The 72,089-nt window shown below is 44.2% G+C and overlaps 1 protein-coding gene and 2 long non-coding RNA genes across 4 annotated transcripts; all 3 read right to left on the bottom strand.

The window, feature by feature from the left end:
• Positions 1-35,160: 35,160 nt before the first annotated feature.
• On the bottom strand, positions 35,161-36,936 carry LOC127326249 (uncharacterized). The gene is made up of 3 exons (XR_007867741.2): positions 36,849-36,936; positions 36,239-36,566; positions 35,161-35,880 (listed from the first exon to the last, which is right to left on the bottom strand). It is a non-coding gene; the product is annotated as an uncharacterized lncRNA (long non-coding RNA).
• A 2,334-nt stretch (positions 36,937-39,270) lies between these two features.
• Positions 39,271-41,854, bottom strand: LOC127326245 (uncharacterized). 2 transcript variants are annotated; one of them, XR_007867738.2, is made up of 4 exons: positions 41,351-41,854; positions 41,200-41,249; positions 40,843-40,920; positions 39,271-40,735 (listed from the first exon to the last, which is right to left on the bottom strand). It is a non-coding gene; the product is annotated as an uncharacterized lncRNA (long non-coding RNA). The 2 variants fall into 2 exon arrangements; XR_007867737.2 differs by having other exon boundaries at positions 39,271-40,920.
• A 2,835-nt stretch (positions 41,855-44,689) lies between these two features.
• LOC127326281 (uncharacterized) lies at positions 44,690-49,337 on the bottom strand. Its single transcript, XM_071824137.1, has 8 exons — positions 49,109-49,337; positions 47,674-47,718; positions 47,507-47,583; positions 47,163-47,391; positions 46,992-47,086; positions 46,737-46,869; positions 46,259-46,343; positions 44,690-44,919 (listed from the first exon to the last, which is right to left on the bottom strand). Exons 1-8 carry the CDS (start codon positions 49,335-49,337, stop codon positions 44,886-44,888), a joined length of 927 nt encoding a protein of 308 aa, XP_071680238.1. The 3' UTR covers positions 44,690-44,885.
• Between the last annotated feature and the right edge of the window lie 22,752 nt (positions 49,338-72,089).

Genomic DNA, 72,089 nt, shown 5'->3' with positions numbered 1-72,089 from the left:
TGCTGATAGTAGATGGGTTAGTCCTGTGCATTGCGTTCCCAAGAAAGGAGGAATGACTGTCGTGCCTAATGATAATGATGAGCTCATCCCTCAAAGAGTAGTTGTAGGGTATAGAATGTGCATTGATTTTTGGAAAGTTAATAAAGTTACTAAGAAAGATCATTACCCTTTACCATTTATTGATCAAATGCTAGAAAGATTGTCTAAAAATACTCATTTTTGCTTTCTTGATGGTTATTCTGGGTTTTCACAAATTGCTGTTAAAGCTAAAGATCAAGAGAAAACCACTTTCACTTGTCCCTATGGAACTTATGCTTATAGACGTATGCCTTTTGGTTTATGTAATGCTCCTGCTACTTTTCAAAGATGCATGTCTGCTATTTTTCATGGTTTTTGTGAAAGTATTGTAGAGGTATTCATGGATGATTTTTCCGTCTATGGGAATTCTTTTGATAGTTGCTTGCGAAACCTTGATAAAGTTTTGCAGAGATGTGAAGAAACTAACCTTGTTCTTAATTGGGAGAAATGCCACTTTATGGTTAATGAAGGAATTGTATTGGGACATAAAATTTCTGAGAGAGGTATTGAAGTTGATAGAGCTAAAGTTGAAGCAATTGAGAAGATGCCCTATCCGAGGGATGTTAAAGGTATTCGTAGTGTTCTTGGTCATGCTGGGTTTTATAGGAGGTTTATTAAAGATTTCTCCAAGATTTCAAAACCTCTTACTAATCTTCTTCAAAAAGATGTACCATTTGTTTTTGATGATGATTGTAAGGAAGCTTTTGAAACTCTTAAGAAAGCCTTAACAACTGCTCCTATAGTTGAACCTCCTGATTGGAACTTACCATTTGAAATTATGTGTGATGCTAGTGATTTTTTGTAGGCTTGTTCTTGGACAGCGAGTAGATAAAAAACTGAATGTTATTCATTATGCTAGTAAAACTCTTGATGCTGCTCAAAGAAATTATGCTACGACTGAAAAAGAATTATTAGCTGTAGTTTTTGCTTGTGATAAATTTAGATCTTATATTGTTGATTCAAAAGTTACTATTCATACTGATCATGCTGCAATTAGATACCTTATGACAAAGAAAGATGCTAAGCCGAGGCTTATTAGATGGGTACTTCTGTTGCAAGAATTTGATTTACATATTGTAGATAGGAAAGGTGCTGATAATCCTGTTGCTGATAATTTGTCTAGAATGGAAAATATTGCTTATGATCTTGTTCCTGTTAATGATAGTTTTCCAAATGAACAATTGGCTGTAATAAAGGTGAGCTCGCGAGACAGTCCTTGGTATGCTGATTATGCTAACTTTATTGTTTCCAAGTACTTGCCTCCAACCTTTTCAGCTCAGCAGAGAAGGAAATTCTTTTATGACCTGAGGCATTATTTTTGGGATGACCCACACTTATATAAAGAAGGAGTGGATGGTATTATGCGAAGATGTGTTCCCGAATATGAACAACAAGAGATATTGAGTAAATGTCATGGTAGTGCTTATGGAGGACATCACGCCGGAGAAAGAACCGCACAAAAGGTTTTACAATCAGGTTTTTATTGGCCAACTCTCTTCAAGGATGCAAGAAAGTTTATTTTATCTTGTGATGAATGCCAAAGGGTTGGTAATATCTCCAGACGTAATGAAATGCCTATGAATTATACTCTTGTTATTGAACCGTTTGATTGTTGGGGATTTGACTTCATGGGACCTTTTCCCTCTTCAGAAGGTAACACTCATATACTTGTTGATGTTGATTATGTTACTAAATGGGTGGAAGCTATACCTACAAAAAGTGCTGATGGTGAGACCTCTTTAAGAATGCTTTTGGATATTATTTTTCCTAGATTTGGAGTGCCTAGATATATTATGACTGATGGAGGTTCTCATTTTATTCATGGAGGTTTTAGAAAAACTCTTGCTAAGTATGGTATTAATCATAGAATTGCTTCCGCATATCATCCTCAAACTAGTGGTCTAGTAGAATTATCAAATAGAGAGATTAAATCTATTTTGGGAAAAACCGTTAATAAAACTAGAAAGAATTGGGCTAGTAAATTGAAGGATGCACTATGGGCTTATAGAACTGCTTATAAAAATCCCATGGGAATGTCACCTTATAAAATGGTTTATGGGAAAGCTTGTCATTTACCTTTAGAACTAGAGCACAAAGCTTATTGGGCTGTTAGAGAGTTAAATAAAGATCCTAAACTTGCCGGTGATAAGAGGTTGTTGCAATTGAGTTCTCTAGATGAATGGAGAAGTGAAGCTTATGAAAATGCTAAACTCTTTAAAGAGAAAGTTAAAAAATGGCATGATAGGAGGATTATCAAAAGAGAATTTAATATTGGGGATAAAGTCCTATTGTATCGGTCTCGTCTCAGATTCTTTGCAGGGAAATTACTCTCAAAATGGGAAGGACCATATGTTGTCGAGGAGGTGTATCGTTCAGGAGCAATCAAAATTAGCTCTCTCCAAGGCAATGCTACGCAAGTGGTGAATGGACAAAGACTCAAGCATTATATCTCGGGTGATTCCTATAATGTTGATGTTGATATTATTCAAGCGGAAACTCCGAAGGACAGCTCCGGAAAGGATGTTGGCAACTTGTACATGGAGGAGCTGAGGATGCACCCCAAGGAGTTGCTGCTCGTTGAAGGAGAACTGCAGGTCAAGGATGTCCAGGGTCCTAAAGGAGAAGGAAGCTTGGAAGACAGGATGGAGAAGCTAGAACAAGAGGTTTTCAAGTACAAGAAGATGGCTGAGCGTGAGGTGGATATCTTCCACAGGATTGTGTCTGAACTCATTGCCGAACATGAGAAGGAGACTGCAAAGCTTTGGAGCGACATCCTCTCACTTCACGACACCACCAACAAGCTCCAAGCACAACTCTATGACGTTCAGAATCAGAAATGTGAGTATGAAAACAGGTTTTAATACATAAGCCGTGCTGCTAGTTTCAGGATTCCCGAGACCAAGATGTCGTTTCTTGATGGAGAGCCTCTTCCTTGGAAGTCTGATGACGGGAGTTCATCACCACCATCGCCGCAGGAGTAATTCATCATCGGTATTGGCATCCCCTTGGTTTGTTCCAAGCTTGGGGGAGTGCCGCGGTATCACATTATCACTACCTTTTACTTTTATTGTCAAGTAGTGTCATATCATGAGTAGGGAAGTTATCATATAAGATGGGTTGCAGTGTGGAAGTATCTCTCCTTTAGTTGGTTATCTATGTATCCCTTGGTGTGAGTTATCGTTATGGAATATTAATGAGAAGTCTTATCATTTACATATTGCACATCTTATTTTAGTTTGCAATCTCTATTATATGATTTACCTTGTCATTAGTATTGGTATCACTTTGGGAGCATTGAATAAATCTATTTGGTTTTGGCAAACTTAGCATTGGTCAATGGCAACAACACTTTGAGGTTTAAGTAGAAAAGAGAAATACATGTAGATGTTTCATTGTCTTTCTTTCTTGTTAGCTCATAGCTTATTATTCTGAAGTTAAAATTGTTTGTGCTTACAAGGAAGATGCATGATTGTTTCTATCACATGTATATTTGTTTGTTTCCCTCGACTCTTATGCTTGCTAATTAACCTTGCTAGCCAAAGACCTGTACTGAGAGGGAATACTTCTCGTGCATCCAAACCTTAACCCAAACCTATGTCATTTGTGTCCACCATACCTACCTACTACAAGGTATTTTCTGCCATTCCAAGTAAATACTTCATGTGCTACCTTTAAACAATTCAAAACTTAGTATCTCTTATTTGTGTTAATGTTTTATAGCTCATGAGAAAGTATGTGGTGTTTTATCTTTCAATCTTGTTGGGCAACTTTCACCAATGGACTAGTGGCTTCATCCGCTTATCCAATAATTTTGCAAAAGAGCTGGCAATGGGATTCCCAGTCCCAAATTAATTAAACTAAATAGACACTCCTCCATGGTATGTGATTGATGGATGGCACCCGAAGGATTCGGTTAGCCATGGCTTGTGTAAGCAAAGGTTGGGGGGAGTGTCATCATCATAATAAAGCTAAAATAAAAAGGCACTCCTTCATGGTATGAGATTGTTGGCAGGCACCCGAGGATTCGGTTAGCCATGGTTTGTGAAAGAAAGGTTGGAAGGAGTGCCACACACAAAATGAAAATAATATGGGAGCCGCTCTTTGAAGGTTTGTCTGGCAAAGGGGGTTAGAGTACCCGCTACCAGTCGTTGACAACAACAAACACCTCTCAAAATGTTACTTTTATCATCTCTATATGATTTCAAAACTGAAAAAGCTCTATCACATGATTTAATCCCTGCTTCCCTCTGCGAAGGGCCTGTCTTTTACTTTGTGTTGAGTCAGTAAACCTATTTCCCTCCATCTCAAGCAAGCATTTGAGTAGTTGTGATCAAACCACTATATTGTGATTTACTTCATCATGTTTTTATTTTTCCTTGTTCAGTACAAGTTTTATCTTAATGAATATAGCTTTGCAAGTTATCAATGATCACGAAGAAACCATTATGATTGAGTATGCAAGTTGTGCCTTATAAACTTTAACATGAGAGCGCTGCTCAATGAGATAAATATAATCTGTTAATTGTTCTCTGACCAAGAACGAAGTTTGCCATCACCAATTATGATTTCTTATGCACCTTTATTTGTGATTACCTTATACTTGTTTCAAGTTGAGTTATATGAGGAAGTTGTTTACTATAATGTCTTGTGTGAATGAATATGATGCTTCTTGTCCGTATTTTATTTATCGACTCTTCACTCCATAAACATGTGGTCCTGTCTATCGAGCTCGGTTTCGCTTGGGGACAAGCGAAGTCTAAGCTTGGGGGGAGTTGATACGTCCAATTTGCATCACTATTTTATATCATAATTTGCTGTTATTCATTGATATATTTCATATTGGGACACAATACTTATGTTATTTCATCTATTTTGCATGTTTCATCATTATTGGAGGATCAAGCACCGGAGCGGGATTCTCGCTGGAAAAAGCACCATCGTAACGCAATATTTCGGAAGATCAACTGTGGAAGGAAATTATACCAAAAATCCTATTTTTCAAGATGACGAAGGAAGCCAGAAGGAGGAGCCAGGAGGACCCAGGGTGGGCCCACACCCTAGGGCGGCGCGGTCCATGGCCTGGCCGCGCCGCCATGTAGTGTGGGGGGCCCACGGCTCCTTTCGCCTCCTTTTCTTCGCGAAACCCTTCGTCCCGAAGACCTAAGCCACAGAGGGTTCCTCACGAAGAGTTACAGCCGCCTCTGCGGGGCGGAGAACACCAGAGAGAAAAGAGCTCTCCGGCGGGCAAGAATCCGCCGGGGAAATTCCCTCCGGGAGGGGGAAATCGACGCCATCGTCACCGTCATCGAGCTGGACATCATCTCCATCACCATCATCATCATCTCCACCATCATCACCGCCGTCTCCTCCGCAGCACCTCGTCACCGCCGTAGCAATTTGGGTTTGATCTTGATTGTTTGATAGGGAAACTCTCCCGGTATCGATCTCTACTTGTTGTTGATGCTATTGAGTGAAACCATTGAACCAAGTTTATGTTCAGATTGTTATTCATCATCATATCACCTCTGATCATGTTCCATATGATGTCTCGTGAGTAGTTCGTTTAGTTCTTGAGGACATGGGTGAAGTCTAAATGTTAGTAGTGAACTATGGATGAGTAATATTCAATGGTATGATACTTAAGTTGTGGTGTTATTCTTCTAGTGGTGTCATGTGAACGTCGACTACATGACACTTCACCATTTATGGGCCTAGGGGAATGCATCTTGTATTCGTTTGCTAATTGCGGGGTTGCCGGAGTGACGAAACCTAAACCCCGTTGGTATATCGATGCGGGGAGGGATCGCGGGATCTCGAGTTTAAGGCTGTGGTTAGATTTATTCTTAATTACTTTCTTGTAGTTGCGGATGCTTGCAAGGGGTATAATCACAAGTATGTATTAGTCCTAGGAAGGGCGGTACATTAGCATAGGTTCACCCACACAACACTTATCATAACAATGAAGATTATTTAGCCGTATGTAGCGAAAGCACTAGACTAAAATCCCGTGTGTCCTCGAGAACGTTTGGTCATTATAAGTAAACAAACCGGCTTGTCCTTTGTGCTAAAAAGGATTGGGCCACTCGCTGCAATTGTTACTCTCGCACTTTACTTACTCGTACTTTATTCAACTGTTACATCAAAACCCCCTGAATATTTGTCTGTGAGCATTTACAGTGAACCCTTCATCGAAACTGCTTGTCAACACCTTCTGCTCCTCGTTGGGATCGACATTCTTACTTATCGAAAATACTACGATACACCCCCTATACTTGTGGGTCATCATGCACACACTGTCACCTTTACACACGTGGGACAAGGAGTCTCCGGAGATCACATAAGTAAAACCCACTTGACTAGCATAATGACATCTAGATTACAAGCATCATCATATGAATCTCAATCATGTAAGGCAGCTCATGAGATTATTGTATTGAAGCACATAGGAGAGAGATTAACCACATAGCTACCGGTACAGCCCCGAGCCTCGAGGGAGAACTACTCCCTCCTCATCATGGAGGCAGCGATGGCGGTGAAGATGGCGGTGGAGACGGCGGTGGAGATGGCTCCGGGGGCAATTCCCCGTCCCGGCAGGGTGCCGGAACAGAGAGTTCTGTCCCCCGAATTGGACTTTCGCGATGGTGGCAGCTCTGGATGGTTTTCTCTGTTTTCGTCGAACTGGTCGATGTTTTTAGGTCAGGGACGAATATATAGGCAGAGAGGCGGCGCAAGGAGGCGGCTGGGGCCCCCACACCATAGGCTGGCGCGGCCAGGGGGCCACCCGCGCCGCCTTATGGTGTGGGCCCCCTGCTGCCCGCCTCCGACTCTCCTTCGGTGTTCCGGAAGCTTCCGGGAATTCTAAGACTTTCGGTGTTGATTTCGTCCGATTCCGAAAATATTTCCTTACTAGGATTTCTGAAACCAAAAACAGCAGAAAACAGCAACTGGCCTTTCGGCATCTCGTCAATAGGTTAGTTCTGGAAAACGCATAAATATGACATAAAATGTGAACAAAACATGTCGGTATCATCAATAATGTGGCATGGAACATAAGAAATTATCGATACGTCGGAGACGTATCACATACCTTTGGCCAGGGGCAGGCTCGGGGGAGGAGGAGGACGGCGGGGAAGCCGGCAGCTGGAGGCCGGCGCAGCATGGCGGCGACGAGGAGGGGGAGCAGCTCGGACGGGGGCTCGGGTGGAGGTGGAGGCCGGCGCGGGCGGCGATGAGGAGGGGGCTCCTGCTGGCGGCAGCGCGGGAGAGGGGGGAGGTGGAGGGGAGATCGGGGGAGGTGGAGGTGGCGGCGGGGAGGTTCTGCAGAGGTTCGGGAGGAGGGCAGCGAGCGGCAGGGAGGCGGTTGCCGGCGGCGGCGAGCGTGGCGGCGGGGAGGAGATGGGTGCGGCTCGGACTTGGGAGGAGCAGAGAGCGTGGGGGCTCGGGGAGAAGATGGGTGCGGCTCGGGCGGGCGCGTGTGCGTGGTCTGGCTCGACCCGGCCGTGCCCTAGCTATGCCGAGGGCCAGGCATATGCCGACGGCTACCCTCGGCATAGCCATTTTTTTATTTTTCAATTTTTTTTAAATCTTCATGTCAATTATATTATAAAATATATTAATATAGGTCCATATAAATCTGTTTTAATCTTCTACATTCCCAAGCTATGCGCATAAAAAAATTAGCATCTTAACTTAATATTTTGTAATCCGGTAGACGAAACCCTAATCCGGTAGCCCCGCAGATCTACCCCTTTGACCAACCTCTGATGACAGCTGACCCATGGACTTTTCTCTTCCTTTGTGTTGTGTTAGGTCATCGGAACATGTAGTATCAATAATTACCCTATCTTACATCAATATTCTCTCCGGTAGAAGAAACCCTAGTTCTGTTGACCACGCGGTCTACCCCTTTGACTGCATCCCATCGGGGGTCCCCCGGTGGGCATATGCCTCCATTTGAGCTTGGTTAGGTCATAGGTACATGTGGAAACAAGGATCATCCCATATGATCTCAAGTTTCTCTCTGGTTCACCTTCGAGGGAGTTCCCCCTATCCATGCAGAATCTGCCTAAGTGTAGGAACCCCCTGTCCGAGAAGCCGGACACACCTGGGGGGGTAGCCTTGGATATAAAACCATCTCAAATCACTTTTGTGCATTCCATGTGGACACACACAAGTTTTGGGGCCATTCCCTAGATCCGATGCTCGATTTCCGACGAAACCCTAGTTCTGTTGACCGCGCGGTCTACCCCTTTGAATGCATCCAATCGGGGGTCCCCCGGTGGGAACATGCCTCCATTTGAGCTTGGTTAGGTCATAGGTACATGTGGAAACAAGGATCATCCCATATGATCTCAAGTTTCTCTCCGGTTCAACTCCGAGGGAGTTCCCCCTATACATGCATAATCTGCCTAAGTGTAGGAACCCCCTGTCCGAGAAGCCGGACACACCTGGGGGGGGTAGCCTTGGATATAAAACCATCTCAAATCAGTTTTGTGCATTCCATGTGGACACACACAAGTACTGGGGCCATTCCCTAGATCCGATGCTCGATTTCTGACGAAACCCTAGTTCTGTTGACCGCGCGGTCTACCTCTTTGACTGCATCCAATCGGGGGTCCCACGGTGGGCATATGCCTCCATTTGAGCTTGGTTAGTTCATAGGTACATGTGGAAACAAGGATCATCCCATATGATCTCAAGTTTCTCTCCGGTTCAACTCCGAGGGAGTTCCCCCTATACATGCATAATCTGCCTAAGTGTAGGAACCCCCTGTCCGAGAAGCCAGACACACCTGGGGGGGTAGCCTTGGATATAAAACCATCTCAAATCACTTTTGTGCATTCCATGTGGACACACACAAGTTTTGGGGCCATTCCCTAGATCCGATGCTCGATTTCCGACGAAACCCTAGTTCTGTTGACCGCGCGGTCTACCCCTTTGACTGCATCCCATCGGGGGTCCCCCGGTGGGCATATGCCTCCATTTGAGCTTGGTTAGGTCATAGGTACATGTGGAAACAAGGATCATCCCATATGATCTCAAGTTTCTCTCCGGTTCACCTTCGAGGGAGTTCCCCCTATCCATGCAGAATCTGCCTAAGTGTAGGAACCCCCTGTCCGAGAAGCCGGACACACCTGGGGGGGTAGCCTTGGATATAAAACCATCTCAAATCACTTTTGTGCATTCCATGTGGACACACACAAGTTTTGGGGCCATTCCCTAGATCCGATGCTCGATTTCCGACGAAACCCTAGTTCTGTTGACCGCGCGGTCTACCCCTTTGACTGCATCCCATCGGGGTCCCCGGTGGGCATATGCCTCCATTTGAGCTTGGTTAGGTCATAGGTAAATGTGGAAACAAGGATCATCCCATATGATCTCAAGTTTCTCTCCGGTTCAACTCCGAGGGAGTTCCCCCCTATACATGCATAATGCTTAAGTGTAGGAACCCCTCGTCCGAGAAGCCGGACACACACAGGGGGTAGCCTTGGATATAAAACCATCTCAAATCACTTTTGTGCATTCCATGTGGACACACACAAGTTTTGGGGCCATTCCCAGATCCGATGCTCGATTTCCGACGAAACCCTAGTTACGGTTGACCGCGCGGTCTACCCCTTTGATCGCATCCCATCGGGGTCCCTGGTGGGCATATGCCTCCATTTGAGCTTGGTTAGGTCATAGGTACATGTGGAAACAAGGATCATCCCATATGATCTCAAGTTTCTCTCCGGTTCAACTCCGAGGGAGTTCCCCCCTATACATGCAGAATCTGCCTAAGTGTAGGAACCCCCTGTCCGAGAAGCCGGACACACCTGGGGGTAGCCTTGGATATAAAACCATCTCAAATCAGTTTTGTGCATTCCATGTGGACACACACAAGTTTTGGGGCCATTCCCTAGATCCAATGCTCGATTTCCGACGAAACCCTAGTTCTGTTGACCGCGCGGTCTACCCCTTTGACTGCATCCAATCGGGGTCCCCGGTGGGCACACGCCTCCATTTGAGCTTGGTTAGGTCATAGGTACATGTGGAAACAAGGATCATCCCGTATGATCTCAAGTTTCTCTCCGGTTCAACTCCGAGGGAGTTCCCCCTATACATGCAGAATCTGCCTAAGTGTAGGAACCCCCTGTCCGAGAAGCCGGACACACCTGGGGGGGTAGCCTTGGATATAAAACCATCTCAAATCAGTTTTGTGCATTCCATGTGGACACACACAAGTTCTGGGGCCATTCCCTAGATCCGATGCTCGATTTCCGACGAAACCCTAGTTCTGTTGACCGCGCGGTCTACCCCTTTGACTGCATCCAATCGGGGGTCCCCCGGTGGGCATATGCCTCCATTTGAGCTTGGTTAGGTCATAGGTACATGTGGAAACAAGGATCATCCCATATGATCTCAAGTTTCTCTCCGGTTCACCTTCGAGGGAGTTCCCCCTATCCATGCAGAATCTGCCTAAGTGTAGGAACCCCCTGTCCGAGAAGCCAGGACACACACAGGGGGGTAGCCTTGGATATAAAACCATCTCAAATCACTTTTGTGCATTCCATGTGGACACACACAAGTTTTGGGGCCATTCCCTAGATCAGATGCTCGATTTCCGACGAAACCCTAGTTCTGTTGACCGCGCGGTCTACCCCTTTGACTGCATCCAATCGGGGGTCCCCCGGTGGGCATATGCCTCCATTTGAGCTTGGTTAGGTCATAGGTAAATGTGGAAACAAGGATCATCCCATATGATCTCAAGTTTCTCTCCGGTTCAACTCCGAGGGAGTTCCCCCTATACATGCATAATCTGCTTAAGTGTAGGAACCCCCTGTCCGAGAAGCCGGACACACCTGGGGGGGTAGCCTTGGATATAAAACCATCTCAAATCACTTTTGTGCATTCCATGTGGACACACACAAGTTTTGGGGCCATTCCCCAGATCCGATGCTCGATTTCCGACGAAACCCTAGTTCTGTTGACCGCGCGGTCTACCCCTTTGACTGCATCCCATCGGGGGTCCCCTGGTGGGCATATGCCTCCATTTGAGCTTGGTTAGGTCATAGGTACATGTGGAAACAAGGATCATCCCATATGATCTCAAGTTTCTCTCCGGTTCAACTCCGAGGGAGTTCCCCCTATACATGCATAATCTGCCTAAGTGTAGGAACCCCCTGTCCGAGAAGCCGGACACACCTGGGGGTAGCCTTGGATATAAAACCATCTCAAATCAGTTTTGTGCATTCCATGTGGACACACACAAGTTTTGGGGCCATTCCCTAGATCCAATGCTCGATTTCCGACGAAACCCTAGTTCTGTTGACCGCGCGGTCTACCCCTTTGACTGCATCCAATCGGGGGTCCCCCGGTGGGCATATGCCTCCATTTGAGCTTGGTTAGGTCATAGGTACATGTGGAAACAAGGATCATCCCGTATGATCTCAAGTTTCTCTCCGGTTCAACTCCGAGGGAGTTCCCCCTATACATGCAGAATCTGCCTAAGTGTAGGAACCCCCTGTCCGAGAAGCCGGACACACCTGGGGGGGTAGCCTTGGATATAAAACCATCTCAAATCAGTTTTGTGCATTCCATGTGGACACACACAAGTTCTGGGGCCATTCCCTAGATCCGATGCTCGATTTCCGACGAAACCCTAGTTCTGTTGACCGCGCGGTCTACCCCTTTGACTGCATCCAATCGGGGGTCCCCCGGTGGGCATATGCCTCCATTTGAGCTTGGTTAGGTCATTGGTACATGTGGAAACAAGGATCATCCCATATGATCTCAAGTTTCTCTCCGGTTCAACTCCGAGGGAGTTCCCCCCTATACATGCATAATCTGCCTAAGTGTAGGAACCCCCTGTCCGAGAAGCCGGACACACACAGGGGTAGCCTTGGATATAAAACCATCTCAAATCAGTTTTGTGCATTCCATGTGGACACACACAAGTTTTGGGGCCATTCCCTAGATCCGATGCTCGATTTTCGACGAAACCCTAGTTCTGTTGACCGCGCGGTCTACCCCTTTGACTGCAGCCAATCGGGGGTCCCCCGGTGGGCATATGCATCCATTTGAGCTTGGTTAGGTCATAGGTACATGTGGAAACAAGGATCATCCCATATGATCTCAAGTTTCTCTCCGGTTCAACTCCGAGGGAGTTCCCCCCTATACATGCATAATCTGCCTAAGTGTAGGAACCCCCTGTCCGAGAAGCCGGACACACCTGGGGGGTAGCCTTGGATATAAAACCATCTCAAATCACTTTTGTGCATTCCATGTGTATACACACAAGTTTTGGGGCCATTCCCTAGATCCGATGCTCGATTTCCGACGAAACCCTAGTTCTGTTGACCGCGCGGTCTACCCCTTTGACTGCATCCCATCGGGGGTCCCCCGGTGGGCATATGCCTCCATTTGAGCTTGGTTAGGTCATAGGTACATGTGGAAACAAGGATCATCCCATATGATCTCAAGTTTCTCTCCGGTTCAACTCCGAGGGAGTTCCCCCGATACATGCAGAATCTGCCTAAGTGTAGGAACCCCCTGTCCGAGAAGCCGGACACACCTGGGGGGTAGCCTTGGATATAAAACCATCTCAAATCAGTTTTGTGCATTCCATGTGGACACACACAAGTTTTGGGGCCATTCCCTAGATCCGACGCTCGATTTCTGACGAAACCCTAGTTCTGTTGACCGCGCGTTCTACCCCTTTGACTGCATCCCATCGGGGGTCCCCCGATGGGCATATGCCTCCATTTGAGCTTGGTTTGGTCATGGTTAGATGTGGAAACAAGGATCATCCCATATGATCTCAAGTTTCTCTCCGGTTCAACTCCGAGGGAGTTCCCCCCTATACATGCAGAATCTGCCTAAGTGTAGGAACCCCCTGTCCGAGAAGCCGGACACACCTGGGGGGGTAGCCTTGGATATAAAACCATCTCAAATCACTTTTGTGCATTCCATGTGGACACACACAAGTTTTGGGGCCATTCCCTACATCCGATGCTCGATTTCCGACAAAACCCTAGTTCTGTTGACCGCGCGGTCTACCCCTTTGACTGCATCCCATCGGGGGTCCCCCGGTGGGCATATGCCTCCATTTGAGCTTGGTTAGGTCATAGGTACATGTGGAAACAAGGATCATCCCATATGATCTCAAGTTTCTCTCCGGTTCAACTCCGAGGGAGTTCCCCCTATACATGCAGAATCTGCCTAAGTGTAGGAACCCCCTGTCCGAGAAGCCGGACACACCTGGGGGGGGTAGCCTTGGATATAAAACCATCTCAAATCAGTTTTGTGCATTCCATGTGGACACACACAAATTTTGGGGCCATTCCCTACATCTGATGCTCGATTTCTGACGAAACCCTAGTTCTGTTGACCGCGCGGTCTACCCCTTTAACTGCATCCCATCGGGGGTCCCCCGGTGGGCATATGCCTCCATTTGAGCTTGGTTAGGTCATAGGTACATGTGGAAACAAGGATTATCCCATATGATCCCAAGTTTCTCTCCGGTTCAACTCCGAGGGAGTTCCCCCCTATACATGCATAATCTGCCTAAGTGTAGGAACCCCCTGTCCGAGAAGCCGGACACACCTGGAGGGGGTAGCCTTGGATATAAAACCATCTCAAATCACTTTTGTGCATTCCATGTGGACACACACAAGTTTTGGGGCCATTCCCTAGATCCGATGCTCGATTTCCGACGAAACCCTAGTTCTGTTGACCGCGCGGTCTACCCCTTTGACTGCATCCCATCGGGGTCCCCGGTGGGCATATGCCTCCATTTGAGCTTGGTTAGGTCATAGGTACATGTGGAAACAAGGATCATCCCATATGATCTCAAGTTTCTCTCCGGTTCAACTCCGAGGGAGTTCCCCCTATACATGCAGAATCTGCCTAAGTGTAGGAACCCCCTGTCCGAGAAGCCGGACACACCTGGGGGGGTAGCCTTGGATATAAAACCATCTCAAATCAGTTTTGTGCATTCCATGTGGACACACACAAATTTTGGGGCCATTCCCTACATCTGATGCTCGATTTCTGACGAAACCCTAGTTCTGTTGACCGCGCGGTCTACCCCTTTAACTGCATCCCATCGGGGGTCCCCCGGTGGGCATATGCCTCCATTTGAGCTTGGTTAGGTCATAGGTACATGTGGAAACAAGGATTATCCCATATGATCCCAAGTTTCTCTCCGGTTCACCTCCGAGGGAGTTCCCCCCTATACATCCAGAATCTGCCTAAGTGTAGGAACCCCCTTTCCGAGAAGCCGGACACACCTTGGGGGGTAGCCTTGGATATAAAACCTTCTCAAATCACTTTTGTGCATTTCATGTGGACACACACAAGTTTTGGGGCCATTCCCTACATCTGATGCTCGATTTCTGACGAAACCCTAGTTCTGTTGACCGCGCGGTCTACCCCTTTGACTGCATCCCATCGGGGGTCCCCCAGTGGGCATATGCCTCCATTTTAGCTTGGTTAGGTCATAGGTACATGTGGTAACAAGGATCATCCCATATGATCCCAAGTTTCTCTCCGGTTCACCTCCGAGGGAGTTCCCCCCTATACATCCAGAATCTGCCTAAGTGTAGGAACCCCCTGTCCGAGAAGCCGGACACACCTTGGGGGGTAGCCTTGGATATAAAACCTTCTCAAATCACTTTTGTGCACGCCATGTGGACACACACAAGTTTTCCAGCGATTCCGACGCTCCGGTGGTTTGTATCTTGGAAAACCCTAGGGCGGGGACCCCGCAGATCTACCCCTATAGCTTTCTCCGTGCGAGGGTTTACCAATGGACTTTTTTACTTGTTTTGCTTTGTTTAGGACATATGTACATGGAAACCATAGGTTGGGCATACTTTACCATAAAATAGGCTCCGTTTGAGCCGTGGCGGGAGTTTCCACATACAGATCTTGGATTTTACCAAGTGCTAGCCCATGCATGCGGAAATCGTCAACGCCGGGTACATGCAAGGTTAGCCAAACCTTACATCACAATTTTACACATATGTTATGGGCATATGCAAGTTTTCCAGGGATTCCGACGCTCCGATGGTCTGTATCTTGGAAAACCCTAGGGCGGGGACCCCGCAGATCTACCCCTATAGCTTTCTCCGTGCTAGGGTTTACCAGTGGACTTTTTTACTTGCTTTGGTTTGTTTAGGACATATGTACATGGAAACCATAAGTTGGGCATACTTTACCATAAAATAGGCTCCGTTTGAGCCGTGGCGGGAGTTTCCACATACAGATCCTGTATTTTACCAAGTGCTAGCCCATGTATGCGGAAATCGTCAACGCCGGGTACATGCAAGGTTAGCCAAACCCTAGGGCGGGGACCCCGCAGATCTACCCCTAGGGTTAGGGTTAGGGATAGGATCCGGGTGAGGTTTAGGGTTACCAAAATGTTCGCAAAATAGAAAGTTGGCCCGCAGAAGCGGGAAACCCTAGGGCGGGAATGGCCTCGGTTAGGGTTAGGGTTGGAGTTAGGGTTAGCAATGGAATTTTTCCTAAATGTTTAAGGACATATGTACATCGATAGCAGAAGTTGGGCCTAGTGGCTCCGGTTGCCGTGTGCGAAGAGCGTCACCTGTGGGACCTACATATATGCCATCTACGAATTCTTAAAAAATTGAACCTTTTTTACATAATTCATACTAGTAAATAAATAATAGAAACATAATATAAAGTAATATGAGAGATAAAAAAAGAAAAAAAGAAAAAAAACAGTATGCCGAGGGTGGCCGTCGGCATAGGGGGGCCATGCCCCTATGCCGAGGGTAGCCGTCGGCCTCTGTGTGACGCCGTGAGCGTGCCGTCACGTGGCCGCGGGAACAGGTGTCATGCCAATGCCTACGCCGAGGGCCAGGTAGACGCCGACGGCAGCCCTCGGCGTAGAGACATGTACGCCGACGGTATATCTACGCCGACGGTCGGCGTCCCGAGCTGGCCCGGCGAGGCCGTACGCCGACGGCCCCGACATTTGGCCGTCGGCGTACACTCTGGCCGTCGGCGTCTGTCACCATTCCTGTAGTGATCCAAGCCCCAAAGCAATTGATAACTGCCCTGGTTATACTGTATTTGTTTGTAGTGACTGTGACGCGTCGGCGGAGGGTTTACCCTTGTTTGTTGTTGTTGGATGGGCTTTGTCCTGTTTATATTTGTTTTTTCCAGGATTTTCTCTGAAAAACTGTATATTTTCTTGTAATGAGTACATAACGCTAAACTTTTTTCTTCATTTTTAAAAAATAAATTTGTTCTGCGGTACTAGACTGACAAGGAAAATTGAGAGCAATAATTACGTTTTACGTGTGGGTGATGTAGATTAGTAAGTACTGCCTCTGCTTTTGAGACACGATTTGGTTATCAAATCCCTTGTTTAGTGCTTAAGTACATAAATCCTGGAATTAATTCCCGGGTCGACGCCATTGAAATCTCTCTGGCTAAAACAACCGTAGTAATCAAATCCTTATTTGTTTAGCGTTTGGTTAAGACTACCTATAATAAAAGTATCATATGCATGCATTACATATATGTAACAAGTTGATGTATTCACTATAATTAATAAGAGGAATGAGAGAGATTATAATGGTATCATAGATAGATACTGTCTCGCAGCACGTATAGGCGTATATCTACAAAAATGTTAAATAGATCTTATAAACAATTTTGCATTAAAATTCTACAAGTCAATAAATAGAAGGATACTATAATATCACTACATGATACTATAATACTACTACGTACAGCCAGGAATTATCTCTCGGAATTAGCTCCTGGTTCTGTCCGTCCTTGTACTCCCTTGTCCACAAAAAGGACGTCGGATATTTGTTCAAAATTAAAATGTATCTATACAGTAGAATATATCTAGATACACCTAAAATTATATAAACTTTTGATATCTCTTTATAGATAGAGGTAGTATTTTTTTGGCATGCACTGCAAGTAAAACCCCATCTAAACAGACGAGAAAAGAACTGGGTGCACTGCATATGCATTGACGACAATGAACCAATATTAGGCATACATGGGTCAGGTGATACTGAGGTATGCGGAAACAAGTGAGTTGCCCAAATTTTGCTCAAGGCATTTTTAACTGCTCGACGCAAACGAGTGTATAGTAGTTATTGTTTGCCCCTAAGCAAAAATAAATAGGAACAAGGAGAGAAGTCTCATCTTCCCCCTATCGTCGTTGCCTACCATGCATGTGTACTGATGTGTGCGAATATAGTCCATAAAAGGGTCTTCCTCTCATTGATTCCTGTCGCACGAGGACAAGGCGGAGAATGCTCATCTTCCCCAGTTGCCGGTGGCCTGTCATGTGTGTTGCTGCTGTGTGGCAAGACAATATTACGGTATAGATTGAGAAGCACATGACAATATTGGTACCAGTGTATATCCATCCAGCTGGCAATGTGCAGAATACACGGTCCCCCCAATCCTGCTCGCACACTTCCCAGTTAACGTCATGCAGCAACAGTATCTTTGTTTCACTAATATTTAGTTCAATATGTGACTGGGAAGTGGGAGCAGACGTGGATGCGGTTGACTCAGCATACCACTGTATGGTGTACTATGCAAGTCGTTGACATAACACAAGTGAAACACCGTTCCACTCATATTACATCTCTCAAAGTGGTACAACAGAAACATATGCGAGTCCAAGGTATGTCTATAGAAGTACACACCAGAAGATCAACACAGCCTCCTACTTTAAATTGAGGTAAAATTGCAAATAAAACTTTAAAAGAATAACTCGTAGTCTAACTTATTGCTAACTCTATCTCTAGAGATACTTGGCTTGCTATAGAACTCTACCTACTTAGATGCTAAGATTAGGGAAATGATTCCCTTCTGTTACTAGTCTAGGTTTCCACTCTAGCTGATGTAAAAATTAACTCTATTGACTTCATTGATTGGGTTCTCCATCTTGTTGTAATTGACTCCTTTGTCACGGTAGTTTCTCCTTCGGTGACTTTAAATCTAAGAAGGGAGTTCAAGAGGGAATGAATAAGTACGAGCGTACTCAGCAAGTTCAATAATAGAAATAGGTGTATCCTGCACTAGCTACAGTCATAGACCAGAAAGTCGTAGGCAAATGCAAGTTTTCGTAATTATTTTTTTAAAAGGTTTATTTTATTCTGAAAAACTATGTTCGTCAGTCTTCACAGGTTGACCAGAACTTCATGGAGTTCTTTTTCTGCCGCATTCGTAGTTCCTTCCCGAAACAGGGAGTGACAAGTCACAGTTCAATACACACTGCAGAGATGTGTTACTTTACCCATAAGAGAACTTGTCCTTGTTGCCAACCGAGTCGCGTGCTCGTCCACACTTTCTTGGTGTGAGGCCAGGTGTAAGAACCAAGCCAATTACCGTCTTCTCCGCGACCCTGCATACTCACCCTTTTGTCCATCCGTACATCCCCGGTAGACATCTCCCGATCATACGGCTTTACCCATGATGTGCTATGGACAATCCATCATAGACGGTAGAGTGCACTCATCCACACGGATGGAGATTTAAAGGATTTCCCAACCGCTGAGTGTTCGCGCAACACACAGCCAGGCTCTATCAAGTCTGTTGATATGCTGAAGAAAAAAAGATATAGTTAACTTCCTCAGAGCCATTATAGATCTTATGGTTAAGACGTAATATACATCGATGGAATCACTGGATGACATTGGTTATTAATCCTATGTGAATACTTTCCCATTTGCAATGGAACCGCCGCCATCATCTCAAACCATGGTTCCATTGCCCACCACATAGTCATATTCATAATTGTAAAGTAATCTTTTTATTTTCAATGCGGGAGTGATAAGTATAGTACTTTGCATATAATTTGATAAAAATAATCAAATGACATGAGCAAGTGATGAACTTGCATTTCTTGACTGCAAGATTATGCAGACAAGGACTTCGATACGATAACTCCAAAATCTGAAATAGCATCATCGTCCGGTAAGGACAATGTTTAAAGAACTGGAAAAGATGGTATAGTGCATAATATGGAATGCAATCGCCCTAAGCGTAATCTAACCCCGATGATTTAGGATTAGTGAGTTATAATGACTTCTTATAGTGTGTTGCGCTTTTAGAGTGGTTTTCCAAGAAAGGTTCTTATTAGGGTTTCGTTATCTTACCATCATAAACAAGTGGTATAATGCATCATACAATCATACACACAAAGAATAGTAGTTGCATAATATGTAAAGAGTAATTGTCATTTTAAGTCCTATAGGGCATGGTTGGTGATTAATTATTATATATCAAGGTAGTCAGAGTCGGGATTCGGAGTCGGGTCGATTTTCGTCTGACAGAATCGAGTCGTAGTAACGAATCGTGGAATCTGGGATCCTACCATACTTACTTAGATAAGATCTTTTTATCACACAGAAAGTTGTATAATAGTATAATGGAGATAAAAATTATAATACATAAAGTTTCTAGCAATAATGTTCTAGCGATAGATCATTTGAGATTTGGTAGGTAAATAAAGGGTAGTAAAGTAAGTGAAAAGGGCTTGGGATGTTTAAGTTGTATCCTTGTATGGTTTTGCGGATGGGAAAATAATGAGTTAGTAGAATCGGAAAATTCCATAAAAAGGATCGAGATTCTACATTATTCTAAAGGATTATATGATTTGGATCGGGACTCAACATGGATTCTACGCGATTGGGATTCATAGTGGGATTTGGATCGATACGGTGATGTAAGATCGTCAAATCGTAGGATTCCGGTAGTAGGATCGGGATTCTGACTACCTTGTTATATATCTCAAAAGAATAACTTTTTAAGAACATGTTAATTAAGAAATAATGAGTATTTCAAATAAGAACTATTTTCTTCTATGGTTTGCTTGATAATTATTTCAAAAGAATAACTTTTGAAGAACATGTTTATTAATGAACAAGAACTACTACAAATAGGAGCTATGTGCTTCTAGGGTTTACTAGGATTCCTAAATTAGTTCCGTGGATAGTATCAAATGAATCTAAAACAAGATGGTTTCATAACTATTAAGTAGTTGCATGATTTAGTTAAGCCTTAGCATATAAAGTGAATTACTACATAGGGTTTGCTACTTAAGGTTTGATCCCAATGATATGGTATTAAGGAATGGTGATCAATGGTGTGAAGGGATTCGTAGCATAGAAAACAAAAAAAAATCCTACCGTAAGAACGAATAACAAACCAAGATCCAATCTAGAAGATGGTAGCAACGAGAAGATCATGAGACTAACCCTCGAAGATTTCCAAAGCCTACGAGATTAGATCGCGTTGTTGCTGTAGTCGATCACTTTCCGCTTTCGAAAGCGCGTAGAAGATCTTGATGGTGCCACAGTCGGGCAGCACCTCCGTACTCGGTCACACGTTCGTTGTTGATGAAGACGTCCTTCTCCCCGTTCCAGCGGGCAGCGGATGTAGTAGATCCTCCTCGGAATCCCGCCAGCACGACGTCGTGGTGACGGTGGTGCTGGAGATCTCCGACAGGGCTTCGCCGTAAGCGTTGTGGGAGAAGATGGAGGAGGAGAGAGAGGCTAGGGTTTGGGAGAGAGGGGGTGGCTGGGGCGCCGGTGATACGTCTCAAACGTATCCATAATTTCTTGTGTTCCATGCTACTTTTATGATGATACTCACATGTTTTATACATATTATATGTCATTATTATGCATTTTCCGGCACTAACCTATTGACGAGATGCCGAAGAGCCAGTTGCTGTTTTCTGCTGTTTTTGGTTTCAGAAATCCTACAAAGGAAATATTCTCGGAATTGGACGAAATCAACGCCCAGGGTCTTATTTTTCCACGAAGCTTCCAGAAGACCGAAAGGATTACGAAGTGGGGCGACGAGGTGCCGCCACACCAGGGCCGCGCGGCCAAGGGTGGGGCCGCACCGCCCTAGCGTGTGGGCCCCTCGTGTCGCCCCTAAACCTACCCTTCCGCCTACTTAAAGCCTTCGTCGCGAAACCCCCAGTACCGAGAGCCACGATACGAAAAACCTTCCAGAGACGCAGCCGCCGCCAATCCCATCTCGGGGGATTCAGGAGATCGCCTCCGGCACCCTGCCGGAGAGGGGAATCATCTCCCGGAGGGCTCTTCATCGCCATGATCGCCTCCGGATCGATGTGTGAGTAGTTCACCCCTGGACTATGGGTCCATAGCAGTAGCTAGATGGTTGTCTTCTCCTCATTGTGCTATCATGTTACATCTTGTGAGCTGCCTATCATGATCAAGATCATCTATTTGTAATGCTAAATGTTGTGTTTGTTGGGATCCGATGAATATTGAATACTATGTCAAGTTGATTATCAATCTATCATATATATGTTGTTTATGTTCTTGCATGCTCTCTGTTGCTAGTGTAGAGGCTCTGGCCAAGTTGATACTTGTAACTCCAAGAGGGAGTATTTATGCTCGATAGTGGGTTCATGCCTCCATTGAATCTGGGACAGTGACAGAAAGTTCTAAGGTTGTGGATGTGCTGTTGCCACTAGGGATAAAACATCAATGCTTTGTCTAAGGATATTTGTGTTGATTACATTACGCACCATACTTAATGCAATTGTCTGTTGTTTGCAACTTAATACTGGAAGGGGTTCGGATGATAACCTGAAAGTGGACTTTTTAGGCATAGATGCGTGCTGGATAGCGGTATATGTACTTTGTCGTAATGCCCTGATTAAATCTCATAGTACTCATCATGATATATGTATGTGCATTGTTATGCCTTCTTTATTTGTCAATTGCCCAACTGTAATTCGTTCACCCAACATGCTATTTATCTTATGGGAGAGACACCACTAGTGAACTGTGGACCCCGGTCCATTTTTTACATCTGAAATACAATCTACTGCAATTGTTCTTTACTGTTCTTCGCAAACAATCATCATATTCCACACTATACGGTTAATCCTTTGTTTACAGCAAGCCGGTGAGATTGACAACGTCACTGTTATGTTGGGGCAAAGTACTTTGATTGTGTTGTGCAGGTTCCATGTTGGCGCCGGAATCCCTGGTGTTGCGTCGCACTACACTCCGTCACCAACGACCTTCATGTGATCCTTGACTCCTACTGGTTCGATAAAACCTTGGTTTCTTACTGAGGGAAAACTTGCTACTGTATGCATCACACCTTCCTCTTGGGGTTCCCAACGGACGTGTGTTAACTGCACGCATCAAGCTCTTTTTCTGGCGCCGTTGCCGGGGAGATCAAGACACGCTGCAAGGGGAGTCTCCCACATCCAATCTCTTTACTTTGTTTTTGTCTTGCTTTACTTTACTTTATTTGCTGCTTTGTTTGTTCTTTATATCAAAAACACAAAAAAAATTAGTTGCTAGTTTTACTTTATTTACTGTCTTGATCTCCATATTAAAAACAAAAAAAAAATAAGTTACTTGCATTTACTTTATTTACCTTTTGTTTATTTCATCATGTTTTCTCCTAAGTTCACTCTGAAAGACATACCGGTAGGACGAGGGTCTATCATTGGAAGAGATAATATAGATGCATTTTTCACTCATGTTAGTATGGTTGAAGATTTTGAAGATAGACACTTGGTAGAACTTGCTCCTACTTATGAAATTGCTGCCGCTTCTTTAGTACACATGTTGGAAGCTAGATTTGTCAATCTCAACCCCATAATACAACATATGTTTCTTACACTCTCTGATATGGAGGAAGGAGAAAAGAAAGATTTTGTCTTAGAAACCCATCTTAAAGAATTTGGTGATGTAGCAAGAGAAGCTAGAAAAGTGTTTATTAAATATAAGATGCTTGGCCTTTATACCAATTTTGCTAATACCCTTGAAAAAATGGAAAAGGATAGATTAAAGTACACTAATGAAGTTAATTGTGAAGGGGAGATTAAGACATCAATACCTTGCAAGCTTTTAGGAATGTTCGAGGCACTAGAAAAGAATTATGGTTGGATTGTTCCTGAAAATTTGTTTGATGAGAATAGCAAGCCTAAGAGTAATGAAAAAGGGGCCTCTGAAACTTACATAGATAAGATACAATGCATAGTTGAGAAAACTCCAAACCCCTCTGCTAATGCTTCATCTCTTGATAATACTTGATTCACACTTTTTGCACCTAGCTGAAAGGCGTTAAAGAAAAGCGCTTATGGGAGACAACCCATTATTTTACTTCTGCACTTTTGTTTTATATTTGAGTCTTGGAAGTTGTTACTACTATAGCAACCTCTCCTTATCTTTATTTTATTGCATTGTTGTGCCAAGTAAAGTCTTTGATAGTAAAGTCAATACTAGATTTGGATTACTGCGCAGAAACAGATTTCTTACTGTCACGAAATTGAGCAGCCCCTTCTGTAGGAAATTTAGAAAAATCTGCCAATTTATGTGCGTGATCCTCAGATATGTACGCAACTTTCATTCAATTTGAGCATTTTCATCTGAGCAAGTTAAGTGCCCCAGAAAAATTCGTCTTTACGGACTGTTCTGTTTTGACAGATTCTGCCTTTTATTTCGCATTGCCTGTTTTGCTATGTTTGATGGATTTGTTTGCTCCATTAACTTTCAGTAGCTTTGTGCAATGTCCAGAAGTGTTAAGAATGATTATGTCACCTCTGAATATATGAATTTTCAATTATGCACTAACCCTCTAATGAGCTTGTTTCGAGTTTGGTGTGGAGGAAGTTTTCAAGGGTCAAGAGAGGAGGATGATACAATATGATCAAGAAGAGTGAAAAGTCTAAGCTTGGGGATGCCCCCGTGGTTCATCCCTGCATATTTCAAGAAGACTCAAGCATCTAAGCTTGGGGATGCCCAAGGCATCCCCTTCTTCATCGACAACTTATCAGGTCACCTCTAGTGAAACTATATTTTTATTCAGTCACATCTTATGTGCTTTACTTGGAGCGTCTGTTTGCTTTTTTTTTTGTTTGAATAAAATCGGATCCTAGCATTCTTTATGTGGGAGAGAGACACGCTCCGCTGTTTCATATGAACACATATGTTATTAGCTTTATTTTTAATGTTCATTGCGAAGGTTGAACTACTTCGTTCATTGATATATGGTTGGAAACGAAAAATGCTGCATGTGGTAATTGGTATAATGTCTTGAATAATTCGATACTTGGCAATTGTTGTGCTCATATAGATCATGTTTAAGCTCTTGCATCATGTACTTTGCACCTATTAATGAAGAACTAGATAGAGCTTGTTAAAATTTGGTTTGCATGATTAGTTTCTCTAGAGTCTAGATATTTTCTGGTTAAGGTGTTTGAACAACAAGGAGACGATGTAAAGTATTATAATGCTTACAATATGTTCATATGTGAGTCTTGCTGCACCGTTTTATACTTGAGTTTGCTTCAAACAACCTTGCTAGCCTAGCCTTATATTGAGAGGGAATTCTTCTCGTGCATCCAAATCCTTGAGCCAAAAACTATGCCATTTGTGTCCACCATACCTACCTACTACATGGTATTTCTCTGCCATTTCAAAGTAAATTACTTGAGTGCTACCTTTAAAATTATATCCTTTGTCTTTGCAATATATAGCTCATGGGAAAATAGCCTTAAAAACTATTGTGGTGAAGAATATGTACTTATGTATCTTATTTCTTAATAAGTTGCTTGTTGAGCGGTAACCATGTTTCTGGGGACGCCATCAACTTTTACACCTTTGTTGAATATCATGTGAGTTGCTATGCATGTTCGTCTTGTCTCAAGTAAGGGCGATTTTCATGATCAAATGGTTTGAGTATGCATATTGTTAGAGAAGAACATTGGGCCGCTAACTAAAGCCATGAATCATGGTGGAAGTTTCAGTTTGGACACAAATCATCAATCTCTTATGAGAATATTATCTGTTGTTGAATGCTTAAGCATTAAAAGAGGTGTCCATTATCTGTTGTCTATGTTGTCCCGGTATGGATGTCTAAGTTGAGAATAATCAAAAGTGAGAAATCCAATGCGAACTTTCTCCTTAGACCCCTGTACAGGCGGCATAGAGGTACCCCTTTGTGACACTTGGTTGAAACATATGTTATGCAATGATAATCTGTGTTAATCCAAGCTAATTAGGACAAGGTGCGAGCACTATTGGTATACTATGCATGAGGCTTGCAACTTATAGGATATCTTATACATAACACATATGATTTATTACTACCGTTGACAAAATTGTTTCTTTGTTTTCAAAATGAAAAGCTCTAGCACAAAAATAGTAATCCATGCTTCCCTCTGCGAAGGGCCATTCTTTTACTTTATTGTTGAGTCAGTTTACCTACTTCTTTCTATCTCAGAAGCAAACACTTGTGTAAACTGTGTGCATTGATTCTTACATATCTACCTATTGCACTTGTTATATTACTTTGTGTTGACAATTATCCATGAGATATATATGTTGAAGTTGAAACCAACTGCTGAAACTTATATCTTCCTTTGTGTTGTTTCAAAGCTTTCTACGAAGAATTTATTGCTTTATGAGTAACTCTTATGCAAGTCTTATTGATGCTTGTCTTGAAAGTATTATTCATGAAAAGTCTTCGCTATATGATTCAGTTGTTTACTCATTGTCTTCATCATTGCTTCGAATCGCTGCATTCATCTCATATGTTTTACAATAGTATTGATCAAGATTATGATAGCATGTCACTTCAGAAATTATCCTTGTTATCGTTTACCTACTCGAGGGCGAGTAGGAACTAAGCTTGGGGATGCTTGATACGTCTCAAACGTATCCATAATTTCTTATGTCCCATGCTACTTTTATGATGATACTCACATGTTTTATACACATTATATGTCATTATTATGCATTTTCCGGCACTAACCTATTAACGAGATGCCGAAGAGCCAGTTGTTGTTTTCTGCTGTTTTTGGTTTCAGAAATCCTACAAAGGAAATATTCTCGGAATTGGACGAAATCAACGCCCAGGGTCTTATTTTTCCACGAAGCTTCCAGAAGACCGAAAGGATTACAAAGTGGGGCGACGAGGCGCCGCCACACCAGGGCCGCGCGGCCAAGGGTAGGGCCGCGCCGCCCTAGTGTGTGGGCCCCTCGTGTCGCCCCTAAACCTACCCTTCCGCCTACTTAAAGCCTTCGTCGCAAAACCCCCAGTACCGAGAGCCACGATACGGAAAACCTTCCAGAGACGCAGCCGCCGCCAATCCCATCTCGGGGGATTCAGGAGATCGCCTCCGGCACCCTGCCGGAGAGGGGAATCATCTCCCGGAGGGCTCTTCATCGCCATGATCGCCTCCGGATCGATGTGTGAGTAGTTCACCCCTGGACTATGGGTCCATAGCAGTAGCTAGATGGTTGTCTTCTCCTCATTGTGCTATCATGTTAGATCTTGTGAGCTGCCTATCATGATCAAGATTATCTATTTGTAATGCTACATGTTGTGTTTGTTGGGATCCGATGAATATTGAATACTATGTCAAGTTGATTATCAATCTATCATATATATGTTGTTTATGTTCTTGCATGCTCTCTGTTGCTAGTAGAGGCTCTGGCCAAGTTGATACTTGTAACTCCAAGAGGGAGTATTTATGCTCGATAGTGAGTTCATGCCTCCATTGAATCTGGGACAGTGACAGAAAGTTCTAAGGTTGTGGATGTGTTGTTGCCACTAGGGATAAAACATCAATGCTTTGTCTAAGGATATTTGTGTTGATTACATTACGCACCATACTTAATGCAATTGTCTGTTGTTTGCAGCTTAATACTGGAAGGGGTTCGGATGATAACCTGAAAGTGGACTTTTTAGGCATAGATGCGTGCTGGATAGCGGTCTATGTACTTTGTCGTAATGCCCTGAATAAATCTCATAGTACTCATCATGATATATGTATGTGGATTGTTATGCCTTCTTTATTTGTCAATTGCCCAACTGTAATTCGTTCACCCAACATGCTATTTATCTTATGGGAGAGACACCACTAGTGAACTGTGGACCCCGGTCCATTCTTTACATCTGAAATACAATCTACTGCAATTGTTCTTTACTGTTCTTCGCAAACAAACATCATCTTCCACACTATACGGTTAATCCTTTGTTTACAGCAAGCCGGTGAGATTGACAACCTCACTGTTACGTGGGGGCAAAGTACTTTGATTGTATTGTGCAGGTTCCACGTTGGCGCCGGAATCCCTGGTGTTGCGCCGCACTACACTCCGTCACCAACGACCTTCATGTGATCCTTGACTCCTACTGGTTCGATAAACCTTGGTTTCTTACGGAGGGAAAACTTGCTACTGTATGCATCACACCTTACTCTTGGGGTTCCCAACGGACGTGTGTTAACTGCACGCATCAGCCGGCCAGGGAGCCCCCTTTGGTGGTGCGGCTTCCATAAATGCACCGGATCATTTCCAAACTTGGAAAGTGACTTCCTATATATGAATCTTATTCTTCGGACCATTCCGGACCTCCTCGTGATATCCTGGATCCCATCCGAGACTCCGAACAAAATTCGAACTCCATTCCATATTCCATATCTACTTAAAACGACATCAAACCTTAAGTGTGTCACCCTACGGTTCGTGAACTATGTAGACATGGTAGAGACCCTTCTCCGACCAATAACCAATAGCGGGATCTGGAGATCCATAATGGCTCCCACATATTCAACGATAACTTACTGATCGATTGAACCATTTACATACGATACTGATGGCGTGTAACTCACACGTTCGTTGGGAACCCCAAGAGGAAGGTATGATGCGCACAGCAGCAAGTTTTCCCTCAGAAAGAAACCAAGGTTTATCGAACCAGGAGGAGCCAAGAAGCACGTTGAAGGTTGATGGCGGCGGGATGTAGTGCGGCGCAACACCAGGGATTCCGGCGCCAACGTGGAACTTGCACAACACAACCAAAGTACTTTGCCCCAACGAAACAGTGAGGTTGTCAATCTCACCGGCTTGCTGTAACAAAGGATTAACCGTATTGTGTGGAAGATGATTGTTTGCAGAAAACAGTAAAGAACAAGTATTGCAGTAGATTGTATGCGATGTAAAGAATAGGACCGGGGTCCACAGTTCACTAGAGGTGTCTCTCCCATAAGATAAATAGCATGTTGGGTGAACAAATTACAGTCGGGCAATTGACAAATAGAGAGGGCATAACAATGCACATACATGATATGATAAGTATTGTGAGATTTAATTGGGCATTACGACAAAGTACATAGACCGCTATCCAGCATGCATCTATGCCTAAAAAGTCCACCTTCAGGTTATCATCCGAACCCCTTCCAGTATTAAGTTGCAAAACAACAAACAATTGCATTAAGTATGGTGCGTAATGTAATCAATAACTACATCCTCGGACATAGCATCAATGTTTTATCCCTAGTGACAACAGCACATCCACAACCTTAGAACTTTCTGTCATTGTCCCAGATTTAATGGAGGCATGAACCCACTATCGAGCATAAATACTCCCTCTTGGAGTTAAGAGTAAAAACTTGGCCAGAGCCTCTACTAATAACGGAGAGCATGCAAGATCAAAACAACACATAGGTAATAGATTGATAATTAACATAACATAGTATTCTCTATCCATCGGATCCCGACAAACACAACATATAGAATTACAGATAGATGATCTTGATCATGTTAGGCAGCTCACAAGATCCAACAATGAAGCACATAAGGAGAAGACGACCATCTAGCTACTGCTATGGACCCATAGTCCAGGGTGAACTACTCACTCATCACTCCGGAGGCGACCATGGCGGTGAAGAGTCCTCCGGGAGATGATTCCCCTCTCCGGCAGGGTGCGGAGGTGATCTCGAATCCCGAGATGGGATTGGCGGCGGCGGCGTCTCGATAAGGTTTTCCGTATCGTGGCTCTCGATGCACGGGGGTTTCGCGACGGAGGCTTTAAGTAGGCGGAAGGGCAACGCGGGGGCCACACGAGGCCCCACACGCCAGGGCCGCGCGGCCAAGACCTAGGCCGCGCCGCCTGTTGTGGCGGCGCCTCGTGGCCCCACTTCCTTTCCCCTCGGTCTTACGGAAGCTTCGTGCAAAAATAGGACCACGGGCGTTGATTTCGTCCAATTCCGAGAATATTTCTTTACTAGGATTTCTGAAACCAAAAACAGCAGAAAACAGCAACTGGCTCTTCGGCATCTCGTTAATAGGTTAGTGCCGGAAAATGCATAAATACGACATATAATGTGTATAAAACATGTAGATATCATCAATAATGTGGCATGGAACATAAAAAATTATCGATACGTCGGAGACGTATCAGCATCCCCAAGCTTAGTTCCTGCTCGTCCCGAGCAGGTAAACGATAACAAAGATAATTTCTGGAGTGACATGCCATCATAACCTTGATCATACTATTGTAAGCATATGTAATGAATGCAGCGATCAAAACAATGGTAATGACATGAGTAAACAAATGAATCATAAAGCAAAGACTTTTCATGAATAGTACTTCAAGACAAGCATCAATAAGTCTTGCATAAGAGTTAACTCATAAAGCAATAAATCAAAGTAAAGGTATTGAAGCAACACAAAGGAAGATTAAGTTTCAGCGGTTGCTTTCAACTTATAACATGTATATCTCATGGATAATTGTCAACATAGAGTAATGTAACAAGTGCAATATGCAAGTATGTAGGAATCAATGCACAGTTCACACAAGTGTTTGCTTCTTGAGGTGGAGAGAGATAGGTGAACTGACTCAACATAAAAGTAAAAGAAAGGTCCTTCAAAGAGGAAAGCATCGATTGCTATATTTGTGCTAGAGCTTTTATTTTGAAAACATGAAACAATTTTGTCAACGGTAGTAATAAAGCATATGTATTATGTAAGTTATATCTTACAAGTTGCAAGCCTCATGCATAGTATACTAATAGTGCCCGCACCTTGTCCTAATTAGCTTGGACTACCGGATCATCGCAATACACATGTTTTAACCAAGTGTCACAAAGGGGTACCTACATGCCGCCTGTACAAAGGTCTAAGGAGAAAGCTCACATTTTGGATTTCTCGCTTTTGATTATTCTCAACTTAGACATCCATACCGGGACAACATGGACAACAGATAATGGACTCCTCTTTAATGCATAAGCATGTAGCAACAATTAGTGTTCTCATATGAGATTGAGGATATATGTCCAAAACTGAAACTTCCACCATGATTCATGGCTTTAGTTAGCAGCCCAATGTTCTTCTCTAACAATATGCATGCTCTAACCATTAAAGTGGTAGATCTCTCTTACTTCAGACAAGACGGACATGCATAGCAACTCACATGATATTCAACAAAGAGTTGATGGCGTCCCCAGAAGCATGGTTATCGCACAACAAGCAACTTAATAAGAGATAAAGTGCATAAGTACATATTCAATACCACAATAGTTTTTAAGGCTATTTTGTCCCATGAGCTATATATTGCAAAGGCGAATGATGGAATTTTAAAGGTAGCACTCAAGCAATTTACTTTGGAATGGCGGAGAAATACCATGTAGTAGGTAGGTATGGTGGACACAAATGGCATAGTGGTTGGCTCAAGGATTTCGGATGCATGAGAAGTATTCCCTCTCGATACAAGGTTTAGGCTAGCAAGGTTATTTAAAACAAACACAAGGATGAACCGGTGCAGCAAAACTCACATAAAAGACATATTGTAAACATTATAAGACTTTACACCGTCTTCCTTGTTGTTCAAAACTCAATACTAGAAATTATCTAGACTTTAGAGAGACCAAATATGCAAACCAAATTTAGCAAGCTCTAGGTGTTTCTTCATTAATGGGTGCAAAGTATATGATGCAAGAGCTTAAACATGAGCACAACAATTGCCAAGTATCAAATTATTCAAGACATTTTAGAATTACTACATGTAGCATTTCCCGATTCCAACCATATAACAATTTAACGAAGAAGATTCAACCTTCGCCATGAATACTATGAGTAAAGCCTAAGGACATATTTGTCCATATGCAACAGTGGAGCGTGTCTCTCTCCCACACAATGAATGCTAGGATCCATTTTATTCAAACAAAACAAAAATGAAAACAAAAAGACGCTCCAAGCAAAGTACATAAGATGTGACTGAATAAAAATATAGTTTCAGGGGAGGAACCTGATGATGTTGTCGATGAAGAAGGGGATGCCTTGGGCATCCCCAAGCTTAGACGCTTGAGTCTTCTTAGAATATGCAGGGGTGAACCACCGGGGCATCCCCAAGCTTAGAGCTTTCACTCTCCTTGATCATATTGCATCATTTCCCTCTCTTGATCCTTGAAAACTTCCTCCACACCAAACTCGAAACAACTCATTAGAGGGCTAGTGCACAATAAAAATTAACATGTTCAGAGGTGACATAATCATTCTTAACACTTCTGGACATTGCATAAAGCTACTGGACATTAATGGATCAAAGAAATTCATCCAACATAGCAAAAGAGGCAATGCGAAATAAAAGGCAGAGTCTGTCAAAACAGAACAGTTCGTAAAGACGAATTTTAAAATGGCACCATACTTGCTCAAATGAAAATGCCCAAATTGAATGAAAGTTGCGTACATATCTGAGGATCACGCACGTAAATTGGCATATTTTTCTGAGCTACCTACAGAGAGGCAGGTCGAAATTCGTGACAGCAAAGAAATCTGTAACTGCGCAGTAATCCAAATCTAGTATGAACCTTACTATCAAAGACTTCACTTGGCACAACAAAACACAAAACTAAGATAAGGAGAGGTTGCTACAGTAGTAAACAACTTCCAAGACTCAAATATAAAACAAAGTACTATAGTAAAAACATGGGTTGTCTCCCATAAGCGCTTTTCTTTAACGCCTTTCAGCTAGGCGCAGAAAGTGTATATCAAGTATTATCAAGAGATGAAGCATCGACATTACCTTGGGATTTACCCTTACCTTTCTTGTTCTTTTTCTTACTCTTTGATTTAGGGAATATATGTCTACCCCCAGGTGTAGAGGTGAATTTTAGGGTGCCTTCTCCCATATCTATGACTGCTCCCAATAGTTTCAGCAGGGATCTTCCGAGTGTGATTTGTCCTGTTCCTGCACATTCAATAACAAGATAATCAATGGATATTGTTCTCCCAAGAATGGTTGTATGCACACCCGCAGCTATTCCTTTAGGAATTATAACAGAGTTATCAATAAGAGTTATTCCTTCTCCCCCTTCAATGAATCCCCAAAGTTGCAAAGATTCATGAATACTCCTAGGCATTAAGCAAAATTCAGACATAATATCACAATTGGCATGAAGAGTTTGGTCACCGATAACAATTTTAATAGTAGGATCCCATAATGAAGGTTCAGAGTTCACTAAAACTTGATCAAGACGGTTACGAACATATCTATAATTTTCATTCAAGCGAGATGCTCGTGTCTCAAGAGTGTTTAATATATTATAAATGCTAATAAGGGCTGAATCAAAGTTATTAGCTGAATCATGTGATGCAACCAACTTTTTTATGGCATTAAAAGCTTGATCCCCATTGCAATGAAGGAAATCTCCTCCCACTACAGCATCCAAGGCATATCTATAGCGAATCATAAGACCAAAATAAAAATTACTAAGGAGCAAACTTAGCGTCATTTGAGGTTCAGCTTTACGATAAGAAGTAAAAATTCTCGACCAAGCATCTTTAAAAATCTCCTCATCCCCTTGTTTAAAACTAAAAACTAATTCCTCAGGTGAAGAAGTAACAGGTGCAAAGCTAGACATGATAACAAAAAGTAGACTAAATGCAAGTAACTAATTTTTTTGTGTTTTTGATATAGAGAGCAAGACAGTAAATAAAGTAAAGCTAGCAACTAATTTTTTTTTGTTTTGATATAATGCAGCAAACAAGAAAGTAAATAAAATAAAGCAAGACAAAAACAAAGTAAAGAGATTGGATTGTGGAGACTCCCCTTGCAGCGTGTCTTGATCTCCCCGGCAACGGCGCCAGAAAAAGAGCTTGATGGCGTGTAACTCACACGTTCGTTGGGAACCCCAAGAGGAAGGTATGATGCGCACAGCAGCAAGTTTTCCCTCAGAAAGAAACCAAGGTTTATCGAACCAGGAGGAGCCAAGAAGCACGTTGAAGGTTGATGGCGGCGGGATGTAGTGCGGCGCAACACCAGGGATTCCGGCGCCAACGTGGAACCTGCACAACACAACCAAAGTACTTTGCCCCAACGAAACAGTGAGGTTGTCAATCTCACCGGCTTGCTGTAACAAAGGATTAACCGTATTGTGTGGAAGATGATTGTTTGCAGAAAACAGTAAAGAACAAGTATTGCAGTAGATTGTATGCGATGTAAAGAATAGGACCGGGGTCCACAGTTCACTAGAGGTGTCTCTCCCATAAGATAAATAGCATGTTGGGTGAACAAATTACAGTCGGGCAATTGACAAATAGAGAGGGCATAACAATGCACATACATGATATGATAAGTATTGTGAGATTTAATTGGGCATTACGACAAAGTACATAGACCGCTATCCAGCATGCATCTATGCCTAAAAAGTCCACCTTCAGGTTATCATCCGAACCCCTTCCAGTATTAAGTTGCAAAACAACAGACAATTGCATTAAGTATGGTGCGTAATGTAATCAATAACTACATCCTCGGACATAGCATCAATGTTTTATCCCTAGTGGCAACAGCACATCCACAACCTTAGAACTTTCTGTCACTGTCCCAGATTTAATGGAGGCATGAACCCACTATCGAGCATAAATACTCCCTCTTGGAGTTAAGAGTAAAAACTTGGCCAGAGCCTCTACTAATAACGGAGAGCATGCAAGATCATAAACAACACATAGGTAATAGATTGATAATTAACATAACATAGTATTCTCTATCCATCGGATCCCGACAAACACAACATATAGAATTACAGATAGATGATCTTGATCATGTTAGGCAGCTCACAAGATCCAACAATGAAGCACATAAGGAGAAGACGACCATCTAGCTACTGCTATGGACCCATAGTCCAGGGGTGAACTACTCACTCATCACTCCGGAGGCGACCATGGCGGTGAAGAATCCTTCGGGAGATGATTCCCCTCTCCGGCAGGGTGCCGGAGGTGATCTCCAGAATCCCCCGAGATGGGATTGGCGGCGGCGGCATTTCAGTAAGGTTTTCCGTATCGTGGCTCTCGGTACTGGGGGTTTCGCGACGGAGGCTTTAAGTAGGCGGAAGGGCAACGCGGGGGGCCACACGAGGGCCCCACACGCCAGGGCCGCGCGGCCAAGACCTAGGCCGCGCCGCCTGTTGTGGCGGCGCCTCGTGGCCCCACTTCCTTTCCCCCTCGGTCTTCTGGAAGCTTCGTGCAAAAATAGGACCCTGGGCGTTGATTTCGTCCAATTCCGAGAATATTTCTTTACTAGGATTTCTGAAACCAAAAACAGCAGAAAACAGCAACTGGCTCTTCGGCATCTCGTTAATAGGTTAGTGCCGGAAAATGCATAAATACGACATATAATGTGTATAAAACATGTAGATATCATCAATAATGTGGCATGGAACATAAGAAATTATCGATACGTCGGAGACGTATCAGATACCGATTCCCTTTGTCTCGCGATATTTTACTTGTCCGAGGTTTGATCATCGGTATCTCTATACCTCGTTCAACCTCGTCTCCAGCAAGTACTCTTTATTCGTACCGTGGCATATCATCTCTTGTGAACTATTCACATGCTTGCAAGCTAATCAGATGACATTCCATCGAGAGGGCCTAGAGTATATCTATCCGTCATCGGGATGGACAAATCCCACTCTTGATCCATATGCCTCAACTCATATTTTCCGAATACTTAATCCCAACTTTGTAACCACCCATTTACGTAGTGGCGTTTGATGTAATCAAAGTACCCTTCCGGTATAAGTGATTTACATGATCTCATGGTCGAAGGACTAGGTAACTATGTATCGAAAGCTTATAGCAAACTGAACTTAATGACGTAATCTTATGCTACGCTTATTTGGGTGTGTGTCCATTATATCATTCATCTAATGACATAACCTTGTTATTAATAACATCCAATGTTCATGATCACGAAACCATGATCATCTATTAATCAACAAGCTAGTTATATAAGAGGCTTACTAGGGACTCCTTATTGTGATAAAAGTGATTCCGAATTCTAGGTCTTCTTGTTACTCTTACGGGGTAAGCCCCGCACATAAGTTCTGAGCCATCATATTGTCAACTCAACAACCTATCCTTCCGGAATTTTGAAAAGCCATGTTGCATGTATGCACAAGAAAAGGAAATTTCTTCAGATATGGCCTACCGGTATATCTGGGTGAAGAAAAAATTACCTGGGTTAACATTAGTCAACATCAAAATGTGTGATGATATCCTTTCAAGTCATAAGTATCATCATCTTTTCTCATGATCATGGGAGAAAAGTATGGCCTGCTAGGCAATTATCCATGAGTTGTAACCATCTAAATCAGTGTGTGGCTAACCAAATGAGATAACAGTTAAGAAGAATGGCAAGGAAAACTGCTAACTGTAATCAACATTCTCAGTTGGTAGCTCAACATGTATAATTTTACATTGCACTGCTATTCCTGTAGATACAAATCCTTTCGGAGATATTGGTCTGATGTTGCTTAACAGCTAACATAGGGACAGTGGTAACTAAAAAAATGTAGAAGTTAAAGATCAACCAATTTTGGTCTCAAAATATCAACCAAACCCATCACCTGCATGTAGCACTAGAGATGGAGAAATAAGCAAAAGAGTAAACAAATTCTAACCTCACCTCTGGCTCTACGCTTAACTTTGTAATCATGAGATCTCTTTTAACTTGTGGCTCCTTTGACAAATCGTCAACCTGTTTAATCATTATCTAGAGTATTAGATACACTTATGGCTGGAATAAACACAAAAACTGGAACAACTGAATCCATCATAGATGACGTATTACTACTGATGTGCAAAAATTTCAGATACACTACTCGCAAGACATGCTGATCTATATAACATCAAAGTTTGTAGAGCTGCTCAACAACTTGTTGAGTATTTTCCGGATACGGCCAATTTGATTGATCATCCCACTCTCAAACTCCCAACAAACACTGATACCGTGCGGCATTTTACATGGATGCATCATTGGGAAGAAAAAGGTAACTCAACTTCATAACATAAGGGCATAAGAAATGTAGTACTGTTTAGTAGGGGAAGAATCTTACGAGCCCGTGGAGCTGATAGGCACCGGCATGAACCGTTGGTGGCCGGAGATGCGGACGCGTCAGCGACAATCACGTGGTTGGCTTTCGGCCTAGATGAAAGGGGCTCCGAATTTATCGGTGGTAGCTCATACCTTCTCCCAATTTCCTCCTGAGCTCATCCATTCGCAACTCGATCTATTTATCGATTAAAATTGAGACAGAGAGAAAAATACTGAGAAAGATATGGGGCATCACATACGTTGCCGGAAGGAAGCGGCCCTGCCGTGACCGGCTCGACAAGATTGATGCCATGCTCCACTTCTGTCCCAGCACTGTAGTAACCAAGTGTCTGCGACACAAAGAATCCAATAAGTGACCCTGTGTATAAAATATAAAGATTAAACAGAATAACTACATCATAACATAAGTTGGATCATATTGGAGCAGCGGGACAAAATACTTCCCAGAGAATTTTACTCTCTTGGTGCAAAAATCTGAAAGACTAAAGAGAGAAATATGGAAAATTTTACAAGAGATCCCATTTCTTGGTGCAAGCTTTCAAGCCGACACACTGATATTTGAACAAGGATAAAATGACTGATCAAGGAATATATATTGCTTTGATTCTCACCCTGTTTCTTCAAGCCTATCATATCGTCTAAATTGTAGATATATTGGTCCCTCACGAGCTGTAACAAAAGAAATTCATATAAATCTTCACTGGTCATAAGTATCACTCAGAATTATCACGTTTTAAATAACGTCAACAGTGTTGCTGCTCTTCTCAGAAGTGGATCTAACTCATCTGTTGATTGGTTGCAGGAGAGTCGGAACGGTGTGTTCTGCGCACCAAGCTTGACAAAATCCTTGGAGGTTGTAAGCTTGTAGCTGATAATGAATACTTGTTGGACATTTGGACTCATTACAAGCACAACTTCAAGAGGTGTAAGATGTCCGTCATTAGATCGGTTAACCAGTCTGCAATGAGATGAATTTCCAGCCACACCTAACTCAACTGCAAGCCACTAAATCTTCACCTGACCGAGGCCCCCAGAAGTCAGAACGGGATAGTCATACCTGAACAAGAGTGTGCTGGGTGTTCCGCGAGGAGCACGTCGGCATCAATGACGAAGTCAAGCGGGACGATGCAGAACCCACAGAGGATGAATCGGCAGGAGGATACACCGCAGCATCCATCGACACACATAAATGTAACATATCTTGTTCTCATTTGAATACATCAACAATCCACAAATTCCGGATAGGTTGCTAGTGACTTAAGTCATAGTTACATTATATATAATTCAAAGCACTTATCACAGAAAATTCTGGGAAAGCTCTATGTTTATTTGCATACGATTGTAGAAAGTTTTGTGCATATTAGCAGTCGAAAATCGAGAATACCGTCTAGAAAAATATATAACTAAGAGTAAAAAAATCATAATCAAAAAGAACCATACATAGCTGGTGCATAGTCATCATGAGTACTAGTTGGCACCCCGCGCGTTGCTGCGGGATGATATATGCTTTTCAGATATTGCAACATAGGATCAACAATCCGGAATCCAAACATATGATGAGGTGGTGATTTGTTAAAATTGAGGTAGTGAAAATCTTGTGCATAATTCATCCATTGCACTACAGCAGAATAAGTCAAATTTGTCATGAATAAGTAATTACTAATTTACTATTGATTCCTCACATTAGTATCAAAGACATATAAACAAAATGTTTCAAAAAAAAGACATAAACAAAAGATAGTATGAATATTATATACATACAAATTTATGAAGCATATATGAATAAATATATGGGCGGTATGGAAATCCAAAGATATGAAGCATTACTTGGTTTGTATGCAAGGCGATAACAATCACACCGTAGGAGTTAACCGAGTACATATAAATAATATAAGAAAAACAACACTAAATCAAAAATATTATGTCCAGAGTGTCATCACTAAATGTTATAATGGATATCTCACAGGAGTCCAGGTCCCACGTGATGCTCAGTTCAGTTAAGACTAGGACAATGCCCGCGCGTTGCTGCGAAAGCGCAAAATATGTTAACTTTATAATATAAAACAAAAATATTACTCTACCAAACTAAACTATAACAAAAATAATTATACATAAATAGAAAAATTAAGATGGAAAATATGTATAGACACACCTAAAGATATAGAACAGATTGAGATGTAAGAAAACGGGGCCAAGGACTTCGCATTCGTCTTGCAGAATATGATGTGATAAATGTAGGAAGTGTAAATGTAATAGTCTCTTTTAGTTTGATTTCAAATCCCTCAACTAACCATCCAACCAACCATTGCCGTGTAAATTCTCAGTAAACCATAATCCTAGAGGGAAAACAGCTGATGTGAATTGTACGTCTCCTTCAATCTACTACAACGAAAAACAATCTACATTTCTTCTAGTCAATCAAGTTCATCAAAACTACTTTTGCGTGCACATGATTACCTGCAACACCATGCTCGTTGCAGTCAATGCCGCGCCCTCGTGGGCTCACTGCTCGTGGAGTAACATGTAGAGGACAGATTCATCTTGGTTGCTCGATTTCAAAACATGTCAATGTACCAATGCAATAACAACTCGGTCTAACAGCAGAAGCTTGATGGAATGAACACATTAGAAGATCAATTTGCAAACACGCAGATATATGAAATAATATCCGCTCACTTGGGTTGAAATTTAATGGCTGGGAGTCCAATCTTGGAGAGGATTCATAAATCGTGAGTTTCTGGCGTAGGCAGCTACATGAACCCGAGCCTGTGCCTGGCGTACTCATGTTCTTGTGCACCTATGTCTGACGCCATCGTGTTAAAGCACTTAATAGTTGCAGTTCCTCGTACAGTCATACGGTCTCTGAAAAGTGGTTGAGTAGAGCTTTTCTGAATTCCGATGACAATAATCTTTGGTAGCTAGCTCCCTAACCAAACTGATATAATATAGTTCTACAATACGCAAAAGTTGGTAATATGCATCTTGGAAACCGAGGGAGTAGCCATGTAAGATGGCCTTGGCTTGGCTTCGCAATGGACGACGAGTCAGATCATGGTCAAAACTGACATTGCTGAAGCGCTAACACAGATGTACTGAGATTCCAACAAACAACAAACATAGATACCAATCATATTATTCGCTTACTTGATTCTCTGTCCTGCCCATGCAATCTAGTGGTTCCTATATAAGTGTAACCTTTGGAAAAAAAAGGACTTGTATTGATTTTCATCTCAGGCATTCCACTTAGTTCTTCCACGTTTTTATCTTGACCTGTCGCACTTGTATCTGAATTCATTCACCAAAAACATAGCAGAGACACAATATGCTAACTTAGATCCGCAACCTACAGGACAATCTGATCGCACCTTGCCGCCAACTTGATCTAGTCCTTGGCCCAAGCCGTCGGGCATACATTCACTGTACTTGTTGGATAACTTTCCATATCGCAGTTGGGCGACGTGCGTGAACGTCCCTATCAAAATCAATCCATGTCAATTTATCGACCTCGCACTTTGTCAATCCAGTGGCCGCAGAAGTTGTCGGGATCCATCAACGCCTAGTCGTCGGTGCGCGCCTGACATGAGATTGAAAAGATGCGGAAAGCCACGACGGTGCGGCGGTGGTTCCAAGCAAGGGCGTTGACCGTGCGGCCTGTCCAGCGGCGTGGCTCCGCGCGCTGCGTTGATGGAGCTCGCGGTGGCGTGGCACGCCTTCCAGCTGCCGCGATGGTGGGAGCCGCTCGCTAGAACGGAGCGGCACGCGCGGATTGATTTTCAGGGACCGTGGCGACAAGATCAAAATCAGGCAGGATAAATTCCAATCAAAATCAACGGGGCGCCTGTATATGTAGAAGAGGGGGTGGCGTGCAGTTAGGAGAGGAGTTCGGTTTGGATTTGGGCGCTCGGATCCTTGATGAAGAAACAGTCGCCGAACTCGTTGATCTGCAACTCACGACAGAACCTGTGCTGGAGTTGGGCGCTGGATACACCACCATCCAGCGTGGTGTATATATGGCGGTTTAGACTTTGTTTAGAGGCAGACCGGACCTGGTAAGAACTGGACGATCGGGCCTGTAGCTTGTTTGAATAGAAACTCTGCCAACGGACGAAGCCAACAACGGACGACGGAAACGCGGGACGAAACCACGGAAACGCTTTTCCCTTTATTATTAGGTATAGACTTGACACGACCACTTCCACTGCGTGCCAATCTCCGCATGTGCCGGCCATTCACACTGACATGAGCTGCACCTAACGCATATGTTCAGCTGATGCTTCAGGTAATTAGATTGTGTAGGAGGAAACATGTTCGAATCTAGATGCTCAATCGAGCGGCTCTCTAGGGGGTGGTATAGCCACCCTATGGCAATGCAACATTAGGCTATTCTATAGTTGTAACTTATCATTAAGGCGATCTTTAATTCATCAAAACATGCCCAGGGATTTGCAACATCAAGAGCCATCATGGTGACCTTTATTCATTAGAAAATGCCTGATATCTACAACATCAACAGGATTATTATTTCATATTGAAATTTCATTTAACAATTTGAAATAGAGAGTTGATCTGAAGTAACAATGGAAAAAATGCATGCTAAAGACATACCTTTCGGAATGGGTATGCTGATTTGCTGTACAGAAAAAAAATAACTGATATAAGAAATCTTCTTCTCTGGAGGAATGGCTGCAAGGGAAAGGAAGAACTGTGCTTAGCCTGAAGGTATTCTGGAGCGGTTCTGACTTTAGGAGTAAATCAAAAATGCTTGGCGAGAAGAATTTCCAGGCTATGCGCGCATGTAAATGCTACACATCAGTGCTTCCATATAGGCCCTAAAGACCGAATCATCACACTTTTTTACTTGGAACATGACATATTGACATGGAACTGCAGATTCCAACATGCTATACGTGACACACAATTGAAAAGAGCTCAGCTTATAGAAGAAGGGTGTTGAAGATATACCGTTATGAATAAATTGACCAATGTAGAAACCATCTTCTCAGACGTACTGGCTGTAAGCAAGAAAACTCATAAACACTACAAACTGCAACAAAAAAACAGAATAGAAGGTAAACTGAAAGAGAGGGGCATCAAGAGAGATGAGATGACGAACTGTGATCAACTCGTACAAACTGCTTCTGTGAGCTGAAGATTAGCTTTGATTCTCATACTGTATGATTCAGTTCAGACCGCACGTATGATGACCAGCTAGCCGGATGTGGGGATCGAGTGTTGTCATCCGGCAACAGAGGAGGGGGCACAGCAAAAGGCGATTGGGGGATTTGAGGAAGAAGCAACCGAGGGGCTCAAATATAGGATCCACCGCAACAGTGAACCGACAGAAGCCATTAAAATCGCCGAAACAACCCTTCGTATGGCTGCGTGGGAGATGTAAAGCCATCATATATATCTCTATCTCTACTACTTATAAAGGCACGAAGTTGCGTAGGAAAATTAGATCTCAACCATCTATTCAGGTTCATCTAACAGTCCACGTTAATTTGTTCTCCCCACCCCTCACGCATAATTTCCGCATCCGCACCATGTCCCCCAGCCGTAATTTCCGCATCTCTACAGCCCGACACCACTGCACATCGTCGTCGACGCCCAGCCTCCAGACTGCTAGACCTACCTCGGCCAGGACCAAGAAGTAGAGTGCCACATCCACGCCAGGGAGAGGGGTTCATCCACACTAGGGCGATTATCTCCCAGGCTCCCATCAGCGCCGCCGCTGCATCCCCAGCCGGCCCTCCCCAGCAGCATCCCCTACACCAGCGCGCTGCCGATGGACTCCACCACGCTGCCGTCCCACTCGTGATGCCGCCTGCCCGCCCGCCCATGCTGCTGCCTGCCTTGCTCCTCCGCCTTCCCTGCTCCGCGCATACCTTTGTTGTTCCCAACGGCGAGCGGCCACTGCGACATACGCCACCGGCGCGCCATGCCAGAACCCAACGCGGACGTGTCAAGCTTTCTGTGGAGGTCGTCGATGGAGCCTGAAGAAGTAGCCTATCTTTTGACTTGGTCCTCGCCGCCGTGTCCGGCCTCGATTGAGGGCTGCTGTGTTGATGCAGCAGGACGACGAGGAACAAGCTCGACTCGGTAATCCCAAAGCTCATAAAGATTCAACATCGTGCTGCAAGGCTTGCGCTTCGTCACCTGATGACGCCCACCACATATTCCAATCAAAACTCACACATACTGACGAGTAGCAATTGAGAGCAATTTCACATCTATCAGAATGCATCACTCATAAATAGATGCATCTAAATTTGCCTTGAGCAACTCCAAATCAGGAGGTTTTTGAGGGTTTCACTATATTCACTTAATTGGATTGTTTAGGATTCACCTTAGATGATGTTCAGTGTGCAATTTTGTCATACGATGCTAGCATGGCATGGATGCTAATTTCAGGTCCTGCAATTGGAGAGGAATGTATCACAGCTTACAAGGCCTGATCTATAATTTATGCTCAACATGCCGTGCTTTATTTCTCCATTAAGTGTATCACTTATACAATTTCTAAGCGATTAATGACTTCTCTTTTTCTAGACCAATGAAGGACAAGGGAAATCAGAAGAGCTGATCAATCAAGCTGTCTGCTTCAGCCATCAGTCTTAAGGTTTGGCAGTGGCCGATGGACATTGGTTCTTTTGTTAAGATGTAGAAATTTTTGCAATCAATTTACTGTAACTATTATTTCAATTCACATGTGAGTTATCAGAAGTTTGAAATTATTAGGTGATAGATAATATATTACAAAATTTATCATTGTTGGGCTCGCCCAAGTGATTGGATGTCGGGATAACAAATATTTTGTGAAGAACTTCATATGTTGGACTTCCCAAAAAATATGTCGTGCTTTTTTAACTGAATTAAAATATGAAATATCGGAATTACCAAAGGAGTCTTTTTTAACTTCATATCACCATTGTACCTAAGTTATAACGGCGTTGTTAGATCTATTTACCTTCCACGATGAGGTCTTACATTATTGTGTTATAACCCGTCTTCTCTACTACTCAACCTAATAAAGTTACTGCAACTAGAATAATTACAATCCCGCGGATGAAAACTTATTTGTGGTGCTCAAAATAGGCTGCAAGTATGACACATTGCATAATGAACACTCACAGTGTTACATGACATTATAATTCTTTTGGGCACCATCTTACAAGGAAAAGTGTGTACTTGGAATCCAAGTCTTGGATAGGACATTATATAGTTGATGCAATATGTATTTTCTTTTGATATTTGGATACATGAGGGCATGTTAATTCATGGAAGCTAACATTTTAAAAAATGAGTTAGGAATTAGGGATTTGCACTTTGTGTGAAATTTTAAAATTTGATGGACTTATCCCATATGTGAACGTAGTTGTCATGGTTGAATATAGTATGCAACAGTATATATAATGCACGTGCACACTTACTAGTACATTCCATGGGAGAGGTAAATGGACCCTTCCAATCGTGAGAGGAGTTAGGGCATCTCCAACTGGGCGACCCAAACGGACGCGCTGGGCGTCCGTTTTAGGCCGTTTGCGTGGCCGAACGGACACCCGGACAGCGCCCCGCGTCCGCGTGTCCGTTTGGGTCGCACGCTGCGCCCAACGCGCGGACGCAGCGCATTGGTAATAAAATAAAACAAAAATGAAAATAAAAAAGGAAAAGAACAAAACATAAATTTAAACTAGTTGGTCATTAAACTTAGCCCTATTTTGGGCAAATTTTACACAAAAGAAAGCCATATATGGCTTTAAACTAAAAAAAAAAAAAAGCAAACCCTAGCCAGGGTTTGCGAGCACGCGGTGGCCGCCGGCAGTACTACCCCCAGTAGTACTCGTCATCGTCGGCGTCGATGACGACGACGCCCCCCGGCGGCGACGCGCTGTTCCGGCTCGACACGCCGGAGGGCACCGGGGACTCCGGCCAGGGCTCCCACTGCGCCCTTTCCCGGGCGGGCTGCGGGTTCGAGGCGGGATCGCCGCTGCGCGGCCGTGCCTGCGCGCGGATCTGCTGCCGGAGCTGCTCCTCCGAGGCGCGTGGCTGGCGCTCCTCCTCCGCCAGCGCTCCTCCTCCGCCAGCGCGCGGCCCGGCGCTCCTCCTCCCGAGCGCCGCCGACGCGTAGCCTCTCCCTGACGGCGCGCCAGCTCCAGGAAGGCCCACGCCTCCGCCTGGGCGTCCTCCTGGGCCTTCCTGGCCGCCTCCTCCAGCGCGGAGGTGCGCAGCGCCTCGGCGAGGTGCGGCCATTTGGCCAGCTCGTCGAGGTCCTGCTGCTCGCGGGACGCCGTGACGCCCCGGGACCGGTACCATGAGGATCCCAGCGAACCCGCCGAAATCCGCACGATATCGATTTTAGGAGACGCACCACCAAGCGCCTCGTACACGCCGAAGCATGCACGCGATGCGGGTGGAATCAATCACGAGCGGTAACATTACAACAGGATTACAATAGAGCCCACAAGAACATATATATTACAACAACGACTCGAACGAGTCAAGATACAAATAGATACATACAAAGATCCAAATCATACAGAAGATCAAATACATCCGAGTACGGACAAGATACAAATTGGACTAAGAGTCCTGAAGATAAACGATGGCGTCCATAACCCTGCCCAGGCCAAGCCGGAAGGGTAACCTTGCTAGCGTCGTTCTTCATTGTACCGATCTTCATACCTGCCCGGTTATATCCCGTAGAAGCAGCAATAAGTACGGGTTCGTACTTAACAAGACTTCAAGACGTATAAGCATTCGTCAACCAGTCGTCCTTTGTACTTGAGGCACGCAGGGGACTTAGAGGACGCAAGAGGAACATCATAGACAATATGGTGGGGTTAAGCGGCAGCGCGCAAGCACTAAAAACCTATAGAGACACTCTACAACATTCGTCTAAACAGAGAAGATGAGAGAGCGCATAACTAACAGTTCTATACTCTGCAAACATAACACAGCCGATGCGTTTCCCCTTCGCCAAGAAGTACTTGCAAAGGCACTCACACGGTTGTCAAGTTTTAACCAGTTATTATTTAAGTTCTTCTATCTTACTATGCAAGTTATTAGTATTGAAACAACAGGTGTAAATTGTCTATGGTCGAGTCATACAGCTCCAAGTCGTCCATAACCGCGGACGCGGCTTATCGATAAGATTTTTACCCTGCAGGGGTGCCCAAATGTGCCCACACGCACGATCAACCCAACCTAGCAAGGGAAGGATATCACGACTCGCACTCTCCTTCACGACAACAATGTCCAGGAAGCCACCTAACTAAGTTGAACCCGAATCGAAGTCCGGCCGAATCTCCGAGACGGACCTAGCTGTTTGCGACCACGACTTCCGAGGGTCAAAACACACACTGGGGCGAATGACCCGCTTCAGCACGCGATAAACGCTCGTGCCGCACCTATACGTGCATACCAGAAACAAGGGATACAAGGCACCCAGGGGCTTCCCAAAGTAAATAAGTAACGTGCTGGCATGCACGCAATAACAAATGGTAAAATATTACGAACTAGTTGTGGCCACTGGACAAAGCTGTAGATTCCGGCAGTGGTCGAGGGGAGACCCAGAAGCATACCCACGTGTGGTTAGAGCGCTCAGTCTCGGAACAGATAACAAGAACTCGGGGTCCTAAGCTTTAAAGAAACACAAGTGAGCCGTCACAAAACGATCAGCTGACCCACCGATGCCTCCGCTTAACAATTATTAACAAGTAACCATGATACCCTCAACAGATATAACCATGTAGCATGTGTCATGATCCCCAACAGATAACCCGATAAGATAGCAATAACGGTATCAAGATAACACAACACTAGCATGCACTACGACTCGCAGGGCAGACCCGAAACCAAACAATAGCTGTAGGTGGTTGGTGGAGGCAATATGGGCTGCTTGAGGTAACAAGTGGAAGGGACACGTGACAAGAACGTAACTTAAAGATAGCATAAGGGAGAAGGCAAAATAAAATAGGTGAGCGACTTCTGCAGGGGCAAAAGTATAGGGGAAACTGCTTGCCTGTTAAAGCTTGCCGAGGAACATCCGGAGAACTCGTCGTATCTCACCACACCACTTCGCGATCCTATCCGGGAAGAAGCAAATGCTACAACAAACAACGGATGCAAATCTTACAACTACGGAATAAGAACCGGCGTGATCAAGATGATATGCATGACATAGCAGATATGGTGCAATGCAACTTATCCATATTAATCGGAGTCGGAACCCCGAACAAACAATTATTAGGTTCGAGTTGTTTATCTACCCCGCATATTAAATGTTATTAGCATGGCAAAACATGGCATGGGTGAGCTGCGGCAAAATTAAATGAAACCGGGATAAGACATAAGCAATCCCGCACAATTCCATATTAAGTTATTTAGGTGAATCACTATTACCCGAACAACCACATATGCAATGCAACCATGATGATTTTGATGCATACGAGATACAGATGACACATTTATAAAAATAGAGTTGGTTATCAGGGTCTCACGTTGCACATCAAGATCACCGGAGAGAAGTGAAGCGGCGAAGTTGGTTATGTCGAGGGAGTATCGCTTCGTCATTGTCTTTTCGGTCCAAGACCTTGTCTTGGTGTCGAAGCGAACATAGTCAAGCAGCAGACACTGGAAATTAGTGGTTGCGCCGGAAAGAACAAAAGATATCAATTCATATGTGAGCATTTTTATGAACAAAAGCTGATGCTGGAACATCGGACAAACAAACGAAATGGCTGAGCGAGATGTACCAGAATACTGCGCTGCTGCACTGTTGTTTGCGCCGGAATACACAAGAGCCAAGCGATTGGAAACTTGACTATAGGAACTGCATGTAACAGCCAGCCTGTGGTGTGCGGCAAAGAATGAGATTGCACGTACTAGCTGTATCAAACAAAGAAGCATTCTGATTTATCTGCCACCTGCTAGCGATGCAACTGTTGTAGCTGAACACACACCAAGATGGCAACTCAAGCTGCTGATGGTTGGCTGCCGTGCATAGCTAGCAAGTGAAAAAAGGAAAAGTGATTGTGTATGTGGAATGCTGGCAATGAAACATGGGATCTGTGCGTGGAGCAAAGGCAAAAGATAGCAGCTAGGTTGGTCGATGGGAGTGTAGCACTGCTGGGCTGGTTTCGCTGTCACTGAAGTCTGAAGAAGGAACCACACAAGTCAGAGGATGAAAAGAATAAAAGGGTGGCTCTTTTCTTAAGCCTGGACTTGAACTCAACTTCACGTTCAGTTACAACACGGCAAAGGAACGAACCAACTGTACAGCTGCTTGGATATTGATGAATGCGACGGGCGTCGTTTTTGATACAGACCAAGGACACGCTGATGGATCTACAAGGAACACAACCAGTTGGCTTACTGTGTTGTTGACAAGGTACAGGTGCAAAAGAAGAAGACGTAGACAAAGGCCGCGTTCTGAACCTGACGGACAGAGTGGACGAAGAGCTTCAGGGAAACAGAGGCCATCTCACTCGAGCATGGGCTCGATGATGCAGCGCGATTGAAGGAGCAGGGGAAAGCGCGCTGGATGCTCCTCGACGTGGTGAACCAGTAGATGGCGGAGCGGAGATGGGGAACCACCCCAGCATGGCCGGGATCGAGCACCTGCGACGGCGATGAACGGTCAACGCCGGTATAGCAACAGAGAACAGAAAACGGGATGGGGAGAGGTCTAGGACGCGGAGGATCTCACCAGGAGGGTCATGGGGGGTTCGGGGAGGCCGGAGTCACATCGGAATGGCCGGAACGACGACGCCATGGTGAAGAGCTGGCGGTGATGTCCTGATGTTTCTCTGAATTTTAACTGAACCTGTTGTTTTTCTTCTTCCTTTTGTGTGTGCGAGGACAAGGGGAAAACAGGTGGCGGCGGGCTAGGAGGACGAGCGCTAGGGTTTTCAGAGAAGCCTCAGGCTGGGGATTAAAGAGGAGGGGAGCAGGTGGATGGTTGGTGACATCAACCAGAAGCTCACGTCTCGAGCGTGAAGGGAAAAAGATGAACAGAAGCTAGTTGCCTCTCCAGGTGAAGGGTAACTTGGCTGTCTAATGGTTGCCAGGCTCAAATGGGTTACAGCAGAGAAAGCCACAAGGCTCACGGCCTCTTTAGCAATCAGGAGGAAGCAATACAGGTAGAGAAGAAAGGAGGGATAGAGAAAGATAGGAAAAAACTGCAAAACATTTTATTCAAAGGGGCGGACTTAACATGTTTATTTGGCTTTTAGTTTAATATAAAATAAGAAAAAGGAGAGGACCGGCATTATAAAATAGCCGGAATATTTTAGCAAAGCAAAAATAGGGTTTTAATAAAATAATTTTAGGATTGCGAAAACATGCAAGGTGTTTGATGCCATGATGATGCATAAAAGAAAAGGAACAAACAAATTTATTGCCTGGCGCTCCTCCTCCGCCAGGCGCTCCTCCTCCGCCAGGCGCGCGGCCCGGCGCTCCTCCTCCCGGAGCGCCGCCTGACGCGTAGCCTCCTCCTGACGGCGCGCCAGCTCCAGGAAGGCCCACGCCTCCGCCTGGGCGTCCTCCTGGGCCTTCCTGGCCGCCTCCTCCAGCGCGGAGGTGCGCAGCCGCCTCGGCGAGGTGCGGCCATTTGGCCAGCTCGTCGAGGTCCTCGCTGCCGCGGGACGCCGCGAGCGCCGCCGCAGCCCGGGTCGTTCTCCTCCTCCCGGGGCCGCGCCGGGGCCGGGGCGCGGGCTCGTTGATGTAGAGGCCGCCGGGCGGCGGCCAGCCCGCCTAGCGTGTGTGGCTGGCTGCGCGCGAGGCCGCGCCGTCGCGGATGTGAAGCATGTGCGCCGCGCGCATCGTGCTCCACTCGAACCACAAGTCCCGCTTGGGACTTGCGTCGCCGTACGCTGGGTCTCGCGGAGGTCCGCCGGCACCGAGCGCGGCGCTCCGGATCTCGGCGTAGCGGGCGCGGCCGACGCCGGGATGGGCGGCACCGAACCCGATCTGGGCTCGGTGCCGCCCGTGGGGAGGTGCACGTCCCGCCACGGCATTGGGACGCCGGCGTCCCTGAACATCCGCGCCACCGCTACGGTGACGTAGATCCGGTCGCGTCGGGGAGGCGCCGGCGGCCCCATTGCGAACGCCGGCGCGCGACTTGCCGGCCGCGCCGGCCTCGTGGTCGTTGGCGGACGGCTCGAACTCGCGCCGGGGCCATGGCGGCGCGGAAGCTTCGAGCTCGCGCGTGCGGCCGGAGTGGAAAGTGGGGACTGGATAGGGACAGTCCCCTTCCCGATCCCACATTTAATAGGACTGGGCACCGACAGTGGGCTACCAGCGGACAGGGCGGACACGCGAGGACGCCGCGTGCCATCCGCGGCCACGCAAACCCCGCCCAGATTTGGGCCGGGTTTGCGTCGTTCCGGACGCCGCGGCCGTCCGCTTTTGCGGTGCGTCCCCGCGTTGGGCCGGGTTTTTGTCCGTTTCAACCCATCCGGACGCGCGGGCGCGGGATGGGTCGCCCGGTTGGAGATGCCCTTAAAGCCGCAGATATTGGCGAGAAGAGTTAAAGCGATAGCTATAGATGGAAGATCGGAGGGCATCTGATAGAGTCCAGGTGGTAAAAGGAAGCACCTACAGAAAGAACAACCAACGTTTGATGCGGCGGCATCACCCGACCGCAATTCCTATATGCCGACCAGTGTTTCAAGACTCGCATCAAGGCCAGACACCTCGCTGCGGTGTGGGCCCCTTAGGGCGTTTTTTCCTGTTTCTTTCTTTCTTTTTTCTTTTTTCTTTTCTGTTTTCTGTTTTTTTTTCTTTTATGTTTTCTTTTTCACTGTTTCTTTTTTTCTCACGTTTTATTTTATGTTTAAAAATAATTTTCGAAAATTATAAAATTTGAAAAATGTTCAAGTTTTGAATTTTTGTTGAACGAATTTCGAAATTTGAACAAATTTTTAATCTTGAACGAATTTTGAAATTTGAACAAATTTTAAGTTTTGAACGATTTTTAAAATTTGAACGAATTTCGAATTTGAACAAATTTTTAATCTTGAACGAATTTCCAAATTTCAGAAGAATTTTGAATTTTGAACAAAAAAAATTCGAACGGTTTTTGAAATTTGAACAAATTTCGAAATTTGAACAATTTTTAATCTTTAACGAATTTCCAAATTTCGGAATAATTTTGAATTTTGAACAAAATTAAATCAAAATCTGAACATTTTAGTTTCCAAAATTTCGAATCTGAACAGATTTTAAAATTTTGTTCTACGAATTTTTTTTAAGTTAGATATTAAAAAAAATTAACAAAAAAGAAACAGCAAAAAAAGAAAAAAAAACGTACCTACTACTAATGGGCCGCGGTCCAACCAACCGGCCTGGTCGGTGGGGTGTGCGGTGGCCCGTACACACCGACCAGGTCGGTGTACAGCACCACCCTCACCCGACCGGACTATCGACTGGGAAGAAGAAGCGGTAGTGGGCTGGCCTATAAAGGAAGACAAGACATGGAGTTTTGGGATGGGCCGGTCGAAATTATAATCCAACCGGCAGCAGATATGATACTGAGGCTTCCTCGCTCAATGACCAAGGAAATTGAGCCAGGCTTATCGTGTCGGCGTGAGAGATTACACAGTACCATGCTAAACTATGACGTGGATAGTGTGCATGTTAAGATTGCAAACATTAAATGAAGAAAGTGGGGATCAACTTTATTCTTTACTATTAAATGTGAGTTGGTCGTTTGACACTCAACGCACTTTGGTAGTCGTCATTAAAATAATCCGGACCATCCAATTTAGTCTCAAAGCCTCGGCTTAAAATCCATCCGTCAGTACATCTAAATAACATTTAAGGAAATACATTATGTATGAATCAATAAGGATAGCCACAATCATGGGAAGTTAAAAATAACAAGGAAAGGAGACTGGGGTGGTACGTCGCATTATACCAACCTATTTCACGCACTTGCTAGGAACATATCAAATCAAATCATTTATTTCCCTATATTTCATCGGCAGACTAAATTATCATATCAATTTATTAGTTTCTTACCGCTAATTTGTTATCATATTCCTTTCACGATTCCTTACTCCGTCGGTCGATTCCGCGGTACCACTTGATGAGCCGACCATGGCGAAGAAGCTCGTGGCTCTGACCCTACTCCCCGACGTGGACGGCGAGACGACAAGCGGCAAGGAGGAGCAGTCGACTATCATGGTGGTTACGCCCACCGCGGGCTCGGCGCACGTCCTGCTCAGGTAGGCTCTAAGGGCCGACGACCACACTGCGTTGCCGATTCTAAGGTTTGAGCAGCTTCTTCTTGTTTTCAGTCTAGGTTATGTAGTTATGTTGTCTTAGTAGTGAAATAATTATCCTTTTAACTACAGCCAATGCATGGCTTACAGTTTTGTTCATAGGATGTACGATGTAGCACGCTAACTGATCAATGTTTGGCTTACGTGCAGGTTATTGTGAAGTGGATATAGCTTATGATGTCAGCTGACACTGTGAAGCTTCTCATGTCCTTGATATTGCTTATGAAATCCGATTATGATAATCCTTTTGAGTCTCTGTTTTGTAAATTTATTATGAAAATGGTCAGAACATGTTAGGCGGCACGGCACAGTTGTCATGAATCTGTAATTCTTTTTATTTTAGTTACATGTTTAGCTGAATTTATCATGAGCTACTTAAAGTCTCAAATACTTTTTATGCCGTTGTACTGTCATATTTTGACAGAGGTCTCATATCCGGGGGTTTTTTATAAAAATAATCGACATGGATTCTATACTGGTCTGCTTGCTTCCATGGTTACAGACTTTTCGTAGTCGATCGACACATGATCAACATACTATGCCAGGAGTCTTCTCTGCTGCTCAACTCGCTCTATCAAGTGAGTATTCGTTTTAAATTTCAGCTGCAGTGATGTACATGTACTGATATAAAGTAGCGCATACTCTTTTTATGTGAACTAAACTTACTCATACTCTATCAAGTAATGTTCATTTTAGACAGTAATGTTACATGGTGCATTTCTTTTGAGCTGATTCATGCAAGAACATCAACCTTCACATCGTCACTCAAAATTTCTACCTACCTAGAGATTATCATATTAGCAAGGTAAGTTTCTTTCCGGCAGAAAAGTCGACCATACATAGCAGTGCAGACTTAAGTGTAATTCCAGCCTACGAGTCCGACGAGGAAGAGGAAACACCCATGATAATCTATGATGACATGATTATGATGAGGAAGACCTCCTCAGGTATCGCGTCCCCCCACCCAGCATGCCCCACGAGACGGATTGAGACGCCAAACTTAGTGTCGCCTCCCTCCCCCATGCTGCCTCCGAATAGCGCACTAGGCAAAGCCCCTGCGGTGCTGGCTCCGGCAGGCTCTTGTTTACCTGGAGTTTGAGTGTCTTCTCGAGAGGGAGTGATTGGAACCAGTGCGACTATGGTGTGGGTGTCGAACTTGACTGGCGGCTTGTGCATTTCCTATGTAGGGCGACGGTGGTGCGGTTCTCTTGCAGGGCATCTCACATGCAACAGTCATTGGGCGTCCAATTAGGCGGATGGTGGGTGGCGGCAACGTCTCTTAAGATTTCTGCTGGCGATAGGACATGGCGACGGGATCTTGACGGTGGTGGCGGGGCTATGGGCAGCACGAGTCTACATGTGGCTGGCGGTAATGGTCATGGCACTGCAGCGCCGCGGTGGGGCTAATCGGGCATGATCCGAACCTAACATGGGCTTGACGGGCCCTACCTGCTGCCTTTGGACGACAACCGTGTGTAGCATCGGAGCGCAGCTTATCCCTTCACATTGGCGCGAGGCTAGATTCGGGCTCAGGCCTAGACCAGCGGGTGGCTCTAAGGTCTAAGTCAGTGCCCGTTGCACCTATGGCGACCAATTACTACTGGATTCGAGCGGGGTGGGCTTGAATTTTGTACCGACTGATACGTCTCCGACGTATCGATAATTTCTTATGTTCCATGCTACATTATTGATGATATCTACATGTTTTATACACATTATATGTCGTATTTATGCATTTTCCGGCACTAACCTATTAACAAGATGCCGAAGAGCCAGTTGCTGTTTTCTGCTGTTTTTGGTTTCAGAAATCCTAGTAAGGAAATATTCTCGGAATTGGACGAAATCAACGCCCAGGGTCCTATTTTTGCACGAAGCTTCCAGAAGACCGAAGAGGAAACGAAATGGGGCCACGAGGCGACGACACGCTAGGGCGGCGCGGCCCAGGTGCTGGCCGCGCGGCCCTGTTGTGTCGCCACCTCGTGACGCCCCCTGACCTACCCTTTCGCCTACTTAAAGCCTCCGTCGCGAAACCCCCAGTACCGAGAGCCACGATACGGAATACCTTACTGAGACGCCGCCGCCAATCCCATCTCGGGGATTCAGGAGATCGCCTCCGGCACCCTGCCGGAGAGGGGAATCATCTCCCGGAGGACTCTTCACCGCCATGGTCGCCTCCGGAGTGATGAGTGAGTAGTTCACCCCTGGACTATGGGTCCATAGCAGTAGCTAGATGGTCATCTTCTCCTTATGTGCTTCATTGTTGGATCTTGTGAGCTGCCTAACATGATCAAGATCATCTATCTGTAATTTTATATGTTGTGTTTGTCGGGATCCGATGGATAGAGAATACTATGTTATGGTGATTATCAATCTATTACCTATGTGTTGTTTATGATCTTGCATGCTCTCCGTTATTAGTAGAGGCTCTGGCCAAGTTTTTGCTCTTAACTCCAAGAGGGAGTATTTATGCTCGATAGTGGGTTCATGCCTCCATTAAATCTGGGACAGTGACAGAAAGTTCTAAGGTTGTGGATGTGTTGTTGCCACTAGGGATAAAACATTGATGCTATGTCCAAGGATGTAGTTATTGATTACATTACGCACCATACTTAATGCAATTGTCTGTTGTTTGCAACTTAATACCGGAAGGGGTTCGGATGATAACCTGAAGGTGGACTTTTTAGGCATAGATGCATGCTGGATAGCGGTCTATGTACTTTGTCGTAATGCCCAATTAAATCTCACTATATTTATCATATCATGTATGTGCATTGTCATGCCCTCTCTATTTGTCAATTGCCCGACTATAATTTGTTCACCCAACATGCTATTTATCTTATGGGAGAGACACCTCTAGTGAACTGTGGACCCCAGTCCATTCTTTTACATCGAATACAATCTACTGCAATACTTGTTTTACTGTTTTCTGCAAATAATCATCATCCACACTATACATCTAATCCTTTGTTACAGCAAGCCGGTGAGATTGACAACCTCACTATTTCGTTGGGGCAAAGTACTTTGGTTGTTTTGTGCAGGTTCCACGTTGGCGCCGGAATCCCTGGTGTTGCGCCGCACTACATCCCGCCGCCATCAACCTTCAACGTGCTTCTTGGCTCCTCCTGGTTCGATAAACCTTGGTTTCTTTCTGAGGGAAAACTTGCTACTGTCTGCATCACACCTTCCTCTTGGGGTTCCCAACGGACGTGTGTTGTGCACGCCATCAAGCTCTTTTTCTGGCGCCGTTGCCGGGGAACTGAAGAAAAGTTACACCACAAATATTTCTATCTCCCACGTCAACTGCACGCCAGCAGCATTTTTTCTGGCGCCGTTGCCGGGGAGATCAAAACACGCTGCAAGGGGAGTCTCCACAATCCAATCTCTTTACTTTGTTTTTGTCTTGCTTTATTTTATTTACTACTTTGTTTGCTGCACTTAAACAAAACACACAAAAAATTAGTTGCTAGCTTTACTTTATTTACTGTCTTGTTCTCCATATCAAAAACACAAAAAATTTAGTTACTTGCATTTACTTTATTTAGTTTGCTTTATTTACTATTGCTAAAATGAATACTCCTGGGAACACTAAGTTGAGTGATTTCACTAGTTAGGCTTAATGGAAAACAACAAAAATATTAGAGATCTTTATAGTATTTATCTTGAGTTAGGACATGAGGTGTTTGAAGAGAAAATTAAAAAACCTATGGAACTTTATATGCGTGCTAATGGCAATGTTATTAGTATGAATACTTTGAACACCATTGTTGCTAATGCTATAGAAAATTCTAAGCATGGGGAAGCTGGTTTTGATGAGCATGATATTTTTAGTCCCCCAAGCATTGAGGAGAAAATTTTCTTTGATGATACTTTGCCCCCTATTTATGATGATTATAATGATAATGGTCTTTTGGTTCCACCTACTATGGAGAGTAAATTTTATTATGATTATACTATGCCTCCTATACTTTATGAGAATAATAATGATAGCTACTTTGTTGAATTTGCTCCCACTACAACTACTAAAATTGATTATGCTTATTTGGAGAGTAATGATACTTTTATGCATGTGAATAAGAATGCTTTATGTGATACTTATATTGTTGAGTTTGTTCATGATGCCTCTGAAAGTTATTATGAGAGAGGAAAATATGGTTGTAGAAATTTTCATGTTACTAAAACACCTCTCTATATGCTGAAATTTTTGAAGTTACACTGGTTTTATCTTCCTATGCTTGTTACTTTGCTCTTCATGAACTTGTTTATTTACAAGATTCCTATGCATAGGAAGCATGTTAGACTTAAATGTGTTTTGAATTTGCTTCTTTATGCTCTCTTTTGCTTCAACTCTTATTTCTTGCGAGTGCATCATTAAAATTGCTGAGCCCATCTTAATGGCTATAAAGAAAGAACTTCTTGGGAGATAACCCATGTGTTTATTTTGCTACTGTTTTGTTGTGTCTTGGAAGTTGTTACTACTGTAGCAACCTCTCCTTATCTTATTTTATTGCATTGTTGTGCCAAGTAAAGTCGTTGATAGTAAGGTTCATACTAGATTTGGATTACTGCGCAGAAACAGATTTCTTTGCTGTCACGAATTTCGACCTAATTCTCTGTAGGTAACTCAGAAAATTATGCCAATTTACGTGAGTGATCCTCAGATATGTACGCAACTTTCATTCAATTTGGGCATTTTCATTTGAGCAAGTCTGGTGCCACTTTAAAATTCGTTTTTACGAACTGTTCTGTTTTGACAGATTCTGCCTTTTATTTCGCATTGCCTTGCTATGTTGGATGAATTTCTTTGTTCCATTAATGTCCAGTAGCTTTGTGCAATATCCAGAAGTGTTAAGAATGATTATGTCACCTCTGAACATGTAAATTTTTATTGTGCACTAACCCTCTAATGAGTTGTTTCGAGTTTGGTGTGGAGGAAGTTTTCAAGGATCAAGAGAGGGAAATGATGCAATATGATCAAGGAGAGTGAAAGCTCTAAGCTTGGGGATGCCCCGGTGGTTCACCCTGCATATTTTAAGAAGACTCAAGCGTCTAAGCTTGGGGATGCCCAAGGCATCCCCTTCTTCATCGACAACATTATCAGGTTCCTCCCCTGAAACTATATTTTTATTCCATCACATCTTATGTGCTTTACTTGGAGCGTCGGTTTGTTCTTGTTTTTGTTTTTGTTTGAATAAAATGGATCCTAGCATTCATTTTGTGGGAGAGAGACACGCTCCGCTGTTGCATATGGACAAATATGTCCTTAGGCTTTACTCATAGTATTCATGACGAAGGTTGAATCTTCTTCGTTAAATTGTTATATGGTTGGAATCGGGAAATGCTACATGTAGTAATTCTAAAATGTCTTGAATAATTTGATACTTGGCAATTGTTGTGCTCATGTTTAAGCTCTTGCATCATATACTTTGCACCTATTAATGAAGAAATACATAGAGCTTGCTAAAATTTGGTTTGCATATTTGGTCTCTCTAAAGTCTAGATAATTTCTAGTAAAGAGTTTGAACAACAAGGAAGACGGTGTAGAGTCTTATAATGTTTACAATATGTCTTTTATGTGAGTTTTGCTGCACCGGTTCATCATTGTGTTTGTTTCAAATAACCTTGCTAGCCTAAACCTTGTATCGAGAGGGAATACTTCTCATGCATCCAAAATCCTTGAGCCAACCACTATGCCATTTGTGTCCACCATACCTACCTACTACATGGTATTTCTCCGCCATTCCAAAGTAAATTGCTTGAGTGCTACCTTTAAAATTTCCATTCTTTACCTTTGCAATATATAGCTCATGGGACAAATAGCTTAAAAACTATTGTGGTATTGAATATGTACTTATGCACTTTATCTCTTATTAAGTTGTTTGTTGTGCGATAACCATGTTCCTGGGGACGCCATCAACTACTCTTTGTTGAATATCATGTGAGTTGCTATGCATGTCCGTCTTGTCTGAAGTAAGGGAGATTTACCACTCATTTAATGGTTAGAGCATGCATACTGTTAGAGAAGAACATTGGGCCGCTAACTAAAGCCATGAATCATGGTGGAAGTTTCAGTTTTGGACATATATCCTCAATCTCATATGAGAACATTAATTGTTGCTACATGCTTATGCATTAAAGAGGAGTCCATTATCTGTTGTCTATGTTGTCCCGGTATGGATGTCTAAGTTGAGAATAATCAAAAGCGAGAAATCCAAATGCGAGCTTTCTCCTTAGACCTTTGTACAGGCGGCATAGAGGTACCTGATACGTCTCCGACGTATCGATAATTTCTTATGTTCCATGCCACATTATTGATGTTATCTACATGTTTTATGCACACTTTATGTCATATTCGTGCATTTTCTGGAACTAACCTATTAACAAGATGCCGAAGTGCCGCTTGTCAAGTTTCATTGTTTTTGGTTTCAGAAATCCTAGTAACGAAATATTCTCGGAATTGGACGAAATCAACGCCCAGGGTCCTATTTTGCCACGAAGCTTCCAGAAGTCCGAAGGAGAGACGAAGAGGGGCCACGAGGGGGCCACACCCTAGGGCGGCGCGACCCCCCCCCCCCTTGGCCGCGCGGCCCTGTGGTGTGGGGCCCTCGTGCCGCCTCTTGACCTGCCCTTCCGCCTACAAATAGCCTCCGTGACGAAACCCCCCAGTACCAAGAGCCACGATACGGAAAACCTTACTGAGACGCCGCAGCCGCCAATCCCATCTCGGGGGATTCTGGAGATCTCCTCCGGCACCCTGCCGGAGAGGGGATTCATCTCCCGGAGGACTCTACGCCGCCATGGTCGCCTCCGGAGTGATGTGTGAGTAGTCTACCCCTGGACTATGGGTCCATAGCAGTAGCAAGATGGTTGTCTTCTCCCCATTGTGCTATCATTGTCGGATCTTGTGAGCTGCCTAACATGATCAGGATCATCTATCTGTAATTCTATATGTTGCGTTTGTTGGGATCCGATGAATAGAGAATACTTGTTATGTTGATTATCAAAGTTATGTCTATGTGTTGTTTATGATCTTGCATGCTCTCCGTTACTAGTAGATGCTCTGGCCAAGTAGATGCTTGTAACTCCAAGAGGGAGTATTTATGCTCGATAGTGGGTTCATGCCTGCATTGACACCTGGGACAGTGACAGAAAGTTCTAAGGTTGTGTTGTGCTGTTGCCACTAGGGATAAAACATTGATGCTATATCTAAGGATGTAGTTGTTGATTACATTACGCACCATACTTAATGCAATTGTCTGTTGCTTTGCAACTTAATACTGGAGGGGGTTCGGATGATAACCTGAAGGTGGACTTTTTAGGCATAGATCCTCGTGGATGGCGGTCTATGTACTTTGTCGTAATGCCCAATTAAATCTCACTATACTCATCATGATATGTATGTGCATGGTCATGCCCTCTTTATTTGTCAATTGCCCAACTGTAATTTGTTCACCCAACATGCTATTTATCTTATGGGAGAGACACCTCTAGTGAACTGTGGACCCCGGTCCAATTCTCTTTACTGAAATACAATCTACTGCAATACCTGTTCTACTGTTTTCTGCAAACAATCATCTTCCACACAATACGGTTAATCCTTTGTTACAGCAAGCCGGTGAGATTGACAACCTCACTGTTTCGTTGGGGCAAAGTACTTTGGTTGTGTTGTGCAGGTTCCACGTTGGCGCCGGAATCTCTGGTGTTGCGCCGCACTACATCCCGCCGCCATCAACCTTCAACGTGCTTCTTGGCTCCTCCTGGTTCGATAAACCTTGGTTTCTTTCTGAGGGAAAACTTGCTGCTGTGCGCATCATACCTTCCTCTTGGGGTTCCCAACGAACGTGTGAGTTACACGCCATCAAGCTCTTTTTCTGGCGCCGTTGCCGGGGAGATCAAGACACGCTGCAAGGGGAGTCTCCACTTCTCAATCTCTTTACTTTGTTTTTGTCTTGCTTAGTTTTATTTACTACTTTGTTTGCTGCACTAAATCAAAATACAAAAAATTAGTTGCTAGTTTTACTTTATTTGCTATCTTGTTTGCTATATCAAAAACACAAAAAAATTAGTTACTTGCATTTACTTTATCTAGTTTACTTTATTTACTATTGTTAAAATGAGCAATCCTGAAGTTGAAGTTCGTTCGTTTAAGCAACAAGGAGGAGAATGTTTAAAAGATGCTTGGTATAGAATTAGTGATGCTCATAATAGGTGCACTAAGAAACACTCCACTATTATTCTACTCAGAAATTTTTTATGTTGGTATCTCTAGCTGGAATAGGTATGTTCTTGATTGTCTCGCAGGAGGTAACTTTTTAAGTACTCCTGCATTAGAAGCTAGCTGCATTATTGAGAGTCTATTTGGAATACCCCCTGTTGATAAAGTTAAAACTGAAATCTCTCTTGAAGACGTTATGAAAAAATTGGAAACCATAGAGAAAAAATTTCCAAGTGTTGAAACTAAATTGGAAATGTTACTTGATAAAACTGATGAACTTGATAAATCCTTAGGAGGAATTGATGAAAGAATTAGTGTCCTAGGAACTTGTGTTGTCCATGATGATCAAATCAATAGGATTGATGAACTTGAAAAAGCTATGGGAACCTTGGGTTCAACATTTTCTTCTCTTAAATATAAGGAGAAAGCTTATGTGGGTAAGGAGCAAAAGTTTATGTATGTCTCTAAAGTGCCTAAACCAAAGAAGTATTATTATAGGCCTAAAATTGACAAAGCCCTTAGTACCACTGTGGTTGACGAAGCTCCACATCCCGCTGTAGAAGCACCACCCTTCGATAATATTTGATACACACTTTCTGCGCCTAGCTGAAAGGCGTTAAAGAAAAGCGCTTATGGGAGACAACCCATGTTTTTACCTACAGTACTTTGTTTTTATTTTGTGTCTTGGAAGTTGTTTACTACTGTAGCAACCTCTCCTTATCTTAGTTTTGTGTTTTGTTGTGCCAAGTTAAGCCGTTGATAGAAAAGTTCATACTAGATTTGGATTACTGCGCAGAAACAGATTTCTTTGCTGTCACGAATCTGGGCAAAATCCCCCTGTAGGTAACTCAGACAATTATGCCAATTTACGTGAGTGATCCTCAGATATGTACGCAACTTTCATTCAATTTGGGCATTTTCATTTGAGCAAGTCTGGTGCCATTTTAAAATTCGTCAATACGAACTGTTCTGTTTTGACAGATTCTGCCTTTTATTTCGCATTGCCTCTTTTGCTATGTTCGATGAATTTCTTTGATCCATTAATGTCCAGTAGCATTATGCAATGTCCAGAAGTGTTAAGAATGATTGTGTCACCTCTGAATATGTTAATTTTTATTTGTGCACTAACCCTCTAATGAGTTGTTTCGAGTTTGGTGTGGAGGAAGTTTTCAAGGATCAAGAGAGGAGTATGATGCAACATGATCAAGGAGAGTGAAAGCTCTAAGCTTGGGGATGCCCCGGTGGTTCACCCCTGCATATATCAAGAAGACTCAAGCGTCTAAGCTTGGGGATGCCCAAGGCATCCCCTTCTTCATCGACAACATTATCAGGTTCCTCCCCTGAAACTATATTTGTATTCCATCACATCTTATGTGCTTTGCTTGGAGCGTCGGTTTGTTTTTGTTTTTTGTTTTGTTTGAATAAAATGGATCCTAGCATTCACTTTATGGGAGAGAGACACGCTCCGCTGTAGCATATGGACAAGTATGTCCTTAGCTTCTACTCATAGTATTCATGGCGAAGTTTCTCCTTCGTTAAATTGTTATATGGTTGGAATTGGAAAATGATACATGTAGTAATTGCTATAAATGTCTTGGGTAATGTGATACTTGGCAATTGTTGTGCTCATGATTAAGCTCTTGCATCATATGCTTTGCACCCATTAATGAAGAAATACATAGAGCATGCTAAAATTTGGTTTGCATATTTGGTTTCTCTAAGGTCTAGATAATTTCTAGTATTGAGTTTGAACAACAAGGAAGACGGTGTAGAGTCTTATAATGTTTTCAATATGTCTTTTATGTGAGTTTTGCTTCACCGGTTCATCCTTGTGTTTGTTTCAAATAAACCTTGCTAGCCTAAACCTTGTATCGAGAGGGAATACTTCTCATGCATCCAAAATACTTGAGCCAACCACTATGCCATTTGTGTCCACCATACCTACCTACTACATGGTATTTTCCGCCATTCCAAAGTAAATTGCTTGAGTGCTACCTTTAAAATTCCATCATTCACCTTTGCAATATATAGCTCATGGGACAAATAGCTTAAAAACTATTGTGGTATTGAATATGTACTTATGCACTTTATCTCTTATTAAGTTGCTTGTTGTGCGATAACCATGTTCACTGGGGACGCCATCAACTATTCATTGTTGAATTTCATGTGAGTTGCTATGCATGTTCGTCTTGTCTGAAGTAAGAGAGATCTACCACCTTATGGTTAAGCATGCATATTGTTAGAGAAGAACATTGGGCCGCTAACTAAAGCCATGATCCATGGTGGAAGTTTCAGTTTTGGACATATATCCTCAATCTCAAATGAGAAAATTATTAATTGTTGTTACATGCTTATGCATAAAAGAGGAGTCCATTATCTGTTGTCTATGTTGTCCCGGTATGGATGTCTAAGTTGAAGAATAATCAATAGCGAGAAATCCAATGCGAGCTTTCTCCTTAGACCTTTGTACAGGCGGCATAGAGGTACCCCATTGTGACACTTGGTCAAAACATATGCATTGTGATGATCCGGTAGTCCAAGCTAATTAGGACAAGGTGCGGGCACTATTAGTATACTATGCATGAGGCTTGCAACTTATAAGATATAATTTACATGATACATATGCTTTATTACTACCGTTGACAAAATTGTTTCATGTTTTCAAAATCAAAGCTCTAGCACAAATATAGCAATCGATGCTTTTCCTCTATGAGGACCATTCTTTTACTTTCAATGTTGAGTCAGTTCACCTATTTCTCTCCACCTCAAGAAGCAAACACTTGCGTGAACTGTGCATTGATTCCTACATACTTGCTTATTGCACTTGTTATATTACTCTATGTTGACAATATCCATGAGATATACATGTTACAAGTTGAAAGCAACCGCTGAAACTTAATCTTCTTTTGTGTTGCTTCAATGACCTTACTTTGAATTATTGCTTTATGAGTTAACTCTTATGCAAGACTTATTGATGCTTGTCTTGAAGTGCTATTCATGAAAAGTCTTTGCTATATGATTCACTTGTTTACTCATGTCATATACATTGTTTTGATCGCTGCATTCACTACATATGCTTTACAAATAGTATGATCAAGATTATGATGGCATGTCACTCCAGAAATTATCTGTGTTATCGTTTTACCTGCTCGGGACGAGCAGAACTAAGCTTGGGGATGCTGATACGTCTCCGACGTATCGATAATTTCTTATGTTCCATGCCACATTATTGATGTTATCTACATGTTTTATGCACACTTTATGTCATATTCGTGCATTTTCTGGAACTAACCTATTAACAAGATGCCGAAGTGCCAGTTGCTGTTTTCTGCTGTTTTTGGTTTCAGAAATCCTAGTAACGAAATATTCTCGGAATTGGACGAAATCAACGCCCAGGGTCCTATTTTGCCACGAAGCTTCCAGAAGTCCGAAGGAGAGACGAAGAGGGGCCACGAGGGGGCCACACCCTAGGGCGGCGCGGCCCCCCCCTTGGCCGCGCGGCCCTGTGGTGTGGGGCCCTCGTGCCGCCTCTTGACCTGCCCTTCCGCCTACAAATAGCCTCCGTGACGAAACCCCCAGTACCGAGAGCCACGATACGGAAAACCTTACTGAGACGCCGCCGCCGCCAATCCCATCTTGGGGGATTCTGGAGATCTCCTCCGGCACCCTGCCGGAGAGGGGATTCATCTCCCGGAGGACTCTACGCCGCCATGGTCGCCTCCGGAGTGATGTGTGAGTAGTCTACCCCTGGACTATGGGTCCATAGCAGTAGCTAGATGGTTGTCTTCTCCCCATTGTGCTATCATTGTCGGATCTTGTGAGCTGCCTAACATGATCAGGATCATCTATCTGTAATTCTATATGTTGCGTTTGTTGGGATCCGATGAATAGAGAATACTTGTTATGTTGATTATCAAAGTTATGTCTATGTGTTGTTTATGATCTTGCATGCTCTCCGTTACTAGTAGATGCTCTGGCCAAGTAGATGCTTGTAACTCCAAGAGGGAGTATTTATGCTCGATAGTGGGTTCATGCCTGCATTGACACCGGGACAAAGGATGAAAGTTCTAAGGTTGTGTTGTGCTGTTGCCACTAGGGATAAAACATTGATGCTATATCTAAGGATGTAGTTGTTGATTACATTACGCACCATACTTAATGCAATTGTCTGTTGCTTTGCAACTTAATACTGGAGGGGGTTCGGATGATAACCTGAAGGTGGACTTTTTAGGCATAGATGCAGTTGGATGGCGGTCTATGTACTTTGTCGTAATGCCCAATTAAATCTCACTATACTCATCATGATATGTATGTGCATGGTCATGCCCTCTTTATTTGTCAATTGCCCAACTGTAATTTGTTCACCCAACATGCTGTTTATCTTATGGGAGAGACACCTCTAGTGAACTGTGGACCCCGGTCCAATTCTCTTTACTGAAATACAATCCCATCGCAATACCTATTCTACTGTTTTCTGCAAACAATCATCTTCCACACAATACGGTTAATCCTTTGTTACAGCAAGCCGGTGAGATTGACAACCTCATTGTTTCGTTGGGGCAAAGTACTTTGGTTGTGTTGTGCAGGTTCCACGTTGGCGCCGGAATCTCTGGTGTTGTGCCGCACTACATCCCGCCGCCATCAACCTTCAACGTGCTTCTTGGCTCCTCCTGGTTCGATAAACCTTGGTTTCTTTCTGAGGGAAAACTTGCTGCTGTGCACATCATACCTTCCTCTTGGGGTTCCCAACGAACGTGTGAGTTACACGCCATCAGTACCCCTTTGTGACACTTGGTTAAAACATGTGTATTGCGATGATAATCCTGGTAATCCGAGCTAATTAGGACAAGGTGCGGGCACTATTAGTATACTATGCATGAGGCTTGCAACTTGTAAGATATAATTTACATGATACATATGCTTTATTACTACCGTTGACAAAATTGTTTCATGTTTTCAAAATAAAAGCTCTAGCACAAATATAGCAATCGATGCTTTCCTCTTTGAAGGACCTTTCTTTTACTTTTATGTTGAGTCAGTTCACCTATTTCTCTCCACCTCAAGAAGCAAACACTTGTGTGAACTGTGCATTGATTCCTACATACTTGCATATTGCACTTGTTATATTACTTTACATTGACACTATCCATGAGATATACATGTTATAAGTTGAAAGCAACCGCTGAAACTTAATCTTCCTTTGTGTTGCTTCAATACCTTTACTTTGATTTATTGCTTTATGAGTTAACTCTTATGCAAGACTTATTGATGCTTGTCTTGAAGTACTATTCATGAAAAGTCTTTGCTTTATGATTCATTTGTTTACTCATGTCATTACCATTGTTTTTGATCGCTACATTCATTACATATGCTTACAATAGTATGATATAGGTTATGATGGCATGTCACTCCAGAAATTATCTTTGTTATCGTTTACCTGCTCGGGACGAGCAGGAACTAAGCTTGGGGATGCTGATACGTCTCCGACGTATCGATAATTTCTTATGTTCCATGCTACATTATTGATGATATCTACATGTTTTATACACATTATATGTCGTATTTATGCATTTTCCGGCACTAACCTATTAACAAGATGCCGAAGAGCCAGTTGTTGTTTTCTGCTGTTTTTGGTTTCAGAAATCCTAGTAAGGAAATATTCTCGGAATTGGACGAAATCAACGCCCAAGGTCCTATTTTTGCACGAAGCTTCCAGAAGACCGAAGAGGAAATGAAGTGGGGCCACGAGGCGACGACACGCTAGGGCGGCGCGGCCCAGGTGCTGGCCGCGCGGCCCTGTTGTGTCGCCACCTCGTGACGCCCCCTGACCTACCCTTTCGCCTACTTAAAGCCTCCGTCGCGAAACCCCCAGTACCGAGAGCCACGATACGGAAAACCTTACTGAGACGCCGCCGCCGCCAATCCCATCTCGGGGGATTCAGGAGATCGCCTCCGGCACCCTGCCGGAGAGGGGAATCATCTCCCGGAGGACTCTTCACCGCCATGGTCGCCTCCGGAGTGATGAGTGAGTAGTTCACCCCTGGACTATGGGTCCATAGCAGTAGCTAGATGGTCGTCTTCTCCTTATGTGCTTCATTGTTGGATCTTGTGAGCTTCCTAACATGATCAAGATCATCTATCTGTAATTCTATATGTTGTGTTTGTCGGGATCCGATGGATAGAGAATACTATGTTATGGTGATTATCAATCTATTACCTATGTGTTGTTTATGATCATGCATGCTCTCCGTTATTAGTAGAGGCTCTGGCCAAGTATTTGCTCTTAACTCCAAGAGGGAGTATTTATGCTCGATAGTGGGTTCATGCCTCCATTAAATCTGGGACAGTGACAGAAAGTTCTAAGGTTGTGGATGTGCTGTTGCCACTAGGGATAAAACATTGATGCTATGTCCAAGGATGTAGTTATTGATTACATTACGCACCATACTTAATGCAATTGTTTGTTGTTTGCAACTTAATACCGGAAGGGGTTCGGATGATAACCTGAAGGTGGACTTTTTAGGCATAGATGCATGCTGGATAGCGGTCTATGTACTTTGTCGTAATGCCCAATTAAATCTCACTATATTTATCATATCATGTATGTGCATTGTCATGCCCTCTCTATTTGTCAATTGCCCGACTGTAATTTGTTCACCCAACATGCTATTTATCTTATGGGAGAGACACCTCTAGTGAACTGTGGACCCCAGTCCATTCTTTTACATCGAATACAATCATGCTAGCGAATCCACTGCGGGCGATGTGGCGGTGGTGATGATATTTCTCTTTCTCCATGTGGATGGTGAGGAGCGTGAAGCACTGGGATTCTGTTGCTGGCGTCTCTTTGGAACCAATAGCTACCATATCACGTTCTGGAAGCCTGGCTTAGGGATAATGGGCAGTTTTGAAATACCTAGAGCGTGTGAATTTTTTTCTAGGTGAGTGGTGTAACCATCTTGGAGGCGCCATTGTCAGTACTTTCTCCGGATTACGGACCGTGGTGAAACCCAGTGCTTGTCTCGGTCTCGACGATGGCGATGCTATGCTTCACGAAGCTCCGGTTCAATGGCAAGTTTTTTGTGTGTGTGTTTTTTTTTATCTCGAATCTACTATGTGAGGGCCTTAACTCATTACTTTATCCATTTAGATTTATTTATACAGCGGGAAGAAATCATATTTCTAGAGGAATTCTGTAATTTATGAATAATGCTTTGAAACATTATGAAGTTATATATAATTTACTCTCACGATTTTGTATACGCCGTAGCAACGCACGGGCATTCAACTAGTAGATATTATAGATAAGTAGTGGGTTACCATAGACAATTGGGCATAGCTCGATTCAATTATCGAAATTATTCTTCAATTTTCCCTTGTATAAATTAATATATGCTTCCATTCAGATCCTCCATTTATAAACCTAGTAAAAGTGGGAAAGAATTTTTGTTGTCTGAGCTTGAGCTTGACTTTCTGAGCACAAACACCACATCAAGATGGCAGGTATTCCAATGATAGCTTTTGCCAATGTCTGCTTGTTCTGAAAGTATTTGGTTGAGCTGCACCTGTTGGTATGATAATAACTATATGTGGTAACAATAATAATAGTAAGCAGTGGGTCACCCCAGACTATAAGATTGGGCGCTTCTCAAGAGAACAAAGGAAAGCAAGATTTTGTACATGAGGGTGAGCAGGGTAAGATATGTACTAAATACAAAATCCAGGCCCCTACGCATAAAAATTTGTGTCCATTCTAGAGGTTGCTTTTCCACGGTTCTTTTAAGAAGACTATAAAAATATATGTACAACTTATATCATTGTGCAAATTATAACAGTGCAGCTCAATCAAATATGCAGTAAAAGTCTCATAGTCATGCGAGTAATGCAATCCAAGGGTATATATGATGCCCCCCACGGGGGCCTCACAGAGATTAGTGATTCTGGACCATCAGATCTTGTCATCAAGTGTTAGGCGTTGGACCTTGTCCGTCCGATCTGGGCAGCAGCGCAACCTTTCAATTCGCTGCCCCCAATATCAAGTTATGGAACGGCCATGGTCTACCCGCTTGCGGCTGCGCGCGGGACCCATGTTCGTCCGGGTCTACTTGCCAGTCACCGAGGGTGAGTTTTCTGTGGGTCACTCGTGGCTGCGGGCATAGGGGCCGGTGCGCATGGTGGGGTTGTGCGATGCGTGGGCAGCCAATCCCCACTCACGTCAGCCCTCTCCAATCCCCCACCTGCTCTGCCTTCCCCAATCCTCTGCCTCTCCAATCCACCTCCTCTGAGCCGCCGCCGCCCCATATCCTCTCCCTCCTCTGTCTCGGTCGAGCCGCCGACGCCCCGTCTTCTTGTCGAGATCGCCGAGCCGCGCTCGCGGTCAGCAGCCTCCTCGCTACTCGAGCAGAAGCACGCCATGGTATGGAGCGAAATTGGAGCAGGTGTGTGTGCCACCACGCTGGAAGGAGACGCAGCCACGCCATCCTCGTCCCCCATCGATGGGGGCGTCCATTGGCACACAGGAGGCACAGGGTTGGAGGAGGAGGCACGCGTCCTCGTCCTCGGCGACCGGGCTGCTGGGATCCGTTCGTGACGTCGCCGTTGTCCTCAGCCTCCTCCCTACTCGCTCCCAGCTCGTGCACAAAAGGAGGAGCATGGGGCACTGCTACTGCCGTTTTTAGTGAGGGCCGTGAGAAGAGGAGAAGAGGAGCAGAGAGGAGTGGCGAAGAGGGGATTGACGAAGGAGGAAGAAAGACCCCAGGCTACGCGTTGCATCTCCCATGGGCCTCCACACTGGCTTCTTTCTGTCTCGCGCGGGGGCCATCCGGGATCTGCCCCTCCACCCTATTTTCTGGGGGCAGAAGGAGGGCTTCCATGGTGCCGGATCTCTCTCTATCTCTCTCTCTCTCTCTGCCTCTTCCTGAACGTCGACGTTCTCTTGTTTTTTTTCCCTGTTGCATCCAGATGTTTGGCTAATTCGGGACCACGGGGGCCTCACAGAGATTAGTCATTCTGGACCATCAGATCCTATAATCGAGTGTTAGGCGTTGGACCTTGTCCGTCCGATCTGGGCAGCAGCGCAACCTTTCGATTCGCTGCCCCCAATATCAAGTTATGGAACGACCATGGTCTACCCGCTTGCGGCTGCGTGCAGGACCCATGTTCGTCCGGGTCTACTTGCCAGTCACCGAGGGTGAGTTTTCTGTGGGTCACTCGTGGCTGCGGGCATAGGGGCCGGTGCGCATGGTGGGGTTGTGTGATGCGTGGGCAGCCAATCCCCACTCACGTCAGCCCTCTCCAATCCCCCACCTCTCTGCCTTCCCCAATCCTCTCCATCTCCAATCCACCTCCTCTGAGCCGCCGCCGCCCCATATCCTCTCCCTCCTCTGTCTCGGTCGAGCCGCCGACGCCCCGTCTTCTTGTCGAGATCGCCGAGCCGCGCCCGCGGTCAGCAGCCTCCTCGCCACTCGAGCAGAAGCACGCCATGGTATGGAGCGAAATTGGAGCAGGTGCGTGTGCCACCACGCTGGAAGGAGACGCAGCCACGCCATGCTCGTCCCCCATCAATGGGGGCGTCCATTGGCACACAGGAGGCACAGGGTTGGAGGAAGAGGCACGCGTCCTCGTCCTCGGCGACCGGGCTGCTGGGATCCGTTCGTGACGCCGCCGTTGTCCTCAGCCTCCTCCCTACTCGCTCCCAGCTCGTGCACAAAAGGAGGAGCATGGGGCACTGCTACTGCCGTTTTTAGTGAGGGCCGTGAGAAGAGGAGAAGAGGAGCAGAGAGGAGTGGCGAAGAGGGGATTGACGAAGGAGGAAGAAAGACCCTAGGCTACGCGTTGCATCTCCCATGGGCCTCCACACTGGCTTCTTTCTGTCTCGCGCGGGGGCCGTCCCGGGATCTGCCCCTCCACCCTATTTTCTGGGGGCAGGAGGGCTTCCATGGTGCCGGTTCGATCTCTCTCTCTCTCTCTACCTCTGCCTGAACGTCGACGTTCTCTTGTTTTTTTTCCCTGTTGCATCCAGATGTTTGGCTAATTCGTTGCTGCTAGTGAGGGAGATGGGAAGTGGAAGAATAAAAGGTGAAGGAGATGGAAGAGGACACACCGAATGACCACAGATCTGCTCCAACAAAGGAGTGAACTACACTCACTCGGCAATAATCAGGTATAGAAACTTGATACTTCCTATTATTGCAATTGTTCTGCTTTACTCTCTAATGTGCCATTGAAAAGTAATTTCCCACCTTTTCTTCTACACCTGGGAGTAGATGGGGCGATATGAAGATTGCACGAGGATGCGAGCCCGACAACGGGGCGAAAGTAATATCTATAACAGTGTTTCTCGCATATTAGTTTTTGTGTTGATTAAAGCCTAGAATCAATAAGAACAGAATACTACATTTTATTAAGATATACATGAAAGAGGCTTCCTCCTTCCTAATTATGACTTAACCGAGTCAGTGCTACCACGTAAATATGATTCAACTTTGCATAAAGGAAGCTCCCCACATAATGCCTACTATGGCCTGCAGTCAAGAGATGCAGACTGCATTTTTTTATGTGTTTTGCTTGCAAGAGAAAATTTTTCTGATTATGAAACAAATTATTATCTCATTGCTTTTGATTAGTGTGGTTGTGATAACAATCAAATTTACATGTGTGTATGCTCGGTTACCGGATTTCAGGTTTCAATCTGAGTTCACCTTTGATCATTTTCTGAAGCAAAGTACAACAGGGAAGTGCTCGATGTCATGTGCGTTCTTGCTGAGTGTCCGTCGACGCAACGGGAGGGGTCGGTGTCGCGTCCACTAACTGAGGGGCGTGGAGGATCTCCACCGTGAAGGAGACAGTTGACTGCCCATGCCTAATTGTTGCAGTGGTGGTGTCATTTAGATTCAGGTTCATGGAGAGCATCTGATGGACATGCCAATAGCTCTGGAAATGGATCATTATTCTCATCTGTAAGGTAATGGTTTAAAATTCAAACAACTCAAGCTTCGTCAGTTTTTTAGTATGTGCTTTCAGGCATAGTGCTGAGTTTCATATCCAAAAAGAGTTTGAAAGAGTAGTTTTTTTTTGGTATTTTCTATTCGGCAGAGATTTTTAAACAATTATGTTACTTCAAAATAATTTTATGTTGATGCAATATATGTCTGAATTTCCATTTTCATGTGTGTTCCGGTATCTCTACTAAAAATTACTGTCTGGGCACCTCCGTTCATATCATGTCTGCTTTGTGAAACAGATGGTTATATTAGTATTTCATATAAAACTTTCTGTATGGAGTACTAAGTAGTTCATTCAATTGAGGTTCAATGTGATAATAAAAGTTTTGATCATGATATTATGAGTGTTTTGCAATTGTTGTTTCGTCTCTAAGTTGCAGTACTGTATATATTCACTGAAGCTTAAAATATTCTTTTCATAGATTAGATGAATGTGGAACAACGGAGTTGGTGCTAATCCCTAGATCTATAATATGTTTTTGAAAGAGGCATCGCTGGCGGAGGAGCTGGAGAAGGCGCCAGGGCTCCGCGAGGCAGCTGACGGACCAGGTCCCTGGATGAGCGTGAGGAGGCAATGCGATGGAAGGTGAGGGATTTGGAGCTGAGCGACGACAAGGAGAGGCGGCTGTTGGCAGAGCTCAGACGGCTCATTGGGATGACCCAGTGATACGTCCCAAACGTATCTATAATTTCTTATGTTCCATGCTACTTTTATGATGATACACACATGTTTTATACACATTATATGTCGTTATTATGCATTTTCCGGCACTAACCTATTGACGAGATGCCGAAGAGCCAGTTGCTGTTTTCTGCTGTTTTTGGTTTCAGAAATCCTAGTAAGGAAATATTCTCGGAATTGGACGAAATCAACGTCCAGGGGCCTATTTTTGCACGAAGCTTCCAGAAGTCCGAGGGAGAGACGAAGTGGGGCCACGAGGCACCGCCACAACAGGGCGGCGCGGCCAGCAAGGGGCCCGCACGGCCCTGTTCTGTGGGGCCCCCGTGGCGCCTCTTGACCTGCCCTTCCGCCTACTTAAAGCCTCCGTCGCGAAACCCCCAGTACCGAGAGCCACGATAAGGAAAATCTTCCAGAGACGCAGCCGCCGCCAATCCCATCTCGGGGGATTCAGGAGATCGCCTCCGGCACCCTGCCGGAGAGGGGAATCATCTCCCGGAGGACTCTTCATCGCCATGATCGCCTCCGGATTGATGTGTGAGTAGTTCACCCCTGGACCATGGGTCCATAGCAGTAGCTAGATGGTCGTCTTCTCCTAATTGTGCTATCATGCTCGATCTTGTGAGCTGCCTATCATGATCAAGATCGTTTCTTTGTAATCATACATGTTGTGT

This window comes from Lolium perenne, chromosome 7 (assembly GCF_019359855.2).
Source record: "Lolium perenne isolate Kyuss_39 chromosome 7, Kyuss_2.0, whole genome shotgun sequence".
Classification (NCBI taxonomy): domain Eukaryota; kingdom Viridiplantae; phylum Streptophyta; class Magnoliopsida; order Poales; family Poaceae; genus Lolium; species Lolium perenne.
This window is presented reverse-complemented; position numbering and strand designations above follow the sequence as displayed.

Coding starts and splice junctions, on each gene's coding strand:
- LOC127326281 (XM_071824137.1), bottom strand. CDS start 49,337: ATGGGGCCGCCGGCGCCTCCCCGACGCGACCGGATCTACGTCACCGTA. Junction 47,719..49,108: donor GGACCTCCGCGAGACCCAGC/GTACGGCGACGC, acceptor TGCTCGAGTGAG/ATGGCCTCTGTTTCCCTGAA. Junction 47,584..47,673: donor TCGTCCACTCTGTCCGTCAG/GTTCAGAACGCG, acceptor TGTTCCTTGTAG/ATCCATCAGCGTGTCCTTGG.